Below are 56,113 nucleotides of genomic sequence, written 5' to 3'. Positions count from 1 at the left end.
CGAGCTCGCTCATGTCAGTTACTCATCCTGTATTTTCAATTAAAGATTACGCGTTTGGGTAAAGGAATAAAAAAGGGAATCATTTATAAGAAAAGTTTGAAAGTTGTAATGTAAGAAGGATGCACTCTGGTTATTAATTACCAATGGCTTAGATTAGATGCTTTTAAAGTCCCACGAACAAAAAGGAATTTTTTGTACCGTTTTAAAAACTTTTTTCTTGAGTTAAATTTCGTTTCTTGTATTGGTCATGGATAGAAGAAAACCCCCTTATTTTTAAAAATGTTTATTCAATAAGCGGGTTAATTGTACACAATATAATAAATAAATAATTAAGAATCATATACTTTTAAACTACCTTAGGTGTTTATCTACTTACAAAAACTCAAACTTACTTAATAACACTGTTATAGTTATTAGCGAACATACTTGCAGTGTCCATTTAACCAACATCAAACAAACTTAGCACATAATTGTGTGTGTTATTACTTTAGCATGCAACTGTAATTTACCTTATCGATACGTAATTGCATTCATCGCATGTTGTGGTGAAGAAAACTTAATCATATTACAATAGATAGACACACCCATCCTTTTATCCCTGATAAGCATCGAGAGCTTCATTATATGTCGTGTGCCAAGTTTATGATGCGGCTGTACTAAGCCAAAACCATTATTTTTAAACTCACTTTTAGAAGAATTCTGTTCTTGATAGTAAATTTAAAAATGAATGTCCTTCTTCCGAGTACAGAGACTGAACACTTATTGTTAACTTATTTAAACGGAAATCTTAAAAATTATCCTGTAGATGTTTCAACGGACTAAATTAGGAGCATCTATGCAATTTTGTTACAATATGTTTCAGTAAATACAAGTAGTGTTGAAATATCTACAGATGTTTACATTACATCTAGTGGAATTTTTAAAACTCACGTACTTTATGAATACTTTAAAGCTCTGAGGGAGATCATCGTCGACAGAATAATAGGTATTTTGTTATATTTTGCATTAAAAATTAACCCATGCTTTCAAACAGCTTAAAATGCTGGTCAGGTTTATCCTAGGAGCTTAAGTTAAGACACGTATTACACATCTTTAAAATAGATACACATAATGCATTTTAAAACTGGGACAAGTTCGAGGAGTAGAGACGCAAATATTTGGCAGTTAATTATAAATAGGGCACAGTAGATTGGATCAACTCATCGAGATATGCGATCAACCCGACGCAGAGACGGGATTGATCAATAAATGAAGGAATTTACACATATTTTATACAATCCTTAAAATACAATACATGAGTTGGTATAAGTGTCGTAGTGTTATAGGCACTAAAATTTGAGACTTGTATGTGCAATTATTACGTTTAAATTCTTGTTTCAACGATGACTGAAACTGCAAAATTAATTTTCACTGCGTTTAAATTACAACAATAAAAATTGATCCGGTCTTTGTTACTTCAAGGGAAAAACATGGCTTATCTTTTGATCAAAATACGAAAAGTATTTTTTAGAAGTTTAATTTAATGCAACGATTTTGTACAAATACGGGGTGTTAGGGAATGGCTTAGCAATATTTCTTATGTGAATTTGTCATGATCAGACGAGTTTTAAATACCCTTAGATCATTTTTCCAAAAAGTGCGTACTTTTTCCAAAAATTTTTATTAACCCACCTGTTGAGAGCCACTGTACGATTTATGGTAGTTTATTAGTAGTTAATTTTTTTATTAAACACAATAGAGGGTGGCGCATGAGCGTTTTGAAAATTTTTCAAAATTGTAGCTAACATGTTCAAAATTTTTTAATTTTTTTTTTGTAAAATTTAATCACAAAACACAAGTTGAAATAGAAGAATAACGTAGTGGACCAAGAAGTTAATTTACCTCCATTTTCTCAATAATATTAAAATTTATGCTAATTTTTATAATTCCAGTTCAGCGGTTCTCAAAGTTTAGGACTTTAATTTCAGAACGAGTTTTTGAGAAAACTATGCATTTTTGATTTACATAAATTTTGCTGAATCGATTTGTCTTGCCATTCTCTATTTACCCTTAAATTATTGCTAAACCATTTCCTAACACGCAGTATAATTTCCAAATTAAATTAATAATTGTTTTTTTTTTGTATACCTACAGGGTGGAGCAAAATGAATGACACATTTTCCAGGATTTTTTTTTATAAATAGCATCCCACTATGTCGTTAGTTTGGCGACATTTTATTAGTAGTAACGTAATTTTATTTTAATTTTATATTTCAATAATTTCATAGTTTTCTCAAAAATCTGGGTTTGATTCCAGTTTACTTATTTTATTTGTATGTATTTGATTTAATGCCTTTTTTTACATACTACTGTAAGAAATTTGAAAATCCGTCATTTGATATATTTTTTCAATGATCTACAGGGTGTCTGTTTTTCAAGCTCCACCATACGAGAGGTTGGTTAAATTAGGGAAAAGTTGCGCATTTTTATGCAGAACAATTATCTCAAAGTAAATTTGATGAGTTATTTTCAGTTTTTGAATTATTGAAAAAAATCAAAGTTTTGTAATTTTCGTTCTTATTTTTCTAAGCGAAAATTAAATGAACTAGACGTTTTTACGTAGGACATTTTTCTGACCCTTTTCCAAGACGTTCGTGATGTCAGATTTGCAACACTAAACATTAGTTTTTCTTTTGGACGTCATATTTGATACTTGTATTTTTGAAAGTTTTTTTTTTGTTCTAATTACAATGATATATCACATGATATGATCGAATCTCACACGCCAATTAATTTTAGGAATAAAACGTTTTTGTAAAGAGTGCTTTGGAAAAACGTCAAATATATTTGTTTAACAACAAACTAAATTTTGACAGTTCTAATAAATATGCGAGAACTTTGCCTTGTTTTGTTCTGCGAATAATAAAATTCTAACTTATCATGTCGTTTAGTTTTTAAATAGGTTAGCTCGGAGGAAATGTGGTCCTTCCAAAACCAAATTGAAATAAACCTCTAAAATCTAGTTTGTTTTGTTGACGTTTTTTTCCAAAGCACTCTTCGCAAAAATGGTTTTTTCTCCATTTTGATCAGTATGTAAGATACGATCATATCATGGGATCCATCGTTGTAATCAGGAATAAAAACGCTTTTGAAAATTGTATAAAGTGAATGTGGCTTCAATAAGAAAAACCAAAGTTGGAAAATATGATGACAGATTTAGATGCCTTGTAGAAAAGTGCCTGAAGAACGTCCTAGTTAAAAACGTCTAGTTTTTTTGGTTTTTGCTTGAAAAAATAAAAACGAAAATTACGTATTACAAAAACTAAAATCATATATCACATTTCTTTTAATAATTGTTTAGTATAAAACTTGCAGCAACTTTGCCCTAATTTAATTGATCTCGTATCACTGATAATAACTGGGATCCCTATAGTGGGGCTCAAAAAATGGACACACTTTTTTAAATTTATGTTTTTATTTAAATGACATAAGTGATAAATGGTTGCATTTCTGTGTAAAAAGTCGGCTGAATTTTTAAATTCAACACAAAAGTTGCGTCTGTTCGAACGTGTCACTCACTTTTCTCGTGTACATTTGTTCACAACGCTGTTAATTGATTTTGTGTTCTAAAATCTACTAATTGGAAAACTCACATGTATAATTAAAACCCTGAAATGCATTGGTTAATTGTTAATTAATTACTGAGGTATGTCACAAATCAAAGTTATTCTACATTGCAAGGACAATTTATTACTTCTAGAAATCCCTAATAAATATAATCTTCAGACGTCTTACGTGGTTTTAATTAACATTTGTCATAATAACGATTCAAAATAGATTAATTTGTATAGTTTTAACAAACACGAACAAATATGTCAACGATTGTGGTTCTCGTTTAGTTACTTGGTTCATTTTCATTTTCCTTACGAACCATGTGACCCCTGAACGAAGCCTGTATTTTCACAGCGGCTTTATTTAAGTCCGGATCTGAAAGGTCTATGTCTAGTTCTTCCTCCTGTAAAATGATTAACATCAAAGTTTAAAAATGCCGGCTTATGAATAACTTCTCATTAATAATCTTTGGATTATGAAAGGTAAATGTTATTGCAGCGCCTTTAGTTATTCAAATATAATTAATGGAAGTTTTGAAAAGTTGCAAAGAAAAAGTGTTTTCTCGTAAAAAGTTTTACCTCATTTTTCTTGTGTTGGGAAGGATCCGTCTCATCTTCCTTTTTCTCCATTTGTTTTCTTATCATATGCCCTCGAAAAGACGCCTGGATCTTTGTAGCTGCGTGGCACAGTTCTGAAATAAATTTCAAAATTAAAATTGGAAAATTATCAACGTAGGCAGAATTTGCATTATTTGCTACACACATTGTAGATGTGACAGCCCTTATCTTTAAAATTCTACACAGTCCAGGCTGTGTATGAACATCCCTCTTGTTTGGCCACATCCGAGTCGTTTATTGATTGTTTGTTGCCTCATTTTAGTTCACCTGGAGAACTCTTCACTATTCTAAATAAAGCTTGCCGATGTTTGATATTCCGAATTCGTACTTTCAGTTTCTTTAGTTTGATTCTACAAGTTTAATATGTAAATTTTAATCAAGTGAAAGCTTCAAACTATAAAGGCAGCAAAGTTAACGAGAATGCCAAAATTCTACATTCAAATGGAATAAAGTCAAATTTCCAAGTTAATTAAGAAGTGTTCAAGTGCTTTGTTCAGCTAACGAGCCAATTTACAGGCACCTGTTACAATATAATCATAAATCATGAAAATATAACAGTGTAAGCCTATTGTTTCCAGTAGCAATAAGCAGCAATTGAATGTGTTTGGGTTTGAACGAAGGGAATCGTATTTTGGCCACAGGTGCGTAATAATCAGAACTTTCTTAAGCTGCATTCGAAATGAAAAGTTTTTAATCTCTTAGACAGGTCCCGGCCGTAATTTTGATTGCGTAAATAAAATTGCAAATCTCTAGTCATTTTGATGATATGTGGGGTTTAATCCAACTTTCCGTTTTATGTCGTACGATATTGAATAATATCCTCGTCCTATTTGCTCATGACCTAACTGGAGTAATCTTCAGGCTGAATAAACACAGAAGGGCTTGATTCTGGCTACTTGTGATAAAATATTTGCTAATTTGGTCGTTTCGAAGATTGATTTCCCAAGTGTAGTTTGTTAATAGTGACTAATCCACTTTTTACGACTTGATGTCGTTTTTTGAAGCTTTTGTTTCGAACCATAATGCTTCCAGATTTTATTTTGTCGTCACTAATAAACAAAAATTTTTTAATATTTTTTTTTGAAAAAAGCTTTTATTTAAAAGATGCACTAAAAAGTAAAAAATAATGTTTTTCTATTAGAGGAGAATATTTTTGCTTACAAATTAAGATTTTAAAATTTATAAAATCTTTCGGAACAGTGCTTAATTTAAAAAAGTAATTCTGTAATGCCGTATTGTTATGACTTAATCTTTTAAGTTAAAGCTTTTATAAATTTTAAAATCCTAATTTGTGAGCAAAAATATTTTCCTCTAATAGAAAAACATTATTTTTTACTTTTTAGTGCATCTTCTAAATAAAAGCTTTCTTCAAAAAAAAAGTTTTTTGATTTTTTTTTATTGTTTCTTAGTCTTTACTTACTTGAAACGTCTTTTTCTCTGAGATTTAGTTTCGCCATATTATTTAACACCATTATTTTGCTGATTTGTGCAAATTTTTTTAGTGGTATGTGATAGAAAACAGCTGTTAGCATTGAAAGCACGTCCTAACCTCTGTTCTGTGTCTATACTCCATCGTTCAAGATAAATGAATTAAAAAAAATAACGACATTTGTTTGTAACGAAACGTAATGAAAATTATTAGGTATTAATATATTTCCCAATGACGAACATACCGTTAATGTTGGTATAAGTTACGGAATGTACACAATGAAAACCCATTTGTAAACATAACCTAAAACTTCAAAACCCCATTTAACCCCTTTAGGGGGTATTTAACCGCATAGGATTGCATTGTCACGCAGATTAAGTAGGTATGAAAAATTTCAATTCATTGGGACAACGGGAACCCTTTCATATGTGGCTCCAAAAATATGAAACAGACAGACAGACAACAAAGCAAGTTAAATAAATGCTTTTAATAAACCCAAAGAATCATTCGTGTAAATAAACATTGTACAAGATTTTCGGTTTGAAAAAATCGCCCACGTTTATTGATAAATACACCTGATATAATGTTTCAGTTTGCTGAATAAGTAAGTTTTCCCAGTTGAGACTTTCTTAATTAAAATTTCTTTGTCGGTAATAAGCGGAAATCAATAACACTACATTTCTAACTTTTATAAGATTACAGATCCCTTGGGAAAATTAAAATATTTTAGTTTTTGTTTTTCAAAGAACAATATTTAGTGTCTACATAGTTTTCTTCCGATAGTTTCATCAGATTTCTTTGTTTCAGAACGATTCCTTCCTATATTCTAGTGTCTACATAGTTTTCTTCCGATAGTTTTAATAAGATTTCTTTGTTTGAGAACGATTCCTTCCCTCGTTTTTACAGTTTTTAATTAATTTTTATTAATTACACCACTGTATATGCGTCACCAAAACCAAAGTATGATTTGTTTTTATTTTGCTAGCTAGCCGTCACTTCTTGATGTTTTTACTTAATAAAAAACACCTAAATTGGACACGAAATGCTCTTATAATGTATTCAAGATACTGGAATATGCACATTTTATATTTTCCTGGCGTGACGCTAAAAATTAAGATATGAATTAAGAATCATTTGCACATTTTAATTCAAAGAAAGAATGATTACTGTTAATGGCCACACTTTTTATCAATGGATAGAAAAAGATTTGTTTATTGTTTATAGTTACTAATTATCTGGATCTTCAAATTGCGAATGCACTTTTTGCAGTAACTACCTATTTCCCGAGCTATTTCCTAAAAATCACTCACATCAACAATGTGTACAAAAATGGTTGTTCATCAAGTCACCTATGAAATTTTAACGTAATGTGCCGCTTAATTTAAATTGAGAATGCCGTCAAAATGACAGATCGAAAATCGAAAGAATACACACCAACAAAAATCACGGAAATATAAAATACAAATCAAAACAAACCTTACTCTTAAAAACAACTTTGCTGAAAAATGCAAAAAACTGATTTGACAGAGAAACTACAATAGTAATTTGGAACAACAACCATTTTTGAATACATTGTATTTATGATTCATACTTTTATAGTTTACTTTACATTTAGTTAAACAGAGAAGTTGGTTTTCATTTTTTAACATTTTGCTATTTTGCCCATAATATTCTCACCGAGTAAAAAATCTGAAAAGGCGAGAATATGATTTATACTACGTGATAATTAAAAAACGGCAAGGGCTGTAGAATTTTTATTTATGACCTGAATTCAAATATTAACAAAACAAGTAAATGTTTTTTTGTTGGTAACATTTTAAGCCTTTATTCTAATATCTGGATCCTAGATTATAAACATTATAGCAACGTTCTCATAGCAACGTGTTTTAAATTAATGTTTTCACTATTTAAAACACGCTTTCTATAACGACGTGTTTTAAATTAAAATGTGCTAACAAATAAAATAAAACACGAAAACGATTAAAGGCATTGGCGACTTAAAAAACAACTTTTTCTTAAATGATAGTACTGAAAACGCTTATTAAAGTTAAAGTAGTGAAAACCGCTTCTCTGTATCTGCTCTCTAACTCAAATTATTTCGATTTAAATTTGAAATTATGACGTCGTAACCTCTTGAGCATTTGGTCCAATATTGAGATCAAATGATTTTTGACTTTTAAGTGACAAAATTTCTTAGATGTTTTCGCGAAGTTCAAAACAAAATTTGGAATAGAATAGAAAAAGTATTAAATTTTTAATTTTATTTCTAATTTTTCATTAAAAATTTCGAAACCTTACTTAAAATTTGTAATTCATATCAAAACGTGTACCCGCGTATGAGTACTTAAATAAAACTACCAGACTATTTTCGCTGTGATAGAAACGGACAATTTGAACAAATTAAAACAATGAAAATTGAAAGTTGTTGTAATACTTGATGAGTTTTATTACGTGTAAAATTAACACACGCATTTCTGATACACCCGATATTTTCGGCTATATTCAATAATTTTTTTGTTTTAAATTTAGACCTATATTTTTTTCATAACTTGAAAGCTCTTTGTTTTTTTGGTATAAATATGTGCAATAATACTTTTACTAAAAAATATTTTTTATGAACCTTCACTTGAAATAATTTAATAATAATTAATAAAATCTAGTTGCATGGTGGTAATAAAATTATTGACGTGAAAAATACTTTTGTTACAGGTGAACTTTTTTTTAAATGAATGATTTTAAATACTTAACATACAGAGTGTCCCAATGGTTTGAAAAAGTCCATTATTGACCTTTAAATCTTTAAAAAATAATCTTTTTTTACAAAAGGCGTACATACCCTCTGATTCACCTAAAATTATTTTCAAGAGGGCAGATCTTTTCGAAATTAGCTACAGTACAAACATCTTTTTTTTAATGGAAGACCCCATATTTTGTATATTTGGATTTGGATATATGTGGCTCATCAATTATCACCCATGTTTTTAAGCAGCACAGTTGTATTGATCTTAGTAAGGCTTCTAATTTTAAAATAAAAATCATATCGATCCATTAAATTTTTTTTTTTTGATAATGTCATGGCACCGGCATATTGGCCGTCATGACTGTTCCAGTTATGTCAAATTTGAGCTCAATTAAAATGTAAAGTTACCCCTTTTTTGCATTTTTTTTAATTTTGAAAAATGAATAAAGAAATATGAATTTTTATACGTTACTTTATACTTAATGATGATTAAAAAAAATTTTTACGTGTTTGGTTCATCCTTATTCAAAATAAGTAGCACAGGTGTAAAGGCCAATTAGTAGGGCTCTTAATTTTATAAGAAAAATGATATCTTTCCATTTAAAAAATTCTGTGATGACGTTATGGCGCCGCCCTAGGGCGCCGCCAAATTGGCCGTCATGACTGATCCAGTCAGGTCAAATTTGCTAAGTTACCAGTTTTTGCATTTGTTTTATTTTTGAAAAATAAGAATTTTATGCGTTACTTACAAAGCGATCAAAAAGTCCTTCTATCAACTAAACTTAGAAATTAAAGAACGTATGTCTACGGAACTCAAGCCTAATGTCAAAGAAAAAATGTCAAAAAAATTAATAGGAAATTAAATTATTGTTGAAATCCAGTTTTGCTCCATAAACACAATTTATGGGTGGTGTAGCGATAGGGTGTTATTTCTGTCACGAATTCACGGCATCTAAGAGTTTACGTTTGAGGTAATTTCATTTTAAATTTTGACAGCAGGCTGAATTAATACACGACACCGGACATACGTTCTCAGGTAATATGCCTACTTGATAGAAGGACTTTTTGATCGCTTTGTATTTTAAACTCACTCTGTATACTGTATAACTTCTCCTAAATAACATGTTGTAAACTCTATTAATTCTCAAATTGCAATGGGTTAAGGTTTCAATTTTCGTGGCCCTTCGCAGTTGCTTTTGGTTTCTTTTTATTTTGAAAGCTAAATACATAATCGAATAATCATTTTAAGCTTCAAAATTTTGAATATTTGCTTTAGTGTTTTCACTTTGAAATTATTTTTAACGGACGAAGCTCTATCAATAATAAATTGGGTGGAAGGTCAATAACAGGTACAGTGTTACCAATAAATTTTTTGTGAGTTATTTTCAGACGCTTAAAATGAATAAAGTATTATAATTTTGTTGCTTCGTTTCAACTCATTAAACTCCGTTCAGGAATTACTGTAATTAATATGACTTCGTCAGAATAGTTGAAAATAAACAGTAATTTGATATTTACTGATTTTTGCACAGTGAGAAAACAAATCGTTAATGACAGAACGCCAAGGGATGACAATATTCGATAAATCTGGTGTTGTTGCCAAACAAACAAAATTAATTACGTTGGAGGTGATTTTTGTTATAACGCTATAAAATTTCATTTTTATGCTTCTCTGAATGTCACCGAAATGTTAGAGTTTGCTGAATTCACTTTTATCTGATGAAGTATCGATTAAAATATTTCAAACTTCCGAGTAATATCTATTACAGCGGAAAGCGATTTAAGTCGACTGTAAAGAAACGAGCGTTATTCCATCTTTCAATCCCACAAAAGAATCAAAAAGCAATTGATATGATTTCTTACCGTGATCGTCGGATCTGAATTCCTGTTCGAGTTCTTGTTGAGTGGGTTCAGTCTCCTCATGTTTTCCAGGCTGTTTCATATTTTTTCTGGTTTGATGACCGCGAAAAGCCGCTTGAATTTTCACAGCTGCGTCCTCGAGACCTGGATCTTTCGTCGGTTCGTTCGAAACCAGCACACCACCGTTGGACAAAGTCACAGTTTTGGCAGATTCCGGCTTCGTGTCTTCTGCAACAAAAAACGTGTTGATACATTTTGGTCGAAACGCTGAACCAACCCAGGAAATTTACTAAAATCGATAGAGACACGCAAATACTGAAACGCTAACTTTAATCCACTCGATTCTATCCATTTAAAGATCTCAAGTTCACGGGTATAATGCGTTATTTGAGCTTGCAATAAATTATTCAGGGCAAAATAAATCGATTAAATTTAATCAAGTGGAGAACATGACGTGTGCAGTTGCAAGAGCTGGAAAAAAGTACAAAGTGAAGAATCGACCAGAATGGAGCTGTAGACAATAAACAAAAGGATGTAGAACAGGGCTTGAAGCTGATAATAAACTCACAAAAGCCCGTTTTTTGAACACTGATAAAGGGCGACAAAAAGTGACCCAAAAATGAAACGTTCAAACAATATTTTAATTATTTATGATGTGCTCATAAGCACGTGACAAGGGTGAAAATTGTATCTTGTTTAAGGCACCTCAGGGAAGATACATTAGTTGATTTTATCACGTATTGGATTTCCGTTAACTCCCCTGTCGACTAATTTTGGAAGTAACAAATGGAACAGAATTTCCCACTGTTTCGAGCATAAAATGGCTTTATTTTCGAACAGGAATAAAATTTACATGTATTTGTCAATCCACATGTCTGGTTCTTCGTACACATGTCCCAAATATTTTAAAATGGAAAAATGGGTCATTTAAATGTAAAATACAACACGTGGCTAATCTGCACCAACTTGTAATTATAAAAAAAAATAATACAATTTTTTTAGAAAAGAGCTTTTATTTAAAAGACGCACTAAAAAGTAAAAAAATATGTTATTCTGGGTCTACACTCTATCGTCCAAGATAAATGAATTAAAAAAAATAGCGATATTTGTTTGTAAAGAAACGTAATGAAAATGATTAGATATTAATATATTTTCCAATGACCAACATACCGTTAATGTTGGTATACGTTACGGTATGTACATATCGAAAACCCATATGTAAACATAGCCTAAAACTTCAAAACCCCATTTAACCTTTGTAGGAGGTATTTAACCACATAGGATTGCATTGTCACGCAGATTAAATAAGTATGCGAAATTTCATTGGGACAACGACAACAATTCATTGGGACAACGAGAACCCTTTCAAATTGGCTCCAAAAATATGAATCAGACAGACAGATAACAAAGCAAGTTAAATAGAAGCTTTTAAAAACCGATTATTGAATGAATAAATAAATAGGAGAGAGTGTTGTACCGTGGGACGTTTTTTTTATTAAAATTGTTTTTCTAGTTATTTTTTGTAATAAATTAATCTTATTATGACGAGCATGCTTAGTCTTCTTCATTTATTCAGAATAAAATTCTCAAAAAATTAATGTTGTATTTAGTTATGGATACCTGAAGGAAAACAATTAATTGCAAATTGTCTTAAGTTACAACAAGGTCTTGTACCTCAGGACAACGCTAAATGCACATTGAGACAACATAAATAAATAAGAATGCCCAAAATATAGAAACGTATTTATTAAAACCTACATATTAAAACACATAAAGTCAATTGGGTAAAAAAATTCTCGCGTTCGACGCTCTGAGTCTCACAACAAAAGTTGTCTTTGGTAATTTTCCCAAATTTCTTCATTCTTCGAGAACTTTAAAAGCACTTAAACTTCGTCGAATCATTGCAGCAACAGAGATAGAACATTATACAGGCTGATTTTTTTAGGATCTACAGTGGAATCTTTTTAACTTTTCATATAGCTAAAGCTTTATGATTTTGGATACAATCTAAATCGACCATTCTGAGTTCAACTAAATTATTTTCAAAATGGCTGAATTTCCGGAACTACGAGAAATCGGCGCCAACTTTGATATTTAAATACTAACCATTCATTTTTATTGCATTTTTGAATTTGCCTGTTGAAATTGAGTAAAACGTACTGTAGTTGTTAGTACTCATCTGTTACAGTTTTTGACGTATGTCAATTTTTTATACAAATTCTTATTTGCAGGGGTTTATTTAAAATATTACAGCTCGTGTATCCTTTACAATAAGTAAATAATTCTTTTTGCATTTGATAGCCAAAGGTTAAAAGGGTCTGCTCAAGTCATAAGATTGACAACTTTAAAATTCAAGGCTACTATGATATTTTAAAAATAATGATTAAAAAATGATTATAAAACAAAATGAAATGACCCATTTTTTAAATAGCAATCAAAAGAACGTAAATTCTTATGAAGACTTTTATTAACATCTTCTATTGTGATCTCTTACAGTTTTTCAAAAAATTGCAAAAAACAGAATTTTGGTTCAATATTTTCATTTTTAATCAAGTAAACTTTTGAAAAATGCGTTAAATTCTGCTATTAATTAAAAGATATGTCCTATTTGTTCACCATTTTCATTCATTTTTATTGCTCATTTGATATTGAACTAGCTAAAAACTGAATAAAATATTGAAGTTACATCCGTTTATTGTGATTTTTTTCTGTAAAAGATAGGTATAGGACGTTTTGATAAAAGTTGCCATGAATATCGAAATTCTTTCGTTGCCATTAGGAAGAAACTGAGTTATAGCAGTTTTTTAAAAACCATTTTGAAAAAATCATAATTGCTATGAATTTTGACAGTTGACAATTTTGAAAATTCTGGAAAACTCTTCAAACCTTCGGTTATCGAATGCAACAAAAAGTATTCACTTATCGCAAAGGGGTATCAAAGGGCTGTGATATCTTAGATAAACCCTTGCAAATGAAAATTTTAACAAAAAATTGACATATGTTAAAAACTATGACAGATAAGTACCAACAGCTTGGGTAAATTTTACTCACCTAGAGAAGGTGAATTCAAATATGCAATAAAAGTGAGTGGTTACTATTTCAAATTTCAAACTTGGCGCCAATTTTTTGTAGTTTCGTAAGCTCTGCCATTTTGAAAATAATTTAGTTGAACTCAAAATGGTCGATTTGGGTTCTATACGAAAGTTTGAAGCTCGAGCTATATTAGAAGTTAAAAAGTTTCTAATATAGGCCCCAAGAGAATCAGCCTGTATTATTATATATTTGAAAATATATTGCAAATTTTTTGCTCTACGACTATAATAGATGACAACTTTTACATATTATGTCTCAAGGTACAACACTTTACCCTACACTTAATAATGGTTCTCAGCTTTCAATATACAGTTACAAGACTGTAAGTTTCAAATCTAATAAAATTGCTAAACTAAGATAATATTTTTACTTTTAATTATTTTGTTTCCGTTTGTGCCTCATCTGGCAGAGTGCTCATTGACTTTTATTTCTCATCTTAAAAATTTTCTGTAATAGATTTAAGTTTTTATTACTAAAAGACAAATTACTCACCTGGAAATGAAAAATATCACCTAAAGGTTGGAATGTTTGCATTAAATAAGAAACTGGAAAAGTTGTAACTTTCTTCTATAACAGCAAAAGTTTTAATTTTCCGATTCCGTGCATTTTTCCGTTTAATAAATTACGAGTTACAAGTTTTAATTAAAAATAAGTTCGTCTCCTAGTCGCATAAAATGCAGCACTTTTCATTGACATTAATCAAAATTATTTTTTAACTTAATTTAAAGCAATAACAATAAAGCTCAGTGCATTTTCTCGTTCATATTTCATTTTTACGTCTCTTAATTAAAAACAAGGATGTTTTGTGTTTGCGTAAAAATGCAAAACCTAGTGCAGTGTAATTTTTCATTCGACCTATTTCATACCTAATTCTAAACATTAGTGCAGCTTTAAGCTTTGTGTTTGTCGGCTCCAACTAGCTTGTCGGTAGGAAGGCCGGAATTTGGTTTAGCAAACCCAAGTTTCATTGTTTGAGTAATTCAAAGTGCACATAAAAGAAAAGACGTCTGAAAAGGGATCCGACAGAGATTTACAACTAGTTGTTACCCTTTTGACGGCATACTTTTGAACAACTTTAGTCATCATCTGAGCCCAGTTTTTCAAGGGATTTATGTATTTTATATCAATTTTTTATATTTCCTTTCAACTTTTGTTGTTAAAAAATTATAATCTATATTTGTAATTGTAATACTGATGAGTAACTTGTATTCAGGGAAGCGTCAATTGTAATACGGACCACGTCATTTGTAATTCAGATTAGAAGAATTTAAATGTTTTGGGTTTAAAAGCTAAAGCTTAAAATTACAAAATACCACAGAAAATCTAAGTTATAAAGTTTATTTTTTCTATTAACATTTTCTGAAATACTATGTAATTGATCTCAATTACAAGTGAGGTTTTCTCACTTGCTAATTTGTGAATTTGCTACAGTTGATTTTTTATGAAGTTACTGAAATACTAGGTACAGTTGAAAAAAGTGTAAAATCGAACAACAAGTAGGCACAATGGAACTTGGTTATATCTAACACATAAGGGACTTCAGAATTTGTTCGTTATAAGTGTTATAACCTATAAGTTTTCAAGTTAAATGAGTTCCAAACTTTTAAATATTCAAGGTGTATCAGAAATACGCGTGTGTTAATTTTATCACGTAATATAACTCATCAAGTACAACAACCCTTCTATTATACCATGTTCGAAAATTCTAATTTTTTATTTTCACTGATTTTCTCCTATTTTTTGTGCTAACGAGTTTTTAATACTTAGTTTTATTTCTTGATATTCATAGCAATAATTTTTATTGTTGTTTTAAATTGTTTATATTATCCGTTTCTAACACAACGAAAGTTTTCGGGACTTTTATTTTTGTGCCCATAGGCGGGTATATGATTCAATATGTTATCTTTTCTAAATTTTAAGTAAATTTGCGAAACTGTCATTGAAACATTACAAATAGAATAAATATTCCATCTGATGAGCTCTGTTACCCGTTAAAATTAACACACGTATTTCTGATACACCCTGTATACAGGACATAAAGTATTAATCCATTTTACCAAAAAAGATATATACAGCGGAGTTTGGTTATAACGAATCCGCTAATATCGAACTTCCAGTTATATATAACGCAGGTACTATTTTTAAAGCTCCAAAAATCTTTCCATAATGTTAATGTATTTTTTTACCGGTTATAGAGAACTCAGTTCTAACGAACTTCCGGATATAAAAAACTAGATTTGACTTAAAATGTGAGGCAATTTTCCGTTTATAATAAAATTTTCACGGAATTTAGAGAAACCTTGTCTTAAACTTTAAACTTGTATTACCTATTATAAATTACTGTCTCACTCTTTTTTACCCTTGTTTTGACTGTAGTTACAAAAATTGTTTAAAATAATTGTTGTACATTTATTTTCAAACATAGAAAATATGATCACATTTCTTTTAAAATTAAAGAATTAAATTGGTTAAAACTTGTGCATCCTAGATCTCTGCACAATGTACCTAATTCTACGTCATGTCTGTCGGCTGTCGATGCCCTTTTTTCGTACGGCCTTGTTTCTTTGATTTTTTACCTGTAATGCTGTTGACATTTATAATTATATCGAAAACCATTTGAAGTCAAAGCTAGTAAACCTATTTAAAAAACAAATAAAGTTAAATCTTCTATTACTTTAATAATTATTCTTTTGCTGTTTTGTTTTTCATTTTGTATTATTACTTTTATTATTATTATTATTTACATTTTTTCAATTGTATTTAAGATACATATCTACTATTCTTTTAATATTATTTAAAAATTATATTACTTTCTGGTATTAGTGTTATATTTTGTGTTTTCTTTTTGCATTTATTTCTAGTTTTGATTTATATTTGAAAAATTTCTGTTTTTGTTTTGTTTTGTGAGGGGTTAAATAAAGTAGCGTTAACTAGACTTTGCCTCCTCATATTTTCTTTTGAATAAAGGCTTTTATTATTATTGTTATTACTGTTATTATTAAACCTAATTACAGTGTGAATTTGATATATGTGCAAATATTTTATGATAGTAGATGTCAAAAAATCAAAATAAATCAACTGGCTTTATCTCAACTTTTACTACTTTTTGAGATATTGAGATTGCAATCTCCACTTCAACGTCTAAAAAAATTCGTCAAAAAATGCAACATCAACTAGGTTTGCGTTTTTTGAGTACTTTTTTCCAAGTACTTTTTTTTAGGAAAGAAATTCGGTAGTACCTTTGTCAAAAAAGTCGATGCAAAATTTTTACATTTTTATATATTTTTATGGCAAGACTTGTTTTTCTGTGGTTGTTTTTACTAATTTTAACTCAATGTAATAGATTTTGAAAAACTAAGGTCAGAGATTTGTTTAAAATTTTTGTTGGTGTCAAATTTATTCGCCGATCAAAACTCGCTATATCTCAGAAACTAATATAAATATTCGGGTAAAGCAAGTTGAGTTATTTTTTACTATTTTTTACTTTTCTACTAGCACACAGTGTAGGTACATATTACTGTTTCGAAAGGATTTATGTTTTTTTTTACAATGGATATTTATTTCATATGTAAAGTAAAAATATCTGGAAAAAAGACACTTTCTTTTAATTTATCGCTTGGTAGCGAACCTCGGATATAACGAACTGAGTTTGATGCAGCTTCTAACTTCGTTATAACCGGACACCGCTATAATAATATAGGTAGGTATGCATATGATATACAATGTGTTTAAAAATGTTATTCATCAAGTCAACTTTGCCGAAAAATATAAAAAAGTTCAAAGATTTGAAGAGATGACAATACTCAAAAGTCATTTGAACAAAGCGGCACCTTGAATGTAAATTCCATAGTTAACTTGATGAACAACCATTTTTGAACACATTGTATTTCTGTTTGTACGTAACATGTTATATTATAACATTTATAACCGAGTCGTAGAACGTTCTTTTTTTCTAAAAATTCGACGTTAAAGTTATAAGCAAGGTTCATTTGTTCGTTAAAACCGAATCAATTTGTTACTTTAGTAGAAGAGAGCGAGGCTGAATGTTCCGATTTTTAGAAAATACAAAATTATCCTATGAAAGTAAAGTCTAAGGTTTGTGACTTACAAACAAATAGATAGAATATTTATCGGGGTTTCAGGATGTGTTATCGTTTTTAATCTATTGTTAGCAGTCTTTTCCCTAAAAACATTTTTGTGTAAAAAAAACACATCGGAACAATCTGCCCCAATTTGCTGGTTGTTCTGATCTTCTGCTAAAGCATTTTTCCGGCATATCTATTAAAACTGCCCTTTTTCTTACGCATCACCATGATATCTTTTACATTTTACATTCTAAGTGCAACTTTTGAAAAAGTTCTACAATTTCCAGAGAAGATGGTATTTTTCCGGGAACAACCAGCCCCATTTCAACGGAACTTTTGTCCCTTATTTCGCTTTGCAACATATTACTGACAAAAGTATTCAAATGAAGTTAGTATTACTATAATGACATAATACCTGATAATATTTACCACAGTTGGTACAATTGACATGTAAATAGATTTTTGATTAATGAAGATAGACCAAAAAGTTCATGCACGGAAAAAATTACTTAGTGGACTGTTTTGTAACTCGGTGCATATAACCAATGTTCCCCCAGTTCTAAAAGCAATTAAAATGGCTGCAAAATATGCGCATTTTAGTATCATTTCGCGATGTTTTCCACTCGTGTCAATACATTTTTTTCTATGGCAAATATTTGCACCGGAACAACCTACCCCGGTAACTTCTAGTCCCGCTCTCCCCTATCGGAGTTTAAAACAGAACTTTCAATTTTCTTCGTTATTTCCGAACGATCGTTAAAAGTAGGGTTCGTTGTAACCAAGTTCTACTGTAAAACTTTATCTCGCTGCACGAATAGCTAATTTTTTGCAAAATTATTATTGAAACTTTTATTGTTCGAAATTTTTTTTTCTAAAAAAATATAGAGTTGATCTAGGACGCCATCGCATTGTAATCAAATCCGCGCCTGAGATGGCACTAAATAAATGGAATGGGACCAGGATAATAAACTTTCCTTCCACTCAGAAACAACTATTTTGGAAAGTTGTAAACTTCTACGACTCTTTTGCTAGAGTTAATAAAACAAATCGTACATCACAGGAGTCACAGGGGAGGCAATCACGTTAATTTTTAACAGAAATTAATCGCTTTCACAAATCCGGTCGAACGATTTATCAATTATGTTTTAAACTGAATTTATGGACAGCTTTGTGAAAAGCAAGGTCAAAGTTAGTATATTAGTCCTGCGATCGAACTTTGCCTTGCTCTGATTCCTTCGTGACGTCACCGGATATGACCACGCCATTTATTACAATGAACCAATAGCGACTCGTACTTTGTTGTCGAAAATGTAATTTAATTTCGATTGTTACAACGTGTTAATTTATTTTCTATAGACACCAGAAGGAGGCTCAACCCCCGCCCCCTCCCACACATTGCGTGACCTATATTTTATATACGGTTAGGTGTAAATGCCAATTTTGTTAATGAGTTAGTTTAACAGTGAACAATTTATTAAAAGATGCAATGAATGGCTCCATTCTCTTTGAAATATGGACACTTTGAAGTTAATTAGATTTTTGGGAAAATTCAACGGTGCTGAACTTCACAAAGCACATGCAATGTTCTCGTTTTGTGTGTGCGCAAATTGCTTCCGAATTTTATTTTCGGGTTTCGGGTCATTTGCAGTTGTTATAAATAATCTTTTTTCAAAGTTTTTTTGTTCAAAAGTTTCACGTAATTTGTGCTCATGGTAATGAAAGGGCACTAATAAGGGTTCTAAATGCTATTTCTGAAACTGAAATCACGTTGCACCGTGTGATTACAGTCCTTTGAATGTTAGACAAAGTTCATGAGGGCAATAATTGATATTGCTTGGAAAAGCTACCTCCAATTAAGAAGACAAATAAATTTTTCACGGCGCTAATTAATTCTGCATTCGAATTAAATGTTAATGGTTGAACACATTGTTGAGTAAATTGGTAATAAAATTTCAATCCGAGTTGATTTATTACTTCGAACTGAAATTCGGAACGTCTTAATTTGATAGACTGAATGGCTTTATACAGTGTGGAATTTTTAAATAAAATTAAATTTATAACTTGGATATTGGCAATTTTTGTTAAAATTTCACACAGGTCGCTTTTTGTTTTTTTTTGTCCATCATTTTGTGAGTATAGTTTTTGCTTATCTGCTGTCAAAAGTGCACAGCCACCTATAACTTTTTTTTTCAAATGTAACAGTATGTCATGTGACACCTCATGTAAAAGAGCACTTCGAAAGCAGTACAACGCACTATTTGTTTTCTAAATATTGTCAACGCCCAAGTGATAAAAAATTAAAACAGTGTAGAATTATTGACTAAAATAAAATTTGTAACTTGGATATAAGCGATTTTTGTAAAAAAATTTGACACAGGTCGTTTTTTTATTTCCTTTGCACATCATTTGGTGCATGCGGTTTTGTTTATCTGTTTTCAAAAATTCCCAGCCACCTCTAACTTTTTTTTTTTTCAAATGTAACGGTATATCAAGTGTCACCTCATGTGAAAGAGCACTTTGCAAGAAATACAACGAATTCTCTGTTTTCTGAATATTTTCAAAGCCTACGCCAATAAAAAAATTAAAACCAATTTTTATTAACTCTAGAAATGTTGCAAAATGTTAGAAATTTATGCTACTATTGTTACGTTATTTTCCAGGAGAGAAACGGTACCCATTTTGAACAATTGTTGCATTAAATAATGTTCAACTTATAAAATTAGTTTTAATTTTTTTTCACGTAGGCTTTGAAAAAATTTAAAAAAATTGTGCGTTGTAATGCTTGCGAGAAGGGCTTTCATCAAGCTATCACTTGACATACTATTACATTTGAAAAAACAAAGTTAGAGGTGGCTGTGCATTTCTGACAACAGATAAACAAAAACCATATGCACCAAATAGTAGGCAAGGAAAATAAAAATTGACCTGTTTCGGAAATTTTCACCAAAATCGTCTAAACCAAAGTTATAAATTTTATTCCAGTTTAAAATTCCACGCTGTATTTGATCGCAATTAAGCGAAATTTGATATTGATATTTTTTTCTGAAAATAATACTGAAAAAATTTGAGACACAACTCACTGTAGTACCTTGTGATTTTGAAAAAAATTATTAAATATTTCGTAAGTACAGTCACGATCAAAAAGAATGACATCCCTATCAACCGGGCCGGATAACAAAAGTCCGACTAAAATCTAAAAACATAAATTTTAACAAACAAATTAATCTACAAACTGTCCAGCTAGTTGACACAATATCCAGCTGGTTTATAAATTAGCCAAACGTACACATTAACCGTATCACCGGCTGCGGTTTTAGGGTGTCTTCTTTTTGCTCATACCTACATACCTACTTAAATCAAAACCGCTTTTTACATGAAATTTTTTCCCTACTTACAGTTTCTAGAAGCTGGAAAATAAATTTCCGACTATATCAAAGTTAATTTAACGATTGCTTCGCACTTTGATGTGATTATTATTTTTGGAGACTGAAATTACGATGCCAAATTTAATAAGCCCTGCTAATTATAACGTTTTATTATTAACTTTGTGTGTTTATGAAGTTTAAAATAATCTCGTTATCAAATTTAGTAAATATTTTTCACGTACAGTAACCCAGGTGGAGTCAAATCACTGATTATGTAAGAATCTGAAGCACATAATGCTGGTTAAACCTACTTTTGTTTTGGCTCCTGAATTATACAAACACACAAAGAAACAAAAATAAATTGCTTCATTTATATTCCAACAGGAGCGCGGGAGATAATACCTCTAAATTTTTCCGGGGTTTAGGCACATTTTTTAAATAATTAAAGCAATTATACTAATTGCAATTGCAGGATCCTTGACCCTTTCCTTTACTTTCTTGTTAAAACAGGAGAAACAACTATTTGATACACGGCGGAATGTGGGTGATAACAGGGCAAAACACAATTTTTAATCACCACTTTGGCTTCCAAGAACTTTATCAACAGACAGAATTAATTAAATATTAATTAGTTTATGCATTTATTTACGTGGCCTTTCCCAACTCATAATCGCAAAATCGTCGTTTTTTACAACATCCCCCAGTAGATTTTCCTCGGTGTTACGAAACGATGAAAATAAAGAAATATCCCCACAGAGTGCAATTTAAGGGAGATGCATGGCAAGGCATCTTTTCGGGTGGATTCACATATGCGTTGAATGATTTGATATTTTTTACTTGCAAGGTGAGGAAGCCAAACAACCGCCTTAAACCTAACAAAGTGAGCGTGGAAACATTCTCCAATTTAAGTGTAATTAAAAAATCTGTGAACAACAAAACGTTTTTCAATCTGTTTTCCAGCATTTCAATTAATTCTGCCGACGACAACAAGACAAAAACTCATCAAAATTACTAAATTTTCATTTATTACGCTTTGATGTTGTCCTGCACAACGAAACAAATCTCAGTTATTGCGTTTTGATTGAAGGGACGATAAGAATAATTGAAATCGTTTTCAATATGACATTCATTGAACATTACTTCAAATATTTTCTAATAAATTAGTATTGATGGAAGGATTGATGTATTCTTAAGGGTCATTTGACAGGGTAGTAATTTAAAAATGGGGAAAATGCCTTCATAATGACCCACGAGGTATGGATTTTGCAATTACGCAAATTTGATTTTGAAAGATTCCAACAACCCACTCGAAAATTGTTAGCGCAACTGTGCAGAAACAAGAGCCCTTAATAATAAATTATTCACAAAAATGCTTTATATTCAATGTTTAATTCGAAAGACAGTAAAACTGGCACAAAGCTGAATAAATACAACGTGCTATGTGTACTTTCATAGATTTTTCCTCCAGTTTGCTATTATGAAAGGGGCGCAATAGTGCTTTATTATTTGTTTTTACCGCGTTTGCAGTAGTTTATTTCACAATATGAACCTTATACTCGGTCTTGGCACAAACAGAAATTTCCTATTTTACGTTTATGAAACGTAAACAGTTGGTTTTTTTAAAAGCTTTTATTTAACTTGATTTGTTGTCTGTCTGTCTGTTTCAAATTTTTGGAGCCAAATCTGAAAGGGTTCCCGTTGTCCCAATGAATTGAAATTTTATTTAATCTGCGTGACAGTGCAATCCTATGTGGTTAAAAGCCCCCTAATGGGGTTAAATGGGGTTTTGAAGTTTTAGGTTATGTTTACAAATGGGTTTTCGATGTGTACATACTGTAACTTATACCAACATTAACGTTATGTTGGTCAATGGGAAATATATTAATACCTAATCATTTGCACTACGTTTTGTTACAAACGAATGTCGCTTTTTTATTTCATTTATCTTGAACGATAAAATATAGACACAGAACAGTGCTCGGGATGTGCTTTCAATGCTAACAGCTGTTTTCTATCACACACCACTAATCAAGTTTGCACAAACCAGCAAAATAATGGTGTTACAATAATACGGCGAAACTAAATCTCAGAGAAAAAGACGTTTAGAATAAGTAAAGACTAAAAAACAATAAATAAAAAATATAAAAAAATGTTTTGCAGAAAAAAGCTTTTATTTAAAAAATGCACTAAAAAGTAAAAAATAATGTATTTCTATGAGAGGAGAATATTTTGCTTATAAATTAGGATTTTAAAACTTTAAACGCTTTGTCATAATTAGACTAATTTATATCACAAAGTAACTAAGAAAATTTTATATATAAAAAAAAAGTTACAACACTCTCTTCTATTTATTTGTTCATCCATTAATCAGTTTTTTAAAAGCTTTTATTTAACTTGCTTTGTTGTCTGTCTGTCTGTTTCATATTTTTGCAGCCAAATTTGAAAGGGTCCCCGTTGTCCCAATGAATTCAAATTTTGCATACTTACTTAATCTGCGTGACAATGCAATCCTATGTGGTTAAAAGCCCCCTAGTGGGTTTAAATGGGGTTTTGAAGTTTAAGGTTATGATTACAAATGGGTTTTCGATGTGTACATACTGTAACTTATACCAACATTAACGGTAGGTTGGTCATTGGGAAATATATTAATATCTAATCATTTTCATTACGTTTTGTTACAAACAAATGTCGCTATTTTTTTCAATTCATTTATCTTGGATGTAGTTTCAATGCTAATAGCTGTTTTCTACCAGATACCATTAAACAAGTGTGCACAAATCAGCAAAATAATGGTGTTACGGCGAAACTAAATCTCAGAGAAAAAGACGTTTAGAATAAGTAAAGACTAAAAAGCAATAAATAAAAAAATGTTTTTTAGAAAAAAGCTTTTATTTAAAAAATGCACCAAAAAGTAAAAAATAATGTTTTTTTTTATTAGAGAAGAATATTTTTGCTTACAAATTAAGATTTTAAAATTTATGAAAGTTTTGGGAACAGTGCTTAATTTAAGAAAGTAATTTTTTAATGCCGTATTGTTATGACTTATAACCGTTGCCAAAGCTTTTATAAATTTTAAAATCCTAATTTGTAAGCAAAAATATTCTCCTCTAATAGAAAAACATTATGAAAAACATTTAAATAAAAGCTTTTTTCCAAAAAACATTAATTTTTTTTCACTTGTCTGATCAAGTTGATCGAAGCAATTTTTTAAGTAAAACTTAAATTTTATTTTCTATAAAAATTTATGGTCGAATACTGTTTATAGGCACCTGAAAACAAGCTTTTAACAAGATCATTTTATTGACGCGACCCCCATAAATGCAAACATAAATTTAAAATTAAAATTTTCAAATTATCTAGATCATTGCTGCCAAACCTTTTAAACTTTTACCAATCTATCATTCCTTGAAGCTCTGCCAATAGTACTTATTTGTTGTCGCATCTCCATATTACTTTTTGAAATTGATAGGAATGAATAATTCATCCGATTGATCAGTTTATTTTTATTGTGCCCCGGTATTGATTCAAATTCAATTTATTTTATTCAAACAAACACAGATTTTGATACAGGATTTCCAAGCACAGCACTTGAAACTAGAGATTAGGACTCACCTAACTCCCAGCCACTCAATAACAAACCCCTCACTTGGAAATTTCAGAATGGCAAAATTTCAGCATTCCCACATTATATAGAATGAGATGGCGGGACGCACTTATTCACGACATGCGTTTTTATCCTGAGCTTCAGCAGGATCGAGGCGAGTTTGCTGCGAACGGTAGGTCGGTTATTAAAGCTCGAGTGTCGAGCTTTCGGTTGGATTCGCTACAAGTCGTCCACGAAGCTTCGCCTTATTTAATAATAATGTTACAGGAACGGCAAAGCTCGCCTCTATTTTCTTCAGTAACCTGGTTATTTAATTAGAATAAACGGACCACATCACAAGTGAAAAATCACTAGAAATTAGCCAAGGAAACAAGGCTTTTGTCGCTGGGATGATCAAATTAGGCGACTAATTCTAGTGGGAGAAAGTTACTAAACAAAAGTAAAATTGTTGGGTTGTGACACCTGAATCGTGAATTATTTCGCGTGATAATGAGGTGTTACACCCGCTCTTTACGTTTTTTTTTATTAAGATATGACATTCCAGTTTGCTCTTAAATTTATTGCATGTATTTAATAGATAATAATGAAGACTTTCCCACCCACTTAATAATTTTCCAGGTGATAATAATAGTACTTACACTTAATTAAGTTTAATAAAACGCAGTTTTAATTCTTGTTACAATATTAATTGAGATTTGAGAATTCGATTTTTGGTTTATCTTTGGAATCTACTACATTCCTCAACGACGCAATCTCATCGTCAAAATTAAATATCCGAACGGTTTTGTATCCCGGAGGAAATAAGCAAGTAATTTCTAATTTCGCCCAAAAAATCAACAAGAAACTAAATTTATTGATTATTGAATTAAATTATTTGAGTATGACGGATAAGGGAATTATTTGAAGGGATGTCAATCTAAGCACTTAAACGAAATAAAGTGGAAACAGTGACGAGCTCAGGATCACCATTTGGTTTTTACGGGAGCTTGTAAAAGGACAATTCGTATCAGTTCAGGATCTGAACTAGATTTGGTTCAGATCTTTAACAGCGATTGCAAACTTAAATTTTCTATTTGCTGCAGACTATTTTTTAAATATTAGGATGGTTTTATGATAGCGTTAAAAAATCATGTTGCAATTATCTATTAACATATAATTGCAAGTAATTTTTAATGTATCGTTCTTTGCGGTAATTATGTTAGGTGCTTAAAACAAGTTTATTGTTTTAAATATTTTTATTTTGAATGATTATAGGTTTGTCGTAAATGACCACGTTTTAATTTTTTTCATTAAAAAAAATGTACACTAATGTACAGGGATTTTTTATCAATGTACACTGTACAGGGTGCTGCAGTATGTCTGAATAGAGGATCTCTAAAACTAAAAGGTTTAGAGAAACACAAGTGACACACTCTCAGGTCCGTTTTTTGAGAAAATAATTTTAGTCAAAACCCCATGTCGCTATCGTCTTTGGTTTTCAATTTATAAACAGAAGTTGACATTTAAGTGAAATTAAAAAAATTATATCTTCATCATACAGGCACTTTTGTACAGTTAATAATGTTATCAGCGGTATTTTTACATCATTAGTTTAGCTGTAATAATAACATAAAGTTGTATTTGTTTTAAATAGGAATCATAGTTGGCTATGACATTTTCGAAACGCTTATTTTTTTCTGAACTGAAAGCAAAATAAATACAGTTTGATATTTTTATATATTTTTCATAAAAATATATATATTTAAAATATTTGACAGTAGTTGACCTTGGAAAAATTATTTCAAAATGGTGCAAATAGTCTAGAAATTTTCTGAACGATTATTAAAGTAAAAAATGTGAAATTGTCAAAAAAAGCTAGCTATGTTAAAGTTATTTTCAATTGAACAAATATTGTACGATTGTCGCAGATTTTCATTACATAAAAAATATGCAGAAAATTAAAAACGATGTGTAACTATCATATGATGACACTTTTTTATGATTTAGTGTAGTTCAATAGAGGTGACGTTGATAATGATATGATATGAGATTTGATTTTGGTGTTTGGATTTACATTTTTTTAAAATAAAATTTTATTGACAGGCATTTATACAATTAATAAGATTTTTCATTTTCCGACATTTAATGATTAATTAGAAAATAGAATGACAATGTAAGCTTGCCATTTTAAATCTAAAACGAAACAATTTTTATTAATCGCAAAAATTTGATCTAATAATACTTAATTATGCTATAATCGCTATAAACATTATTAAATTCTCTGTAAAAAAGTGCCTGTATAATGTCTTTGTTGAAAATGTGTAAATCCCCTATACGAACATCCAAAATTCAGCACCCTGTACATAGCCCTCTTTCATAGAGTGTCATAACATTAACAGTGTAAATTACACCACACCCGAAAAAATTGTATAAATTACTAGTTTAAGATAGTGGCGGAGCTATTCTACATTTTATTGTAACTGTACAATTAATGCTATAATATAAAAATAAAAAAGCAGTGAATATTTATAATAATTAAAAGCTGTGCTAAAAGCTTTTTAGAATTGTTATTAACAGAGAAGTTTTCTGTATTTTTTTAGCATTTAACTATTTATATACAGGCTGTTTCAGGTTTAAAAAAGTACACTTTTAGTTAGCCAAAAGAAAAAACCAACAGAAGATTAGATTATTGCAATTTTAAATGATTCGAATTTTTTATTAGTTTTTTCCCTCCGTTTTTTCTATTTAAAAAACACTACGTATTTTCAGAATGTGTAAATACACATTATATTTTTTTTAATTTTTGTTAAAACTATAACTACAAAATTTCTAATGTAAATAATTACAAAACTGAACTAGATTTTTACCACAATAAGAAGTGATTTTACATGTTTGGATCCATCTCCGGGTCTGTTTTCTTCAGTTGTAGAAATCCTGAAATTCGATATAAAACTTGTTAAGTTTTTAACACTGCGTGTAAATGAAAATTTCCGGTTCGATGCTGAATTTTTTTGAAGGGTAAACCAAAAAGGATACCGGTGGATAAAATGGGTAAATTGTAAAGCAATCAGAAAAGGCCAGGAGAAATTGGAGGAAATCAGAAAAAAATTAAATTTTACGATAGGCGGTTAAGCAATATTTTTTCTTCATTGTACTTATTTATGTTAATAACTATTAAGTTTTTATATGCTTGGTGAAAAATAAACTAATAGGACAGCTGCTATTTTCAACTGTTACGTATTTGCGGCTGCTGCAAAGGCAATCAAAGAACTCTATAGTTCTTTCGGTTTCTGTTAGAAAAGCTGCTGAAGAATTTGTTGGTTACTGCAAGCTCTAGATATATTCTGCAAGAAAGTCACTGAAGAAAGGCTTACAGAAGATTAAACTCTAACAACGTTATTACGTTAGCGTATAAGAAAGTAAGTGCTGTTTTTAACCAAGGAGAAGAAAATCTGCAGAAGACGTTCAATATAGAGGGTGTTCTATTTTTATTGTTACAAATTTAAACAGTTGATAAAACATGCAATTGCAAAACAAAAATCTCCTATAAACATGTATTGGCAAATACTTCGTAAGGGAGCTACACCCCTAAAGATGCCCCTTACAACAACTGACAAGACGTCGTCATTTTATTACAAATTTATGTGGTCTAAACGTAAAAGACCTAGATTTTAATTTGGTTCTGGTCGTCCTTCCTGATTTTCATGATGTTTATGATCTCTAACATACATTTTTAATCGATTTTGATTGTAGATTTTAACATTTGATTATGCGTACAAAGATTATTAACTGTACCAAATTTTGTAATTTTACTCGCAATGGTTTCTGAAGTATTACGGAAAATCCACTAAATGAATCACCACTTTCAGGGGGTGTAGCTTCCTTACGAAATATTTTTCGAAACAAGTTTATAGGAAAGTTGTGTCTTAAAATTATTCTTCTTTCACCTGTTTAAATTTGTAACAATAAAAACGGAACATCCTGTATATTTCGAACTTACCCCGAAATACGTTCGGCGTCTAGCATATGACAACGCAAGAGCCTTGTGAAGAATGATGCCTAAGACGTGGAATGAATGAATTGTAATTCGGATGATGATGACGCTCAATAATTAGAGTTATATTCATACGTTTGATATAAATAGTGTTTTCTTGGCGATGTTTACCAATAATTTTTGTTATTAAATTTCCTGTAATAATTGTTTTCATTTTATTGGAGACCTTTAGCCTCGATCTCCTCATAACGCCATCTACAATTTGCTCTTGCTGAAATTGTTCAACTTTTTTTTAATAATAGCTGCTATTTAAAAATCAGACTAAATTTACTTAACGAAAACTTTTAGGAAGACATTAACAATAATCACACAAAAATTCGAGTTGTTGCTTCACTATAAACTACATAGCTATACATACTAGAAATCAAGTTTAACACAATTTAAAATAAAACTTAGAAATACAACTAGCTATTTGTACATATATTAAAGATATTCTACTATTGCATGTACAGTGTCCCAGCGATTTGAAAAAGTCTATTAATGACCATTAAATATTAGAAAATATTTTTTTTCTACTTCGGTTTCGTATTGAAGTCATTACGATACGCGATTTGCGTATTTGCGTGTCGTAATATCCAACGGAGTGCTATAATAACTACACTAAAAACCAGGGTAATTTAGTTGAATAATGTTGACAACCTAGTTTTTTGACAATTATCTAGAGAACTGTCAATGTCAATAGTCACCTGTTTCAAGTGCACAATTTAATCAAATTAATCAAATACGAACCTTTAGAGGCCTGTACCAGCCCTGATATGTGGCCCTTTTGAACACCTTTCGAGTAATGTACAAACATAACTTCAAAAGCCAGTGCAGGTAAGTAATTTGAGAACTCATATTCCTTAGGCCAACTGCCACAAAATTCCCTAAATTTCGAAATAATTTTTTTTGTTTAAAAAGTGCGAAGTAGAAAAAATACTGTATCATATGTCATTTATAAGGCATTTTGTCGCATTCACTCTATTAACCTAAATTCGTGCGTGCTACAAAATGCGTCTTATAAAACTCGTAACATAATATACAATGTATTTTTCACAAAAGTCATAGGTACTAGCAGTTTCAAAACTACAAATACGCCAACGTCGCATTGTATCGTTTTTTTTTTGAAATAAGATTGATAAGGTTGCAAAATAGTTATTAATGATTAGATCTCTCATTGAAAGTATATAACTTACATTAGGTATTATTTTTTTGAAGTGCATGAATAATTATTTTATTATGTTTTATTAAAACAGCTAATTTTAAGAGAAATTACGAGGTTGGCGATTTTATCATTTTGAAACATCTAATACTAATCTCCTGCACCACCTAAAAGTATTTTTAAATGTACAGTCTTTTAGAAATGAACTACAATACAAACTTATGTGTTTTTAATAAAACTCTCTAATTTTTTTACATTTTTGGACGTATCTTTTAATACTGATGATATTGATCTAAAGTTCTACAAGGTGATTCACATTACTCTATGAGGCCTGCGCCTAATGTACGCACTCAAATATACAAAAATCACAAAACACTAGATACTAAAAATTCACAGTTATTATTTAATTTTTGGATATCCATAACAGTAGTTGTCAAACTAATCACTGTTGAATTGCTATTTTTTTTAAAACAGTTATTATATGTTCTACCAAAGACGGAATGAATATGAATATATTTTAATTACTAACTGCCCAAAAATGTAATTTTTTGAGGGGTAGAGAAGACTATCCAGTTTTTCAAAATTTGTAATCGAGTTCGTATTAGAATATGAATTTTTGGTGGCATTTTACAGGCGCAGTCCTCGTAAAATTATGTGTAACACTCTGTGTTAGTCGGTTCAGTTTAGTTTTTAAATAATTTGATTTAAAAAAGCTAAGAATCCTCGAAAAGTGGGATTTTAAAATTCAATTTAAATTTTTTAAGTTGTTTAACTTTTCTAAGGATTTTTGGTTTTCATATGTTTTTGTCAAAAAAATCAAATTATTTTAAAAACGAAGCAACATTGACCAATAACAATTTAGCTTAAAAATTAGGTTCGTCTTGCACCTATCTGTTTACCGAAAGAAACTTACTTTTTATCAAATATAATATCCAAAGGAATGTATCGCCAATGACTTGCCCAAGGGCTTGCCTAAAAGTATTTGGTCAAAACTATCAATCTACGCGGTCAGTGTTTTATTTAATACAGAAAAAAATTTGAAAACAGAAAACACATCTTTTTGGTACTCTTTGAAAATTATGTCTCATCAACAATATGTGTTTTAAAGGGAAAATAAAATGATTTTGGCCATGCAGTGGGCTCTTGGGAGTGAGTACTGTCTCACTATCAAAAATGTTACCAAAAATGTCTATAAAACACCATTTCTTCACTTTTCAGGCCCTGAAAACAATAAAGCACTGACTACATTCTAAAAGACTTTCTCTTCTACAGCCCAAGTAGAAAAATGTATTATTTAACTAAGTTTCAAAAATATTACTTAAAACGGCTGTAAAACCGAAGAAAATGGCTGAAATTTGACGCTTTTTAACCCCCTTAATCATAATCTTGAAAAAATTTTGAGGCAACCTATTTGCGATGCATTTTTTTGCATATTTGATATTAGGTTTCACCCTGTAAGCAAATGGGTCAAGAAGACAACCCTAATTCGGATCTTATTAGACTATTCAGTGTTAGAAGATATATCCAAAAATGCAAACTAATAGACTCAAAATTAGTTTAACACAGTTTTTTTCCTATACAGAAACTTTCAATTTGTGCGTTAGTTCACTCCAAAAAATTCAAGTGCGCTGTGGAAAATTCTACTGTGGACTGGATTGAGATATAGGTTGTATTGTAGCTAATTTCTAAATCACCCCGCATTTTTGAAAATAATTTTAGGTGAGTCAGAGAGTTAATATCTACGTTTTTTGTAAAAAGAACAACATTTAAAGATCAATAATAAACTTTTCAAATTCGCTGTGACACTTTGTATGATTTTTTCTACGGCTTCATCAAAAAATATCATTTTACCCTCTTGTTTAAAATAGTTTCGTCAACATTTGTGGTTTAGAAGTCACAACATTGTTATTTTTTTATACAGCGTGCTCAAAAACTGACGCCCCAACTCAATGGTGTGTGGTAGAGAACTGGTTACATATAAAGCTAAAAAATAGTAAAAAAACCCTTTGTATTAACGTTACTGATAAATAACGGATTTTAGATAAATGATATGTGGCAACGTTGTCTAACAGTCATGATCGCAATAAAATTTGAGCAACAATAAAAATAAATTATTTTTGAAACGGTTTCCTAGGAAATAATTCCCAGTGTTGGCACATCTACACATTGTGATTATTTGGATGAATTTTAATTTTTTTATTTAAAAAAAACTGCTAAAATCTGATAGTAAATTTAAAAATAATTATTCATCGTTTTGTTACGGAACGATTAACTGGTATGAAACATAAGAATATAAAAAATAATGAAAACTAAAGAAGTTAATACAATAAGTTTGTAGTTCCAAATTGTTTAAAATGTGACTTTAGGAATTTTTTCAACATTTTTCCCGTAATCTGCACTTGCTTCTCAATAACGTACCACTGAGTTGGTGCGCCAATTTTTGAGCAGCCTGTAAAGAAAGGTATACAGGGTGTGTCATTGATATGGGCGTGCTCGATTGCTCCTGCACTGTCAAAAATATCGAAATAAATGAAATGGCATTTTTTGGGCTGTATACATTAGTTTAGGTTTTGCAATTTACTTTAACCATTTAGAAATTATTTAATTTTTTCTACAACTTAGTGGGTCTGCAGGCACAATGTTAAAAAATCGCAGTGCTCTTGGTTTTTGGGATATTAAGTTGTGACTTTGTCCGTTGGTGAAGAGGTGAAAAAGATGTAATATTCGATGCTGATTACTCAGTAATAAAATAAATAGAGTAATAGGGTAAATAATAATAAAATAAATAAATAGAGACTGCTATTTGAAAAATTCAAGTAATGGTCTCTCAAAATTTACCAAAATGAATGTGTCACAGCATGGTAATGCTACAATGTAAATGGACAGTCTTGTCGCCGAAAGATACCCCCGACAGTTGTTTGTACATAGAAAAAATCCCAACTGAATATCTTGAAAATCAAGCGCACTGTGATTTTGTAATTGTGTGCCTGCAAACGCACAAAATTGTTGAAAAAATTAAATAACTTCTAAATGGTTAAAGCAAGTTGCTAAAACTAAACTGATTTGTAAAGCCTAAAAAGTGCACATTTAATTATGTACAAATAGAGAGGGTGTCATTTAAAAAAACTATGCACTGTAAAAATGAAACACCCTATATAGGGCAAAATAATTTCATAACGTGCACTTTGACTTCCCATTTGCAGTGCCATTTGATTTATTTCGATATCTTTGACAGTGTAGGTGCAATCGAGCACACCCGTATCAATGACTCACCCTGTATAACTCTTTAAATAATGATTCTATTTTTTTGTTTGTAAGTTTTTTATAGTTATATACAAAATTTTAAATATGCTGGATTATTTATTTTTTTTGTTATTTGACTTTCAATGATTGGTTTTTGAACCGATATGTTGATATCACTAAAATGTATTTCTTGAAATTTTTAATTAGTTTTGTTTAGTTGTCACTACAAGGAATAGTTTCTCTTTCCTTCCTAATTTATTAAGTCAAATATGTTTATTTATTACATCGTTCTGAACAGTCAAGACCTAATTTTCGGTTTCAAATTTTGAATCTAAATCTATTCTCTGTAATTTTGAGGCAACAGCAAGAAACACAGACGTTTCAGTAAAGAACTGGATTCAGAAATAAATGAAATGTATTTTTTACTTTTCTGTACTTAACTGACCACATACCAACGCATTGGCTATTCATTGAATAATTGAAACAACCAATGGAGAAGAGTAAATCGATAATTGCAAGTAAATATTACAGTAACTCGTAACCGGAGAAGAAAAGAATATTAGGGTGGCTATTAATAATAGGACAGCCGTGAGCCGTGGTGTACAGCGCGGAATAGGTACTAAGTATTGATCTCCTCCATTTATTTTCGACAACGCAATGATATTTATCTGCCATAACTCTGTTCAAATCATTCATAAAATCTAAATTAATTCATGCAAGAGTGGACATCACCGGATCAATAAAACAGTCAAAAATCTCACGTCTGGACAGGTATCAAACCACGCCTGTCCTATCTTTAGCTGCTTTATCATGGGCGTAACAACTCATTCCGAAAGATCGATGATGACAAACACTAATCCTCTTTTTCGTGAAAAAAATCTTTACTGACCTTTTCCCTCACTTGTCTCCTTCTCCTCATTCTCCTTTTGTGCCCTGTTCTCTCCTTCAGCCGGCACGGTCTCTTTGCTAGTGTTGCAGCCCATTTTTTAATTCTTCGAATTTGGAAAATTTTCCATCAATCTCCATCAACTTTGTTTTGTTATGGTGGGACACATCGCACTAGTGTGACTAAAATGATAAATGTGGGTCCAAATTGATTTTTCTATTAGCGTATAGGTAAATAATTGGGCAATTATAAGCAGTTTGTTTATTGAACGACAAATTAAGCGACACATATTTACAAACTCTTACTTACTTCTAGCAATTATTTCTAATTTAATTATTTACAAAAAATTAGTACAAAAGCATGTCAGTGAATCCAATTTTCTGAAATAACTGAACCACCCCTTGTTGCATGAGTAGAACATGCACAAACAAGGGTGGTTACTACCCATTCAAAATTTCCCCTGAGCTTGCGCTTTTTCCAATGACTCATCATCATTTTTTAATCTCGGGAACAAACATATTTCCTCGCTTGTTTTCCACCGGATTTATGGATAAACCACGCGCTGAAGAGGGTTTTAAGTTGATAAATAACGCACAAAGTGGCGTTAGGGGTGCCCTCACATTTTTTAAAATATTCTAGTTATTTTGTCCCCGCTAGGTTGTGCACGTCAAGTTTGACAGCGATTCTAACCCAACTTTTGCAACTCCACAGGTGTTAACAAAGTGTTCTAATAATAAACAATTATGACTTAATTGTGGTATAAAGTGACCAGTTTTGTTAAATTTAACTTAAGTGAGATAAAAAATGCAACTGACATTGTGTTGGCAAGTTGAGTAGTCCAAAATGAGTAAGCAAAAAGACCTCCGGTTTTTGGTGTATTTGGCCAAAATTGCCTACCCAAGACACAATTCGTACTGTTTTATCATCTACATGATTGTAAACTACTGTGATATTTTGAAGCAACAGCAAATATTTACGTTGCGAGGTGTTAGTAGCGAATTTTTGAACAACTTTGTTGGTGGGACTGTTTTGGACATTGATAACACGATAGTTGCGAATGATAACGTTGAACAAACTTGTATTAAATACGTTGTCGTTAAAGACACCACGAGGAAGGTTAATTTAATTACGAAAAAATTTGACACCAAATTTGTAGCGTTGTTGAGTTACAATTTGTTGTATAACTTGAAGGGGGCTATAACTTGCAGTTTTAAGAACTGTCAGGGAAACCTCCAATTTGCCGATGAAGTCGAGTTGTCTTTGGTCAATTCGGCTTGTGAGTGGAGCCATTTTGCAGTTGACTGTTGTTTAAAAAATTTCTTTGATGTTCCAAAATTATTACATCATGGAGATTTGATAAGTATAAGTTTGAAAGAATATGGAAAAGAAGTTTTTTACCAAACAAATAAAATTGCAAACATCGATCAGACGTTACACTTTAAATGTAATAAAATATTTTATTCGGGGGCCAACGTGGACGGTGGTTATTTGTGTTCGAAGAAAACTACCGTAAAACAAGCCACAAATATTCAAAGTTTTGTTCCAAATTTAGAAAATTCACTACCAAGTGCCTTAGACACGTATTTGGCGGACTTACGGAGAGCTGTTTTTCCGTTTATGAAGCAAAGTACAGTCTCGTGTGTGTTTTAAAATTTTTTGTGATTAATTTCTTTTCAGAGAAAAATAAATTTTTGCCGGTTTTTCTACTCGAAGGGCGCAGAGGTAGTGGCAAAAGTTTGTTGGTTAAATGTTTGGCTTCCACGCAAGGGATGCATTTGTACACAATCAGTAATTTTGACGTTACTGCGACCACTTACGCCCAAAATGAGACGAAATTGCGAAATAGTTTTTTTGCTGCGAAAATGGCCGCCCCCTCCATCTTGCAAATAAAGAATTTTGAGGTGAGATAGTGCACTGTTTACTTAATAATATCGCTTGTTTTGTTGTTTTAATCGTGAAGGAATTTTGCTTTTTTTAGTTGTTGTGGTTGGGTCTTATCGAATTAAAAATAAGTTTTGCGAATTTTTTTACGAGCGGTTTTATTTTTTGCGAAATGATTATCTGAAAATTTTCTCACGTGTTGCATTCCAAATATATCTTTAGCTTATCAGTGCTGAGGATAAATTCCTCGTGTTTTTTGCTAAAAAGGTAATTTTGCACGAGGCGGTTTTATTTACGCACTTTTGCCACGTGTTAATAGAATTTTATTGATAACAGTTTTGATCAATAGATCAAAAGTTAGATATCTTAAAAATACTAATTTTAAAAAGAACTTAACTTGATAGGTTTTTCATCAAACATTATTTGTAAAAAAATATGTGTAAAAACGAGAAAAATTTTTTAGGAGTCAGTTTGATTGCTTTGTTTTCGTTTGATTTGATTTATTTTATTTATTTATTTATTTTTGCACCAACTGGCTAGTGAGCAGCATCAGTAATTATGTTTGTTTTAGATTCATTTAGCTTTTATGTTTTATTGAAACCGTTCATCTCACGGTGTCACATGAGTCCTCTTCAAAACATTATTTTATTCCTTCAGAAACATTTTTTTAATTCTTTCGACATGACGATTAAAAGTTAATAAACTTTTTTTCTTGTTTTATGTATTTCTCTATTTAGATATCTACCTCAGAAAGTTTCTTATGGTAATACGTATATTAAAGTTAAAAATAAGAAAGAATCATATTTAATAACAAATTTGCTATTAATTTATTTGTATTTCTTATATTTAAAGGTTTCGATGTGTTCTAACTTTAATAAAATCTAATAAATTCACTATTTTAAGTTAGAATTTAGTTCCTGCTAAAACCTTTTATTCAGATTGATAAATCTAACTCAGAAAACAACCTACAGATAAATAAAAAGGTAACAACATTGGATTCGGTAATAGTATATTAAAAAACAAGTTTTATAAGGGTTGGTTTGGCACACCAATCCCAAGTTAGAAAAAGAGATGTAGACATTTTTTTTTATTTTCTAGATAATTTTGTGTCAATTAGTAACGGTAATAATTACTTAATAAACTAGTAAGTTAATGAAGGCGATAAATAAACGAAATTGTTTAAAGCACGAACGAGCGATAGCGAGTGAGTGCCTTTAATAGTTATTAATCGACCATTAACAAAGGAGTTTATTACAATATTTTTTCGTTGACCGTAAACTTTTTTTTGTGACAAAATTAGAAATCAATTACAAATTAAAACCAATTTAATCTTTTTCATCGCATCGATAAAGATGAGACCTTATAAAATACCTTCATCCTTTGTTTCTCTTCGAGGTAGACCGTTTTTAAATTTTTCAACACTTTCCATTCTTTTTCTGCTTTTTCTTTTACAATTTGAACAATTGTAATATCAATAATATTATTATAAATAACCAAAAATTATTATGTATTATTAAAATGTATGATGTTAGTCGTCATTGATTTCCTTATTTGTATGAGAATAACTGGTTGTTTATATCAAAATATCATCAAAACGTCAATATCTCAAAACAGTTACTTAATGAAAAAGAGTGTGTTAATGGTATTTATTAATACATCCTTTAAAAAAATTTATTAATATCGAAATTAATAAACGATCAACGAAAAAAAATCAATTGTATTATCATTTATCAATACATTTATTTTACTCAAAAACTCAAAACTCAAAAAAACTCAAAAACTAAGCACCGCATCATATCCAAATTTGATTGTTGATTTGATAAAGACTGTCATATTATTTAAAAAATACTAAAACAGCTTTTTTTCTTTGAATAAAAATAAAAATTTTAAATATAAAATGTAGAACGTTTAAAAAAATGTTTTGTTTTTGTTTTTAGCATTTACATATGGTTATTTTTTTTATTTTTGGAACATGACTATCTCGTACCTTTGAACCATCAACTTGGAATTTTTTCAAATTGTTATGTAACTTAGGAAAAATATTTTTTTAATTTTCTAATTTTACAGAGGTAGGTATAAGTTTGGAACCAAGCGTTTTGTGCATAAAGTATGTAACTTATGAGAACATTAATAAGTACATACATCAAGTACTTTAAAAATGTGATAATTTTTCAAGAATTTTTTTTTTCGAATTTTTTTAGTTTTCGTGGTATTAAAAAATAGTAATTTACCTAGCGAGTTTGGAAATTGCTTTCCAAACAAGTTAGGTACAACATTTTTTGTAACGAATTTGTCAAAAAAAATTAAACTAATATTTTTTATAATTTAGTGTTTTTTGCTAATGGGTTGGTAACAGGACAAATAATCAAAAAAATAACCGTTTCCATCTCAACAATAGCGATATCAACTTATTAAGTGTCCCTAGACATTATTGCAATTTTTCAATGGCACTTTACCACGGCGATTTTTTTTAATAACTCGAATGCTAATAGTGTAATAGGATACGAGTTTTATAAGACGCATTTTGTTGTATGCAAGAATTTAGGGCACGACGAGCGTAGCGAGGAGTGCCATAATTAAGTAAGTGCGACAAAATGCTTTATAAACCAGATATCATACAGTATTTTTTCTACTTCGTACTTTTTGTACTAAAAAAATTAATTTCAAAATTTAGGTAATTTTGTGGCAGTTGACAACATTTGCACGCACACAGTGAAATGAAATTAATAATTTGGACCGTCATTAGTTTATTCGTACAAATATATTCTGAAAGTGTCTAAGGCGTTTTGCAATGTATCCCTTAACAAATACGGGCTTTTATGGTAAATAAGTAGAATTTGGGCGAAAGATAATGAAATCTCAAATTACTACTTGCACTGGCTTTTGAAGTTATGTTTGTACATTACTCGAAAGCGCCACATATCAGGGCTGATACAAAAGCCTCTAAAAGTTTCTATTTGATTAATTTGATTAAATTATGCACTTGAAATAGGTGCCGATTGACACTGACAGTTCTCTCAGATAATTATCAAAAAACTAGGTTGTCAACATTATCCAACTAAATTACCCTGGTTTTTAGTGTAATTAATATAGCACTCCGTTGGATTTTACGTAATTTGCGTATCGTAATGACCCCAATACGAAACCGAAGTAAAAAATAGTAATTTTTGTATTAAGTGCGCGAAATGAGTGTTTTTTTAATGGCGCCTGAGAATGTTATTTTAGTCGAGACCGCCAGGTCGAGACCTAAAAGACATTCGAAGGCGCCATTAAAACATGAATTTCGCCACGAAATACAAACAACGTTTTTTCTACAGCCTCCAGATGAAGAAAAAAGTAACAGAAATTAGTTGGAACAAAATGGTCTGATAAATCGAGTTGCTTGCATGGTTACGATGATAAATAAAAGTGATAGTTGCGAAAAATTTGTCACAATAGGTATTTTTGTTGAAGAAGTGTGATGGATTTTAGCAGCGAAAACGAAATAGATGCAATTGCAAGCGCGGCAGTGTCGAATCTTTTGCCTGCTAAATCAAGACCGCAGTACGAAAAAACGTATCTTCAGTTTCGGCAGTGGTGTTCTATGAAAAAGATTGATCAAGTAACGGAAAATGTTTTGTTGGCGTATTTGGAAGAAAAGTCTACCACCTTAAAGCCACCAACACTCTGGGCCCTTTATGCGATGTTGAAAGGATAAACGGGGGCACGTTTTCGTCATGCACATTTAATTTTCATATGTCAAAGTAAATATCTATTATTATTGTTTTGTAATATTGTTCTGTATAATTATAAAACCTTTAAAACTACCTCTCATTATCGATCCGTCTCTTCATTTCGGTTGCTGTTGATGTCTTTTCGTGTTACTAAAATTGTAACAGAAATAAGTTGGAACAAAATGATCTGAAAAATCGAGTTGCCTGCACAGTTAAAAAATATTATTTTTTCACTGTGAAACCGTGAAAAAATAATATTTTTTCACAGTGAAAAAACGTCAAACTTCGCGCATAGGTAACCATGCATAAATGTCACGATTTTTTGACGGCTGTAGAAAAAAGAAATTAAAAAAATGTATTCTTGAATAAATGATGGCATTTTTAAGTATTTGGCTATGGGGGGTCCATCAATCCTACGGCACAGTTGGACCACGATTTAATTTAATTCGGATTAAGGTGTTAAGTTATTATTCTTTTTAAACTATAAAAAAATTCAAACAGATACCTACTTTACGAGACATCGGCTCACTGTGCTTAAAACTAAGTAGGGTAAGGTGCATAGTTATTGGACAGGGGGCATTATAGATAAGGTCTTTTTAACTCATTTATTCATGATAAAGTGATAAAGTGGAAACTACTTCCTTCTGTGATGAAAGCTTACGTTCCTTTATTCTCTTCTGTGATGTTTTTTTGGAGTGACGTACTTTGTTCTGCAGGTCATAATTGTTCGACCAGTCCAGTAATTAAAATTCTTGCGCTTAATAAATAAAAATATAAAGATTTTTTCAGTTTGGATTTCTGCTTAACAGTGCACTTTATACTAAATGCTTTTACTATGAATTTTCAAGTCTTTAATACAATTTGTATCGGATTTGTTAAACTTTTGCTTAATTTTCTCGAAAAAGCTTAAATAAAAATGCATACGGATTTACTAGTAATTTATAGTAATCACCCCAAATTTTTCAAGCTTCTATTTAAGCGACATAAATTTCACTTGTGTCAAATTTTGTCTTCTTTCAATTAGTTATTATATTCGCGTTTTCCATAATTTCTTCAGAAATGTTTCTGAAAAATGGGTCTCTAATACCCGCTGTACCAGGGGCTTAATTGCGCTCGCTCTGTGGGGTGTCGTGGTCGAACTCGGCCATGGATTTAATCCTGAATTACAGTATCAAAGGATATTTTTTGTAGTGGTGGACGAACTTGGATAAGCCTGTTAAAAACCCTTATATCATATTTCCAAAAAGTGCATACTTTCTTTTTTTTCAAAACTAACTTCAAAGCTATGTCCTTGTGTGGTTTGTGGTAGTTTATGGGTAGTAATAAAGCGATCAATAATAAATTCGAATTTGATCAATAAAAAATTGTAAGTGATAGTATTTAATTAATTTATGCGCAGTAAAAATAATAAATGATTAGTGTTTAATTCATTTTTGCACAGTAAAAAATTTAAATGACAAGTAAACCATGCACAGTATTTAGTTCCAGTTTGCACAATTTAAATAATAAACGCTCAGTATCTAGCTTGCAGGCTGGGGCTTCGGAAACATACCCCTTGAACGATTAAACTCGAAATGTGGAATTCTACACTCTTTTGTTTTGAGATGCTATTATTTACTGTGCAATTATTATTTTTACTGTGCATTTATTATTTTTACTGTGCAATTATTATTTTTACTGTGCATTTATTATTTTTACTGTGCAATTATTACTTTTACTGTGCAATTATTATTTTTACTGTGCATTTATTATTTTTACTGTGCAATTATTACTTTTACTGTGCAATTATTATTTTTACTGTACATTTATTATTTTTACTGTGCAATTATTACTTTTACTGTGCAATTATTATTTTTATTGTACATTTATCATTTTTCCGGTCCTGGCACAAATTTCTTTTCGTTTTTTTTTTGTAAAATTTAATAACAAAACACTATTTAAATGGAGAAATTACGGGGTGGACCAAAAAGTTAATTAACTATACGGTTTTACGTTTGACGCTACTTTTTATCATTCTAGTTTAGCGGTTCTCAAAATTTTGGAATTTCATTTTAGAACATTTTTTTGGGAAAACTATAGGTTTTCGATTTACATCGTCTTGCCATTTTCTATCTGTTTTTAAATGTTTGCTAAACTATGTCCTAACACGCTGTACAACATATAGTTTGGGCACAAAACGCTTGCTTCCATACTTCTATCTAACTCTGTACCGGGTGACTCAAGTTTTACACTCAGACACTTTATACCTCTTTATAATGTATCTAAAATTCTAAAAAAAATCGTATATGATTTTATTGTATAGATGAACGTTTTGACCAATTTTTAAAATATTTACTTGTATGGTGTGTTTTTTCACTTTCTCTTAGTTAACCATAGTCTAATGTCAATGATTTTTTGTCTATAGGTGTATTTTGAGGTAGTGCATCAAAGTTGATTTTTAAATTGCGTTTTGATATTGGGGCAGCTTTTTTCCCATGAATTTTATCACTTCCATAAAAGGTCTCTATCAGGATGGTGGTTTTCAAAAATTTATTGCATTTGTCGTAAAATTGGCACGCGATCATGAGGCAGCTGGTAAGAATTTTTCAGGCGCGGATTACCATTTACTTTATCTGTTTACTGTAAATGGAATGTTAATCTTTAAATCTTACAGCAAGGGTTCATGCGAATTGTAAACAAAGAATTTGTTTGTGCTTAGACCAAAATAGTCATCAATTTGAACATCTGATGTAACTTTTTAACAAAAACATTTTTAACACGTTAGTGTACTTATTCTGGTCCTGACTTTAAAACTGCCCGATAGGACCGTGCCGCTAGTTGTAAAATTTCTGCAGTCATTACTGTTGGGGTAGGTAGTGGGTCCTTTTGTAGCGGAGATTTACTTTTAATCAAATTTTAACGATTTTTGTCAAATCAAATTATTGCAGAATAATTTTATTTCGCATTTTCGATCCATTGATGTAAAAAACAGCCAATAGTCCGGGAGCAGGCATCTCAAAAGTCGCTTATTTAAGAAGTTGGTTCGGACTCGATTGTACACGATTGCTGAAAACTGATTCTTATGAAGAATTTCCTGCTGAATTCAAATCTGGACGTCGCTATTTGATCTTGAAGTGCCTTTATTATAAAAAAGACGTTTTTCTGAAAATTCTTAAAAAACTAAAATTGCGCAAATTTTGTGTTTACATCGTCATAATTTCCTTCTGAATAAAGCTAGAAAATTCATTCTTTTTGCACTAAATTTCTCAATATATGTAGACTCTAACGTATATAAACAAGCATTAGATTTTACAAAATAAAAGTAAGAAAATAACAATTTTCTTATAACGTGTCATATTTGTGTAGTGGAATTTTCGAGATGTGAGCAATTTTTTATTTTAAAAGATAGACCCTTACGTAAGCGAGATGAAATGATGCCAATAGTTCATATAAGTTTTTTCTGCAACAATCATTTCGATATCTGTAATACCTATCAAGTTATTACAATTTCAAGTTACGGCAATATGCGCGCGAGATGTAGATCGCTGCATATTTCCCTTTGTAGTGACTACAGGACCACTGGACCAAGCTCGCTAGGTCAGATTCGCGCTGTGTCGTTCGACTTTTCTTAGTTTTTATTTTATATTTTTTTCAATTACAAACATTTCAAAGATCAAATAATGGTCAATAATAATATAATTAATAATTTTCACGTCAAAGAACAATTTATTTACTAACTAAATCTCTTGAAATTAGTTAAAATTACAGATTTTAGTCATTTCTTTTTTGACCTTTTAAGTTCAGCATTAGCATTCAGCTAACCAATTAAAAAACTTTGTGTCTATAAAACGAAGACCTGCGGTTGTTTTCTTTTTCTGATTAATAAATTAGTCATCGCATGATGGTAAATTGAAAATTCTTTAACAATGATCTTTGTATCGTAATTCACGTATTCACAAGAGTGATCAAACGAAGAATCTTTATAACTCATAATTTAAAAAGCACTTACGTGATTCTTGAGTTATAAAGTCACATATTTAAAAAGAACGACGAAAAAAATTAAGAAAGTGATGAATTAGGAATAAAATGCATGATTTTAACCAATTGCAAAGGATTTAGTTACTAAATAAACTGTTTTGACGTGAAAAGTATTAATTATATTATTATTTACCATTATTTGACTTTTGAAATGTTTGTAATTGAAAATAATAGACTAAAGACTAAGAAAATCATTTCATGTCGCTTATGTAGAGGTCTATCTTTTAAAATAAAATAAAAACTCACATCTCGACAATTTCACTACACAAATATAACACGTTACAAGAAATTTGTACTTTTCTTACTTTTCCTTTGTAAAATCTAAAGCTTGTTTATATACGTTAGAATTATATATACAGGGGAACCTAGTGTAAAAAAAGAATTTTCTAGCTTTATTCAGATAGAAAATATGACGATGTAAACACAAAATTTGCGCAATTTTAGTTTTATAAAAATTTTAAGAAAACCGTCTTTTTCATAATGAAGGCAATTCCAAATCAAACAGCGACCTACAAATTCGAATCCAGCAGGAAATTTTACATATGAATCAGTTTTCAGTAGTTGTGTGCAGTCGAGTCCGGACTGCCATGTTAAATTGGGGATTTTTTGGTGAAATGTTTTTTTTTGTTTTTTATTGGACAAATAAATTAATAGAAAAAAGTTTTTCCCCTAGTGAAATTGGATATCAGTGCAGTGGAAAATATTTATTTCATATTTTTTTTTCTCTCTTCTAAGAGGTGTAAGGTGCCTGAGTGTAAAACTTGACGAACCCTGTATATAGTTGTTTTTAAATTCCACGGGTATTTATCACTTGTATGCAGTCTTGTCGTATTACACAAATGTTCTTAATAATAACAATAATCGATTATTAACAATTTTTTTAGTATAAAACTACAGAAAATAGTGAATTATTTGTAGATTTTTAAAAACTGATGAAATTAAAATTGATTGGCATACCACCATTTAATTAAAGTAAATAGATAGTAATTTTTGTGACCAGAAATTGCTAAAAACACTTAGGAATCACAACTAATTATTTATTCTGGTTGTATTATTTTTGGTAACATTTGCTTTATTATTGAATTACTAATAATTAGAATTTTTGAATTTGTTTTTTACTCACAAATAAGCTTCCCAACCCGGCTAAAATTGATTCAACCCACCGCGCCGCCGTACTTGTAAATTATTGTCAGCGTTTATCAACAATAAATCGATTCATCACAATAAAAAAATAATGATTTTCTTTGTGTTGAAGTCAAAATAATAAAAGTGACTCATTTTCGTACTCAACATTGCAGAATTTTGGGAAAAATAACGAAGGACAATATGACGAACGTCTGATTAGTTATTTTACAACTGAAGTCAAAACTCTCTTCGAAAGCAATTCATTTCCGTTGATTCTAATCTGCTGTAGCAGCGATAAAAATATTCCGATCGAACTCAAACGAACTTTTCTGAAAACTTTCGAAATAAAAGCACCAAACGACCAAGAAAGAGAAAAAATATTAAACTGGATTTTAAAAAGCCAAGATGTAACGACTGATATTGACATGAGCGAGATTGCCAACAAAACGCACGGTTTTTTGTTCGAGGACTTGCAAACCTTGGTTCATTATGCTATGACAGATTTCACTAACGAAAAAAAATCAGCGGAGAGATGTGTTGTGTCTCAGGATTATTTTTTCCGGGCTTTGGGTAAACTTGACCGGTTTTAATGCACAAAGACAGTTTTGAATTTGTAGACTTGATGCAATCGAATTATAGCGAGAGTTTGGGGGCGCCAAGAGTGCCTCAAGTCAAGTGGTCAGACGTTGGCGGTTTAACCGAAGTGAAGGAAGAAATAATTAAAACGATAAAATTGCCGCTGAAACACTCCGAGCTTTTGAAAACGACCGGATTGAAGCGATCCGGTGAGACTTTGATGGATGAGAATCGACAGTTTTGCAATTTTTTCTAATTAGGGATTTTGCTTTACGGCCCTCCGGGCACCGGAAAAACTCTAATCGCCAAAGCGGTCGCCACCGAATGCGGTTTATGTTTTTTGTCAGTCAAAGGCCCCGAATTGTTGAATATGTATGTGGGCCAGTCGGAGCAAAACGTGCGCGAGGGTAAGTTTAACGGGGACGACAGAGTTAAACCAAATGTTCGACAAAGACAACTACAATGGAAATTGTTTTTTTATTTTTAGCGATATTTTTAATTCAGTAATTTTAAATCGAAAACGGAATTGTTTTTTAAACAATTAGAGTATACGCCAATGTAACACATTTCTGTATTAAAAGTTTTAAACAAGTCTCCACAGTATTTTAAAAAACGTGAGGGGAAAGATGCATTGTGATAATACGTATAGAATGCGAGCAAGAAAATAGGAAAATTATTATTAGTTTTGAACGCTAAGTGAATATTAATTTTACTTTGACAAAATTTGTCATCGAGAATAGACTAGTCAAGGGAAAATAAATTTCTACGAACTAAACACTGCAAGATGTCATTCTACGGACTGTAGGATCTCAGGTGGTTCTGGAATTTGAATTTGTCGCATTTAATTATTTTATTTCAATGAAATTTCTGAAAAGTACCAATTTTTATCTACTCGGACAACCAGTGAAACCAAATTTTTCATATATTAACATTGTTCGTTTTTTCTTGAAGGAAGTGACAAACTTTTAATACCTACTACGATTCTACATTCATTTATAGACAGATTGTACTAGTACCCCTATACAGAAAAACAATGTATTATCGTATTAATTCTTTGAACAGAATTTAGTGATGCATCAAGCATCAGTGATGTTTTTTTTAAGTAATATTTATACAGGATGCCCGTTTTTGAGCTCGACTATGGAAATTTCAGTTATTATAAGAGATACGAAGTCGGTTAGATTAGGGCAAAGTTGTCCATTTTCATGCTGAACAATTATCTGAAAAGAACTTTGATGTGTTTTTGAATCATTGAAAGAAATAAAAAAATTGTAATTTTCGTTTTTATTTTCTTTTAGCGAAAACCAAATAAATTAGACGTTTTTCAGGCACTTTTTTACCAAAATTCTCAATCTTCAATCGCCTTTTCCAAGGCATACTTATTGTCAAAGTTACAACATTCAACTTTGATTTTTCTCATGGACGCCATATTTAATACTTGCATTTTTGGAAAGCTTTTTATTTCTGATTACAATGATGTATCACATGATATGATCAAAATTTAAATCTTACGTGCTGATTAGAATTAAGAAAGAAGCGTTTTTGCAAAGAGTGCTTTGGAAAAAACATCAAATATGTTGTTTAACAACAAAATAAATTTTGACAGTTCTGATAAATATGCGAGCAGAATTTTTATAACTTTGTCTTGTTTTGTTTTGCGAAGAATAAATTTCTTGCTTATCATGTCATTTAGTTTTGAAATAACTAAGCTTGGAAGTGATGTGGACTTTCCAGGAGTAAATTCAATTAAACCTCTAAAATCTAGTTTGTTTAAAAACAAAATTGTTGACGTTTTTTTCAAAGCACTCCTTTTTCTCCATTTTGGTCAGCATGTAAGATTCGATCATATCTTAATATCGTTGTAATCAGGAATAAAAACGCACAAAATCGCATGATATGATCAAAACTTAAATCTTATATGCTGATTAGAATTAAGAAAAAAGCGTTTTTGCAAAGAGTGCTTTGGTTTAACAAAATAAATTTTGATAGTCTTATTAAATATGAGAGCAGAATTTTTATAATTTTGTCTTGTTTTGCGATGAACATACTTTAAGCTACTCATGTCATTTAGTTTTTAAATAACTTAATGGAAAAATAAACCTTCCATATCCAAATTCAATTAAACCTCCAACATCTAGTCTGTTTAGAAATAAAACCTTTGGCGTTTTTTCCAAAGCACTCTTCACAAATGCTGTTTTTCTCCATTTTGGTCAGCATGTAAGATTCAATCATATCATGTGATAATCGTTGTATCAGGAATAAAAACACTTTTAAAAATACAAAAAGCGAATATGGCTTTCATAAGAAAAACCAAAATTGAATGTTGTAACTCATTAGAGTTGATTAAGATATTAATCAACAACACCTTAGAAAATACGGTGACAGATTTAGATTTTTTGTAAAAAAGTGCCTGGAGAAGAGCCTAGATAAAAACGTCTAGTTCTTTAGGTTTTCGCTTGAAAAAATAAAATCGAAAATTATAAATTTACAATTTTTTTTCACTAATTGAAAAACTAAAAAAGACATATCAAATTTTCTTTCAGACAGTTTTTCATCATAAAAATGCACAACTTTGCCCTAATTTAACCGAACTTGTATCTCTTATGATAACTGAGATTTCCATGTTGGAGCTCAAAAAACGGACATCCTGTCCTGCATGTTAGTAATTTTTGTTTTCATTGCTTAAAAACGGATAAATGATTAGAAGTTTGGAATGCGATACAATCTACTTTTCACTTTGGAAATCAGTGGGTTAAAATTTAGTATATTTTCGGTAAAAAAAATCATTTTATCATGAAAATTTCTAATGAGAGATTAAGAAAGTAGAAAGCAAATAATGTCAAATAACCTTGAATTCGAATTTTTGAGCAATTAAATTCTCTGAAATACATAGGATATTCTCGTAATATGTTGAAACTGTAAGCAAAACTCATGTACAATTACGTTTAAAAAGAATGGCACCTCTAACATGGATTCAGCTTGGTTTGCGTGTCTCTATAAAATCTTTTAGGTCATAAATTTTAACAAACGGATTAGTTTACAAATTATCCACCTTAGTTTACACAATATCCAGCTGGTTTATAAGCTACCTAAACGTAGACATTAACCGTATCATATCGAAAAAAGATTTGTGACTACGGTTTTAGGGGTGTCATTCTTTTTGATGGTGACTGTACCTGCTTCCCATTCCAAGAAAAAAACTGAATTGAGCAAGTCGGCTACACAAATAGAAACTACACGTAATAATCACACAGGATTGAACTTTTGCTATTAAATGCTTAATTTTTTTCTCTATGTAGGATCCAGATTTCTTGCTGAGATTATTATTTTTTGAGATCGACAGCAGACTTACCTTGTACACAGGATGTCCCAGCTAGGGCTGGCCGATTATGATTTCGAGAAATTGATTAATCGAATACTAAAAATAATCGAATATTTAATAGCAATTTTCAACTTAAAAAAATTGAGAAGTTTGTTAAAAGTTGAATAACTTGAAAAAGTTAAATAGGACATCTTATTATAAAATAGAACCAAATTGCTAACAACAATTTAATTTAAAAACATCTGTGTTAAAAACTACATCCATAAATGAAAAAATATAGAGCATGTAATAAACTTCAAAATAATTTTAGATGAGTGAGGGGGTTAGTATTTATAAAAATAGGATTAATTTTCTAACGCTTAAATTTGAGCTCCACAATGGGGTTTTCAGTTATTATAAGAGATACGAAATTGGTTAAATTAGGGTAAAGTTACACATTTTTATGCTGAACAATTATATAAAAGAAAATTTGAAGTGTCATTTTTAGTTTTTGAATTATTGGGAAATAACATAAATTTGTCATTTTTGTTTTTATTTTTTCAAGCGAAAATCAACTGAATTTAACGTTATTAACTAAAACGTTCTTAAGGCAAAGAACAAGGAATCTAAACACCAACAATTCAGTCTTTAAACAAACTAGATTTCGTAAGTTTGATGCCCGGTTGCAAGTCAAATTAATCGGCCATCATATGATGGTCCGTCAAAAATTTATGGCTTTTTAATTTTGATTGCGTTGCACAAAACAATTTGCACATGTTTTAATCGTTCCTCATATGATGCTCCGTTAATCATCCATTAGCAAAAAACCAATTTGGCAACAAGGCCTTACGCCTTGAATTTGTCATTTGATACACATTTGACCAAAATTAATTTTAATTTTAATTAACTTTTGTGCAACCGGGCATAAATGAATTTGCATCTGGAACGTTGACAATTCCGTCATGTTTATCTACTTAAAAACTAAACGGCATGATACTCTAGAAGTTTATTCTTCGCAAAACAAATCAAGACAAAGTATAAAAATTTTGCTGACATATTTAATAAAACTGTCAAAATTTAGTTTGATAACCAAAATTTTTGGCATTTTTCCCAAGCACTCTTTGCAAAAACGCTTTTTTTCAGTTTTAATCAGCATGTAAGATTCAGTAATATCATGTGATACATCATGTGATACATCGTTGCAATCAGAAACAAAAAGGCTTTTCAAGAAAACAAAAAACAAATATGTCTTCCATAAGAAAAACCAAAGTTCAGTGTAGTAACTACCTGAAGAATGTCCTACTTAAAAACATCTAGTTCTCTTGGTTTACGCTTAAAACATACAAACGAAAATTACAAAATTACAAAAGCGATAACAGATTTAGATTCTTTATAAAAAAGTACCTGAAGAATGTCCTAGTTAAAAATATCTAGTTCTTTTGGTTTACATTTAAAACATTCAAACGAAAATTACAACATATTGATTTTTCGCAATAATTCAAAAACTAAAAATGACATTTTCTTTCTTTTGTTCAACACAGAAATGCGCAACTTTGGCCTAATTTAACTGACCTCGTACCTTTTATAATTACGAGATCCTCATGGTGGAGCATGAAAAATGGACACCCTGTATTTATATTATATTTATATGTATCTCTACGAGATACTATTTATATTTATATCTCTACGGGTCGGTTTCACCAACGTCAGTTAAATAAGATAACCATCCAATAGCGTTAACAGTTAAATAAATGTGGTACTTACTGTTTTACCGATTTCAATTAGAACTTATTCATCAGATAAACTCTAAGATAAACTAACTGGACGAAATTGAGCAGTTAAATTTTATTTGCTTGTCATTTTTGATATTTTTATTTTGGAATTACAAAAATTCCTTTGCTTTTTTCAAAAAAAGCTAAAGTCCTCTTGTCCTTTCTCTTTTGCTGTTGTAGCTCAATTGAATTGTTCTTCTTCACAAATTAACGAGTACAAGTCCCAAATTTAACACTTTTTGTACTGTCACTATTAAAAACATTGTATTCAGCTAACTAACTGGATTATAACTATGAACTAACGGAAGTTTGGTGAAACAGTTTTTTATTTAAGTAATAGTTAAATTTAATTGGTCAAATAACTCAGTGACGATTTATTTATCGTTAGTAAAACCGACCCTGAAAGATATAAAAGTTAAAATTGTGTCAGACATCTCTATTTAGGCTTGCAAAGCTGTGGTATTTAGTAATCACTCTGTACATTTGTGACCAGCTAAAAATTGCGATTGATTTTTTGAAATATTTTTTACGAGGATTTTTAATTTTTTTTAAATAAGGCAAAAAATAAAAAAGTGTTACATTGGCGCAAAATTAACTAAGATTATACAGGGTGTATCAGAAATACGTGTGTTAATTTTAACACGTAATAAAACTCATCAAATAGATCAACTTTTCTATATAACATTTTGCAAAATTCTTATTTATGATTTTCACTATTTTCCTCTTTTCTTTTGTGCAAACGAGCCGGTCATTGTTTAATAATTAGTTTGTATTCATAGCAGCAATTTTCATTGTTATTTTGAATAGTTTAAAATGTCCGTTTCTATCACAGCGAAAAAAGTTCTGCTCGTTTATTTTTGTACTCATAGGCGGATACACGTTTCAGTATGTTATCTTTTTCAAAATTTTAAGTAAATTTGCGAATTTTTTATTGAAAAATTAAATTTTATTGAAAAAAATTTGTTGAGTTCTGTTACCTGTTAAAATTAAGACACATATTTCTGATACACCCTGTATGTTCAGCACTTTTTTCGTTTTCGTTAATAGAAAAATAAATTCCACGCCATCTTAGTAAAATGGCGTTGAAACACACTAAAACGTGTTTCTTTTTAAGCTCGTGCAATTTTTTCTAGTGTTTGAGAAGGCGCGTGACGCCTCCCCGTGCATAATTTTTTTCGACGAACTGGACTCTCTGGCCCCCAATCGGGGCGCTTCCGGTGATTCCGGCGGCGTGATGGACAGGGTGGTTTCGCAGCTTTTGGCGGAAATGGACGGTTTGAATCAAACCGGCACTGTTTTTATCATAGGTTGTCAGAGGTTATTAATTACGCCTCAGTAAATTCCGCTTTCAGGAGCAACAAATAGGCCAGACTTGATCGATCCGGCACTTCTAAGACCGGGAAGATTTGATAAGTTGCTTTATGTGGGACCGTGCATCGATCGCGATTCGAAAATTGCCGTTCTGACTGCCTTAACACGAAAGTTAGATAAGAGTGAGGCTAAATTAATGCTTGCTTAATTAATGATATTTCAGGTTTACGCTGGAAAATGACAGTTTGATAGCGGAAGCGGTTGATTTGTGCCCGGAAAATTTCAGTGGCGCCGATTTTTATGGCGTTTGCTCGAGTGCATGGATGGCTGCAGTAAGGCGATTTGTGAAGACTTTGGAGGAAGGTATGTTTATTGTGAATGTAGCGAGTGGTTTACTTTGGCACCTATGGACCTGTGAATATTTTTTTAATATTATTCTTTTTGTTGTTAATTAATAATAATTATATATGCATCCGTACCAAAAATTAAAAAAATACGGAGTTTTCGTAACAATTACCTATTTTTACGGAATTTTTTTTGTGTCAAAACTGATTACGCAAACTATTTTTACAAACAATACTTTTTGTGTAAAAATTGGCGACAATATTGCGAAACTGAATAAATATGCAACATTAAGACATCAACATTTAGATAAAACTGTTGTTTTTTATTGTTTATTATTTGGCGGTTAAGATCGTTGCGCCATCTAGCAACTAGTTACGAAATTTGACTAGAAGTAATTGTTATTTTTAAGTGCTAGAACTATGCAATACTTTATTTAATTAATTAAGAATTTATACAATTTTTTCTTTCCATTAGACTGTAATTTACTTAAGTTGGCAATACTAAACAGTCATGCAAGTTTAGTGTGGTATTTATTGAATTTTATTTTTTATAGTTTTTTTTAATTTAACCTTTTAATGGGATTTCAATTAAATTTTACTATGATAAAATGATAAAGTGTTTCGAATACAGAGTGATTTTAAAGTAACGCACAATCTCTCACGTGGCGATAAAGGACTGAAATTTTGAATTAAAAGTTCCTATGACAAAAAATTGTTAGAGCCTGTTTTCACGAGATACAGCTCTAAAAGTTAATTTTTTATGTCAAGTTTTTGGGACTTGAGATCATATTTTTTAACTTTCGTTAGGGGAAACTTTCAAGAGCATTAAACAGAAATCTGTTAAAAAATCTAGATTCAATGTCTTACGACAAACAACATTTTTTAAAAATCGTGCATTTTCTACACTAAATTAAATTCGATATCGCTAGATATAAAAGACCAACAATTGATACTGTTGCTATTGAATATTGAAAATATTATACACAGGTTGAATCAAAAATACCGTACAATCTCTCGAGTGCTGATAAAAAAATCAAACAGAATTAAAAGTTCCCAACGACATAAATTGTTTGAGTCTTTTTTCATGAGTTATAGCTCTTCAAAGTTAATTTTTTGATGCTCCAGATCAATTTTTTTTTTTGACTTTAGTTAACGGGAACGACAGCTTTTGCTACATTAAACAATAAGCTGTTGAAAAAAACAACCAATGTCTAATGATCTGCAATACAATTAAAAAACTTGTAAATTCGACAATAAGGAAAACAAATTAAAAAAATTAATAAAAAGTTGCTTGAAAAAACGTTTTCTTATCACCATACGAGAGTTTGTTCGAAAATTTTTAATCACTCTGTATACTACAAATTAAAAATTAAGTTGGTCAAAAAAAATCTTTCTGTATTTTTGTGCTTAACTGAACGTCTTTACCGGACACTTTTGAATCGCCCTGTATAAGTGACCGAATTTTAAGTAAAAATTTTCAAGTTGAACAACTTTTCTCGGCAGTATTTTACAAAATTTTTAAAGATTTTATACAGAATTTTAATGGGATAAAATGGCATGTAACCTGACTATAAAACTGAAAAGTTGTTGAAAACAAAAAACACAAAATGTAATATTAAAATACATAAATAAGAAATACCGAGATATAATAAAATAATTATGCAGGGTATTTCAGCGAGATATTATTTAATCCACGGTGTTTCACATAATGTTACGAGGTCTACGCCTCTAAAATATAATCAGCACTTACATATTCCGAGACGAATTCGATTATAAATTTTGAGAAATTGGATAGTCTTTTGGTTTGGTAACCCCTTCCAGAAATAGCAACGCTTTTAGTTAGTTAGTCATTAAGATAGATAGATTAGAATCATATTCATTCTGTCTTTTCAAGTATTTTCAAATATAATGGATGTTACAGAATGAGGGACAAAACAAACTTATGTTTTTTTAAATACCCTATAGTTTTTTGCATTTTTTTATGTAGTTTTGAATACTGATTAGTGATTTTTAGTTAAATTTTTGTGGGTTGTTTTTGCTTAATTTTTGAAATAATTTGACTATTTTCACCGAAACATTTTTTTTTAATTTATTGAATACATTAAAACCAAAAATAATAAAAATTAAACTGAATAAGCTTAAAAATATGAAGAAGTTTCTTAAAAGTTATATATATTATATAATTTTATAAGTTATTATATTATAACTAATTTTCAGCGGTTTAATGCGTAAATAAAATAATTTTTGATATTATTTTAATTTTTATTTTCATTACACTATTTTTTTCTGCAAAATGTTTTCCGCACTGCCTTCATTTGAAAAGTCGGTTAGGATGGCAGATTGTAAGTTTAAAATCAACATTGGTTACATTTTAAGATCTATCCCTTATTTTAAATTTTTAAATAGCATTTTTATAATTATTATGTTATTTTAAATACTTTTTGAAACATCTTTGGAAGGATGAGAAAAAAGGATAGCTAACCGCGAAAGAAAAACTGTTTTAATCGATTTGTTTTTGAGCTAGGGGTGATCTTAATCTTGAAATTTTCAGTTTTAGTAGCCTTCAAATTTAAGCCAATTAAATTGCGTAGGGTGAGTTTAGAGCTCGGTTCAAAACCAATGTATAATATGTTTTACGTCTCATCCCTTTGTTGCTAACAACCATTACTTAAATTATAAAATAGAACATAATAGAACTTTATTCATAAAAAACCAAATGACGTAGAACATGTCAAAACAAATGAAAATAATATATTTTTAACTGTGTAAGAAAAAAATTGTCGAATCGTTTTTTAATTAGCGGTTGTTTAATTTTTGATATTTTACATCACAGTAGTATTTGATTTCAGAATTTTATTTAGATAAATAACTGGTCAATTAAACTCGTACCGGGGAAATTTGAAACCAATATTTCTTTGGACATATTCATTTGTTGTATTAAATTGGTTAGGATTATTCAATTTTTTTATTTCGTTTTTTTTTTGTTGGTAACATTCGAAGCCTTCTTTTTAATATCTGAATCCTAGATCATAAAGACTATTTTAAAACACGTTTCCCATAGCAACATGTTTTCACTATTTTAAAACATGCTTCCCATAGCAACGTGTTTTAAATTAAAATGTTTCAACAAAAAAAATTAATAACACTCATACGGAGACGCTTAAAGTTCTCGGGTGTTTAGGTATGCAACTCGCATACGCTCGTTGCATAACGACAGTTCTCGAACTTTAAGCTTGTGTTTTCGCTCTCGTATTATTAATAACTATTCTGTTACTCGGACAAAATAAATGTTCTATTCTAAATCGGTTTTTGCAGTGTCTTTTTGCTATACTCGTATGTTTTAATTTTTTTAATCTTTAACTACAGAATATATTTTTTTAATTATTTGGTTTATTCAAAGCTTTATGTTTTTTTTTCATTTACTCGCTTCCTACGCTCAATATATCTTACATTAACTTGGCAAATCAAGTAAGTTGGTCCTAAATTATTAATAAATGTGCCAGAAGTGGTAGGAGTAGTTTCTCAACTTAGTAAATTTATTCATAATAAATTATTTATCAACCGAAATTTGAACTGAATTATGGAAGAATTGTTTTAATTTCTCTTTTTAGGGAAAAATGACAGAAATAGCGCCACAGCAAGCGACGTAATCGTGACTCTCGACGACTTTAAGCTCGCTATCAAGACCATCAAGCCATCAATTAGGCAAGAAGACTTGGAATACTATAATAAACTGAAGTCCGATTTTAAATAAAAATTGTGTCACAACCTTGGCCGCACATTGTGCACACAGTAAATAGAAAATAAAAGTGCAAACAGCAAAGGTCACGGCTGGTGGTTGGAGCAGTTTGTTCTACAATCAATTAATTGTTGGTTTTTATGTAAAAAATGGAATGTGTCTGGGTTAATAAATGATGAGTTGGTACGTTTGTGTTTTTTTGCATATTTTCACAGATATTGTTTATTATATCGAAACTTTCTGGCGAGACTTAATTGTACATGATAACAATAATTTTGTAAATAACAGAAAAACAAGTTTTCGACTAGGTATTACAACTAATTAAACTAATTGCTCTCGCATACCTAAAATCATTTGCTTATCATTTCGTGCAACTGTTTTGACACCAAGCAGAAAAATTAAAGAAAGCAGATTTTGGAATTCAAAACAAGTAATAAATATTTCTCTTAGAGGGAAGGTCAACGGTTAATAGCTTCTAGGCAGACATGAAGTAAGTTGCATTCTAAAACAGATATTGATTGTCTAATGAGAAATTTTAAACTTTCAGTTTTAATCTTATTACTCAATTTATGCACCATGCATATTACTCGTGAGAATCGTATTGAAAAAATCAAACAGCAATAAAATAAAAAAGACTATTTAATTAA

General features: G+C 30.4%; 2 protein-coding genes across 2 annotated transcripts; one reads left to right on the top strand and one right to left on the bottom strand.

The window, feature by feature from the left end:
* Positions 1 to 267: 267 nt before the first annotated feature.
* On the bottom strand, positions 268 to 34,121 carry igl (igloo). The gene is made up of 5 exons (XM_966300.5): positions 33,997 to 34,121; positions 33,691 to 33,869; positions 10,241 to 10,465; positions 4,170 to 4,282; positions 268 to 3,994 (listed from the first exon to the last, which is right to left on the bottom strand). The coding sequence occupies exons 2-5, from the start codon at positions 33,782 to 33,784 to the stop codon at positions 3,875 to 3,877; spliced, it is 552 nt and encodes a 183-aa protein (XP_971393.2). The 5' UTR covers positions 33,785 to 33,869; positions 33,997 to 34,121; the 3' UTR covers positions 268 to 3,874.
* Positions 34,122 to 34,374: 253 nt separating this feature from the next.
* Pex6 (Peroxin 6) lies at positions 34,375 to 55,652 on the top strand. Its single transcript, XM_008193046.3, has 9 exons — positions 34,375 to 35,314; positions 35,365 to 35,588; positions 44,597 to 44,993; positions 45,041 to 45,208; positions 45,260 to 45,406; positions 51,206 to 51,379; positions 51,425 to 51,554; positions 51,607 to 51,746; positions 55,339 to 55,652. Exons 1-9 carry the CDS (start codon positions 34,531 to 34,533, stop codon positions 55,479 to 55,481), a joined length of 2,307 nt encoding a protein of 768 aa, XP_008191268.1. The 5' UTR covers positions 34,375 to 34,530; the 3' UTR covers positions 55,482 to 55,652.
* Positions 55,653 to 56,113: the final 461 nt, after the last annotated feature.

Source organism: Tribolium castaneum, chromosome 1 (assembly GCF_031307605.1).
Source record: "Tribolium castaneum strain GA2 chromosome 1, icTriCast1.1, whole genome shotgun sequence".
Taxonomy (NCBI): domain Eukaryota; kingdom Metazoa; phylum Arthropoda; class Insecta; order Coleoptera; family Tenebrionidae; genus Tribolium; species Tribolium castaneum.
The sequence above is the reverse complement of the archived record's forward strand: the minus strand, read 5'-3'. Positions and strand labels throughout refer to the sequence as shown.

Coding starts and splice junctions, on each gene's coding strand:
- igl (XM_966300.5), bottom strand. CDS start 33,784: ATGGGCTGCAACACTAGCAAAGAGACCGTGCCGGCTGAAGGAGAGAAC. Junction 10,466..33,690: donor GGAGACAAGTGAGGGAAAAG/GTCAGTAAAGAT, acceptor TTTTTGTTGCAG/AAGACACGAAGCCGGAATCT. Junction 3,995..4,169: donor CCCAACACAAGAAAAATGAG/GTAAAACTTTTT, acceptor ATCATTTTACAG/GAGGAAGAACTAGACATAGA.
- Pex6 (XM_008193046.3), top strand. CDS start 34,531: ATGAGTAAGCAAAAAGACCTCCGGTTTTTGGTGTATTTGGCCAAAATT. Junction 45,209..45,259: donor GACCGGATTGAAGCGATCCG/GTGAGACTTTGA, acceptor TTTTCTAATTAG/GGATTTTGCTTTACGGCCCT. Junction 45,407..51,205: donor GGAGCAAAACGTGCGCGAGG/GTAAGTTTAACG, acceptor AATTTTTTCTAG/TGTTTGAGAAGGCGCGTGAC.